General features: G+C 37.2%; 1 long non-coding RNA gene across 2 annotated transcripts; it reads left to right on the plus strand.

Annotated features, from left to right (window-relative positions):
- Positions 1-3941: 3941 nt before the first annotated feature.
- Positions 3942-21064, plus strand: LOC139668925 (uncharacterized). 2 transcript variants are annotated; one of them, XR_011697147.1, is made up of 5 exons: positions 3942-4031; positions 4229-4340; positions 14092-14133; positions 18112-18618; positions 20078-21064. It is a non-coding gene; the product is annotated as an uncharacterized lncRNA (long non-coding RNA). The 2 variants fall into 2 exon arrangements; XR_011697148.1 differs by lacking the exon at positions 14092-14133.
- The last annotated feature ends 51025 nt before the right edge of the window (positions 21065-72089 follow it).

Genomic DNA, 72089 nt, shown 5'->3' on the forward strand with positions numbered 1-72089 from the left:
AGTATTGCAAAGGAGTATGTTGCAACACATTAAGTTTAGTGAGTGCCAGGAAGAGCTGGAGGTAGATAGAGCAAGATTAACCTGCCTCTCTGGAGGGGAAGACTTTGATGTTCTTTGCAAGGCCAGCTGGACACCATCTGATAGTTTATAAGAGATGCAATGCTACAGCTGCACAGCCCTCTGAGACTCAGGCAATGTCTGAAGGGTTTGGAGGATTTTGTCAGTGGGCTCAGTCTCACTGAATCTTGATTGTTCTGAGGAGGCATCACCGAACATGCTGGTGATTATCATCATAGCTCTGTGGCATAGTTGTTCAGTACTGACAACTCCATCTGAATTATCACATCTCCTCTACTTTATTTCATGCTTATCCTCATACAATATCTAAGACAGGAGCATCACATTCCAATGTCATGTCACACCATGCATCCCCCTTTAGATGACAATCATGAATGCTACCATTACATCAGATATTATTGTAGGATACTGGAGAGGCCCAAATCAGTCACTGCCCTCAAAATATGTAAAAAAGACAAGCTCCTCTCTTTGGGAAGTGGCTAAATTGAATACTTATGATCAGGAGTTATAAAGCCTGCTGGCAAGTGTTTGGTTTATGCTCAGGAAATGCTCAAGTTGTGCCTAGCTTGACACAACCAGTGTCTGGTCAGTCACCAGCTTGCCTGCAAAATAGGCATTGACCTTCCTGTGTCTTCTTTTTTCTGTGTTATTACTGCTGCCAGTAGAGGAAGATGTATTTATTAGGTAGAATGTATACACAACAGCCTTTTTTCAGAACTGTTTGAATATGCTTTGACTAGACTATGTTTCATCATAAATGCTAGTTAGTTATGGTCACAATTCTCTGCAGGAACGGATCATTTCTGACTCCATTTTGATTAAAAAGAATTGAGTCAAAGTTGGACTGAATTACCTTGCACCTGAACAACCGATTTATCCATGTTCAGTAGTGTCATGCTCTGTAGCAAGATAGCAGACAGAAAATGATCTGTCTCCTCCTGGATTCTGTCAGGTGAAATAAGATAGTGTTTCTGTTTATTTAAATATTTATTTAAATATTTCATTGCTTTTGCTATTAAGTGTTCTGCTTTGGTGTTTTTTATCCTTTATACTTTGTTCACATCCATAAGTGTGAACAGTATTCTGTAATGAGATTGTAATTGGGTTTGTAGGTTTGGTGAGAAATCCACCCCTAATTTCATGGAGGATTTTTTTTTTAAAAATGCAGCAAATTTTCACTCTTTTTGTAGCTGGATGTATGTCTGTACATATAAAACAGTTGTTCAGCTACTTGGAGATCTCAGTTATAATTTTTGTGGCAGTTTATCCCTTCTTATGTTCTGACTACTGGCTTCTGTTTCAGAGATTATTTTATCCTCAGTGCTCTGGGTCTTCAGTCTTTTTGCTTCTGGAGGTGCATATATTCATCTCATCTTTGTAATTCCAGCATTCTTGCAAGACCCGTGCAATACCTCCACTATTTTCTGACCTCCTCAACAGAGGCTATACAGCTATCAATTTCTGTCAGTATGTAATTGTTTTGCAGTTCTCCCCAGTTCTTTTGTTAAAATGGGTTTGTAACTAACTTTGCTGATGCTTCAAAATGAGTTGAGGTTTATGTTAATCTGCCATGTTTTCATGCTCAAAGACTGCCTTTGCTTAAAATGCAGCTGTGCACATTAGTTATTTGCCTAAACTGTATTTGTGTAGTTTTGTTAATAAGTTCAGAGTGCCTCAGAGTTCATGTCTTACTCAGTAATCGCAGTCCTCATGAATCACTAATAATCTATTTTTCTTTGGGCATAATACTTAAGCATTTAACATATGGCAACACCATTGCATATTGGGTTTTTATATATCTGAAAGAACCTGGGAGTTTAAAAATTTTGCTAGTATCTTCATTAATTAGTACCTTTAGATCTGTACCCATGCTGAAATGCATTTGTCTTTAGTTTGCTGCTCTCTGTGATGGGGTCCGCAAGAATCATAACACAGATTACCTTTTTCTTTTCTTTTTTTTTTGAAAGTTGAGATTCATTTTCTTGCCTCTTTATGGCAGAAATGCAATCTTTGTGTTCATATAGCAGAAAGTGAAAGGTATATCTGAAAATTCCATTAGAATGTGTCTTACTGTCAGAAACAAGTAGCCTCACTAGCTGACACTACAGTAACTAAATTAGCAGTCACAGATAACAGCAGTAATAATGCTATTCTTCCACTACAGATCTCTAGAATTCTTATATGTGGAAATGAGATGAAGAATGATTTTCTCATCCACTTCTATTTGACAGTACTTTTCCATGACACTGGAAAATATTACGTTTAACATATCTGTAATATTCTTCACTTTCAGGCGTGTAATATCCAGGTCTCTTCAGTACTTTTGTTCACACTATTTAGGCTTTGCCTTGTTTCACAGGATGACAAGTCATCTTGGAGGTTTCTTGCTCTAGACAGGAATTTTTTTTCCTGTGCTTAACTATTCCTATTGTATTTATTTATTAGTATTATGTTCATTGTATTCATCAACTACTACTCCTATTGTACATATATTCCAGAAGTTCATTAAGTTGGGAAATAGCATTGAAGGCATATGATGTTCTGGGTCAGTTTATTCAGTGTGAGATATTGTTGACCTGGGGACTGGATCCTTCAAAACACCTTGGCAACTTTTAGCTATTTTGCTGTACCTGCATCAGTCTGTAATGTTCTCATGGATAATTTTTTATTTGCATATCTATTATAGTAATCATTTCGTTCAGATTTAATCTAAGATTTCTACATTTCCTTTTTTTTTTCTTTTCTGGCAACAGTGAATATTGTAGTTTTTGCACAATTTTCATATTCTTTATACTTGTTATCAGTGCTGCTTCTATGGTCTTAAATTTGATTTGCCATTACTCTACCTAGATACATCATAATGTTAGAATGCCCACTTTTAGGGGCATCTCTGCCACAATACTGTGGCTGGAATACAGACCACATGAGGTCCTGGTATAATTTCAGGAAACTGAAGGGAAGTTACTTTTTAAAATTTAAGCAGGATGCTTTTTAAACATATTTGTGTTTAAATACTGTCCATGAAACCTGCATAAATAATACATACTTAAGTATAAAATGCTTTATATAAAACCGATAATCTACACTTCTGTGTTCTGTCCCATCAAAGTAATTCCAAAACATTATTGTTTTCTGTTCTTTAGGTCTAATTGATAGAGGTAAATTGCTGTTACTAAAATATAGATAGGTTCTACCAGGGTATTCTAGACACACAGCTGCAAGGTTATCAGAAAATTACTGCAACTTCTGACTATAACTAACTTTTTAGTTGATAGCTTTAGACTTGGACTTTTGGATTACATACTGGTACATCATGAAGTAAGCATGTTTTGAATTGTTGAAATAGAATAACCAAGAGACAATGTTCAGCAACATTTTGGTATCTAAAATAATATTTTACTATTTTAATATTTTAGTAGTAATGTTAGTATTTCATTATTGACCATAGTGAATTGCAAGATAAAATTGCTACTATGAATACAAAAATACTCATCTGGATGTTGACAATTTTGATATGGCAGCAATTAACGCCAGTTATAAGGATTTTAACTGTCTGGAATGTCAGTAGAATTCTTTTGCATGTATATACTTCATATAGGAACAAATGATACTTATTTTGGTCCTCAGATTAGCAAACCTTGCTCTGGAGAACACTTAAGCATATGCTGTCTTGAAGACTAAAACATTTTAATAGGCATTTTAGGAGTTTATTTATTTCAGAATAGTTTTAGGGAAAAGCAATCTTGCATATTCTCACAGACAAGAAGTGGTTAAACTGGTTATAGAAAACAAAAAAGAAAAAAACCCACACAATTTCCCCCTGGGCTTAAGAGCTTGTAACCATTTGCAAAGGTAGCAAACAGAGTATTTTTACTTCTGTTTCCAGTGCAAGAATGGAAGGGTTTAGATCTATGTAGCTTGGCAGGTCTATTAGCAGCATTACTATGGAAAAGGTGTTTGTTTACTTTTCTGACATTGTGTTACATTCTTTTGTATTTGTTTCCTTTTTCTTTCCTAGGGTGATAGGGTTGAAGCAACAGGAAAAAAGATCTCAAACATGCTGTTGAATATTATAGTCTGACAAAACTGTATGGTTTCCTTTATCGAGACAGCTGTGTTTTTACTTAAATAATCTTAATTTGTCCTGCAGAAGGATTATGCCTGATACTCAAATGTACTACCTTGAAAGGTCACCTCGACTTCTCCAAGGAGTTTACTTCATGGCATTCAGGATGCCAGTCCAGAAAGCCTAACAGATTGAGGTATGTTCTTGTTTAGTACTTAAGAAAATAGTACTGGAATGAAAAAGACTCCTTCCAAAATAACAAAGAAAGGTATCACTTCTCACAGAATCACTTTGAAATAAATATTGCTGAATGGGCTGCTTCATTTTGATCACAGGGAATAGTTAAACTTTTAAAAATTGGGCTCCTGTTAAATATGTTTTTATTGCTCTTAATCAGATTCCTGTAGATGTCACTAGGATTGTTCATAGAAGTAAGACTGAAACAATGAATAATTCACAGCAGTTACATGTGCAACACCACAGTAGCAGTTAAAGAAATTTGTATTTTATTTTAATAATGACTGATTGTAGATAATTTGGCCAATGCTCAGAAAAACTCATTCTAAAGAATGCCAAAGATGAGCTCAAAGATACTGCCGTATTCATTAAAAATCAGTTACATTAAAATCATTATTTTATACTTTCATAGCAAGCTGTATGTTCTTCAAATAATACAAAAAGGTGAGATTTAGGAGGGAAATGGATATATATATAGATATATATCTTAGGAAATTTTATGTGATTTTTCTTTTTATTCTGGGCTGATCAAAAAATATAAAAGTCCTTTTATGTCATGAAAATTTTGAACATGTTTTCGTAGGTCTAAATCCTGAAAAAAAAAAAATTAAATATTTTCCTTATTCTTGTAACTATAGACTTTCATATCCTATCAGTTGTCTAGGTAAGATGCCTGGAAATCATATCCTTTAGTGGTAGAATTCACAGCTGATCATGAGAACAGTAATCTTGAGGCTTGGGCTTTTATCTGATTTGGAATCTGTCTGAGGCTGAGGCTTTAACTTTGCAATGAAGAGTGCCAAAACACAGGAAAGTAAGACATGTTTTTAATTTAGTGACCTTATGCAGAATGGAGAGGCTTACAGCAACTCATTCAAGCTTTCTCATTTGCAAGTTCATATTGGAGATGGGTGCAGAGAATTAAACAAACAGGAGCCATGTCTCACTTTTGTTATTTCCAGCTGTCTGGCTTGGATTTTATATGCTGCCCAAAATAGTATTTGGACACTAAAGCAGTAGTTCTAAAATCTAGTCTGTTTTTACTTCTCAAAGTGCACACCATCTTTAAAGGACAACATAAGTTTTTACTTTATGATGCATGCTTACTTGGAAAAATTGTTAGTACAGTTGATGAAAGTATTTTTTTTCTTTGTTATTGTTTCACCTTTCCTTAAATATGTTTGTGGGGTAAGAAGCAGAAGGAAAGATGTTTTGTGATGTAACTTGTAAATTTCTCAGTGTCTTACCCTATTTTTGTGCTCAAATAAGAGTAGAAAAAAATGCCCGGCAAGAACTTTATGAAGTCATAGTTAATATCTCTGGCACAGAATGCTGAAATATTAAATGTCTTTTCAAAAGAGAAGTGATAGAGATCCATGGTAACTGTTCAGAATTCTGGGCTAACTCTTGTAAAATTAAATCTGCATTGGAGACAGAACTAACATGTAGCAGTTTTCTGAAGCAGTTTTCACTGAAAAGCTGAAGGCTTCTTAATGTTTTGGTTTTTTTTCCTGTAAAGCACATCTGCCTCATACATTAAAATGTTGACAGTGGCTGGTGATGTTTCAAATTGTGTTTCATGTGACTGAATCTTACAATACTAGAAATTAAGAACTCAGCTCCATGTAGTTTCTAAGAGTTGACTAATATACCTTCTAATTAAGGTACTTGCAGCGAAGATATTTCAAGTGCTCCTAATGTTCATATTTATTCTATCATATTAAATTTAGATACAAATATCTTAGATGTAATCCTTATCATTGTAATTTGATGGAGTATACTTGCATTGTTTTTTTCTACGACTGCATTGAGAAAATTTTTTCATTTCACCTTCCCAGAGTCTCATTCAGTCAGTATTATAAATTTTACTTATGTAAACTGGTAACTCTACCTGCTGGTTTCCATAATCACCTCTCTAAGATTTCTTCTAAATAATACTGGAAGGGACCTAGTGATGGTGTGCCATCAGATCTAATGCCTTTCTTCAAGTGAATAATTGCTAGATATGAGTCCACTTTACAAAATACCATCATAGTGAATTCAAGACAAATATGGCAAAACCAAAGTCTTATGAGCTCTGAATTGTTATATTTCTGGACAGTGTTGAAATCTTTTACCCATTCTTTGCAAATAGCCACAAAGGCAGAGTTGGTGTCACACACTGTTTAGACATTTCTTTGGCAAATATCTGTGTTTATGTAATAAAAAAGGAAATTGGAATATGAGTAGGTAATTAATTTCTCATTATTCACCTCTCGAGCACTGGACAGCTTGAAATATTTCAGATATTTATCTGAGATTTATAGGGAGATAAACAATAAATCACATAAAATTAATACTTACTGCTTGTCAGCCCTTCAAGACAGATAATTTTTAATATGTCACCTTAAGAATACATGTAAATTTATTTTTGAAAACTGGCATAGCTTCTGAGTGCTTCATAGGATGATAGAACTGAATATCAGATATGACTGCTTCCCTCCTTAGTAGTCACGTTATGATTTCATTGTCACCAAATGTCAATGAACTTAATTGACACCAATCCCTGATTGTTCTGTTTTTGTTAAGGGCTGACAGTTCTGTTGGGAATATTATAACAATATGAAGAGGTAAATAGTTATGATATGGCTAAACAGAGGCTATTATTTCCCAGTGCTTTCATTTCAGTTCTTATGTGGTCAGTAAGTTGATTCAAGGTCCTTTTTTAAATTAAGGAGAAAAACTTCTTTAAAGCTCATTTTTGTACTTTGCTGTGTCTTGCGTTATACTGATGACTCTCTGCTGCTAGTTATGTCTGTGGAAAATTAGTTTTCAGCAATTAAAAAGCACTTGCAAAGAGATAAGATCGTGGTACAGCATAGCTGATTTTAATGTTCTCAGAACACTTCTCAGACCATAAAATTTATGATAAAATCAATGTTGTCACTAAGCTACATAATGCAGAAGTGTAAATCAGTGGTCTGGAAACACAGCAGAAATCATGCAGAGGCACAAAGTAATCATACTCTTCCTAGAAGACACATGGTGAGATCCAGTTAGCTTAAATCACATACAGACTTCAGCTAACAGAATTGCTTCCAGTGATGCTGAAAAAAAATCTTGTTCTGACTGCAGAGAAAATGAAATGCTTCATTTGCAAAGGCTGCTTCAATATACACTCAAAATATATCTGTCCATACTGAGGGAGAATGGACAGCCACTGGTTTCTTAGTCTACACAAAGTTAAGACCAGCTCCTTAGGGGCAAACAGATTATATATGATCTCACCAGTAGTCGTGAAGGCTGAAACTAAGGTAGAACCCATCAAAAAGAAGTGTAAAGAAGACAAACAGTGTGAATGTAGAAAAGTTCACAGAGTCAGAAGAGGAAAATCTCAAGTTTGAAAACAGAGTTTCAGCAGGATCTCTATATAGTGTTCAGAATTCCAACCACCCTAACAAAGAACTGGCTAGGCTGGATGCTCATGCAGGACTTTTCTCTCATTTGTAACATGCAATGCAGGTCCTGGGAATTTTAAAAAAAAGCAACCCAAAACCCAACAAGAAACAAAACAAAACTAAGAAAATATAATAGCAAATAAATGCATTAGTAAAGAGATTAAGTACCTGAACCAAGTGGACCTGTTTTGATCAATATAAAGAGGAGAAAGTTTAGAGTACAAAACAAATTTTTTTATAATTCCTAATCAATTCAATATGCAACAATTTTTGCTTTCTGTGCTATCAAGATCAAATGCCCTTTCAACAACAGAAAATTAAGTCTCAGTAAAGGAATGTCCAGATGAGACTCCTTAACCTGTGATTTCTAGTATCACATGAACAGGTCTAATAATTTCTTCTGTCCTTAATCTTACTTTGTTTTACTCATGGCTTGTTTCTTTATCCCTTTTTATCTTAATATTTCATGTATTTGTATTAGCATTATTTATATTTATTATTGTTATTTCAGTGGTATCCAGTGAATACAGGAACGGCAGTGGGCACAAATTGAAGCATAAGAAGTTCCATTTACCCATGAGAAAGAACTTTTTTACATTGAGGGCAATCAAAGACTGAAAAGGTTATCCAGAGAGACTGTTCAAAACCCATCTAGACATGCCCCTGAGCAACCTGGTCTAGTCGTCCTTGCTTTGAAGAGGAAGTTTGTACTACATGATCTCTAGAGATGCCTCCTATGTTTATTTGATATCAGTATTTCTATTATGGGAGAGATTTATAGATCTGTTTAGAATGAATTGCTAGAGAAGTAGAAAATTAAGATAATGCAAATTCATGTTGAACTCCATGTTGCAGCACTCACAGTGTCATTCTAAATTCAAAAGCTTTAGTGGTTTTTTCATTAATGACACCCAGACTGAGGTTTTTTTGTACTTTGATGTGAAACCTCTCCCTTGTATTAATGTAGCAAGAAAGCAAAATCAAATTTCAAATGTAACTAGGGAGGGCTGCACAATGAAAATGCAGTATGGACTTGCATCAGAAAATGCTGTAGAACAAAGGACGCAGGAAGCACAGTCTAGAGCAAATATGGCCTTGGCATTGCTAGTATCTGGATAACGTGAGCAAGTGATTTTTCTCAAGACAGATTTCCAGACTAATTAGTCCCATTTCCACCCTTTGTACCTGAGGTCAACATTTCTATCAGGAATGCTCAGGTTTGGGTAGGATGGGAGAATATGTATGAAACCTTCATGGTCTGCCAGTTGGAAGTCACTGCGTTGTCTGAGAAGCTGTCAGTTCCTGTCATGCTCCTCCACCACAGCCCTTGGCTGTCTGTGGCTGTCAAAGGGTCAAGCATTTCCTGCTTGGCAGCCGGATGGAAAGGAAGTCCCATCTGCTTCCTGGTGCTGGAGGTGGCACGGAGAGCAGCGCGGCCAATAAAAGCAAATGTACAAAGTGAGACAGGATTTGGTGACCTCTCAGAGTAAAGCTTTGTGTCGTCCTGCTGGAAGGCAATTCTTGTTCCTGTATATAATTAATTGTCTGACTAACATCATATCCACAGCTCCAACACAATGAGGATTAGAGAATTTAAAGGTTTAGAGATTCCTGATTCTTGTTTCCTTTTTCTTTCATAAATGATACATTTCTGTACTTAGATCAGTCAAGGTAGTATCACTCACATGTCACCTCAGAAAAAAGGCTTTTACTGATTGTTTAAGATAATTTAATGCTTATGAAAAGTGCCAGACAAGTTGATAGCCCTAAAACCTTCCTCTTCTGGAATGATTATTCTCTAAATTCTGTGCAGTGCCTTCAGACACTGCTTGAAACCTGCTTCCTGCATCTTAAATATTTGTCTCCTTATTTTTTGATCAGTCTTGGACCCTATGCTCGTTGGTGTAAATCTCCATGATACTGTAAAATTAATTTATACTGTGCTGGCTTGCAGGACATAGGGCTTTCGTGCAGAAAGTGTGGGTATGTGGAATGTCTCTCTGTATGGAGTGCAGAAACACAAAACCTGCTTAAACTACTTGGAGGTGGTGAGCCATTCCTACTATTGGAATAGTTCCTCAGACACTTAATATTATCAGACGACAGGTTTTCATTTAGTTCAGGTACCTGAGCAAAGAGCCAGATCCACATGTCCACATCCACACAGGGGTTGTACTGGTTTACATCTTGCACTGGAAGAACATTCCGGTGTTCCAAGTTGTGTGGTGCTTCTGTCTCTGACTGTGGGACGTGTACTAAGGTACTTTCATTTTCTTATGTGTTTGTCAGCCTTGCACCACTCTCTGTGTCAATGACACGATAATATTATTTTTATAGACACCATTTCCATGTGAAGATGCTGATCAGTAATGGAGGCAGATTTATATTTTTAAAAAATAAAATTTTAGAAAACCCCATGAATACTAAATTGATAGCAAGAGCTTTTATTGCAAATTTTCTTAAGGAGTTGAGGTTACAAACCATGGATTTCTCTCTAGTGCAAATGATAAATGTATCTGCTGTTCTAGTGTTTAGTTTATGTTTTCTGTGTTAGCCCAAATTTTACAGACTGCTAATATGGCACTACATGATTTATGAGAGACTGGTAGCATGTCAGTATCTAGCTTTCTGGAAAAATATAAACATGAGATTGGATTTTTTTATTATATCTTGACTTACATATTATGAAGGAGCAGTAGAAGCAGATTGATTTCTGTCACTCTTAAGGTTGGTGATTTGCTTTATTGATCTGCATTTCTTGTTAATGTCAATTAATTTCTTGTTAATGTCAGTTCATTTCTTTTAAAACCAAGGATTTGGGGTTGTGGAGGTTTTTTGGTGGTTTAGGTTTTTTGGTTTTTCTTTTTTTTTTTTTTGGTTGGTTCGTTGGGGTTTTTTTGGTAGCCTTATCATATGCTTTTTTGTATTTGAAGAAAATTTTTCATCAATGTCTTTAATTTCTTTCTTATTCTTCTTGGCAATAGAGTCAAAAAGGCATACAGAATACACTACCACTGTCAAGTTATCTTAGGCATATATATTAGGGAGCTCTTTTTAAACCTTTTCTCAGAAAAAGAAAAGAAAGAGATGAGATGGTACTGTGAATAGTTTTTAAACTAGAAATTTTGCTGTCTAGTATTTTAACCCTCTGTTTTTGTAAAAAACAGGTCCCAGATAAACCGTTGCTGTCAGTCTCTTAAAATCTAGATCACGCAAACACTATCATAGCGTTAATTTTCCATTACAAGCAGTTTTTCTGAATATGGTGTTTCTTTTATTTGTTGCCACTGCTCCATATGCCATGTCCACTCCCTCCTGGGCCATGATCCTGTTTTGCTAATGGCACTGTTATGACCATTTACCTGGTAGCTAGCACTGATGTCAGGCATGGTGTCTCTGTTTTACAGACATGTCAAGGAGTGAAGAGAGCTGACACAAGATTTAGTAACTAGTTCATTGCTATTCACGACTTTTATATTTTCTTCAAGTGCTGCTGAGTTTCAACTCAACAATATTGAAAAGCAAGATTATTTACTTTTCCTTGTCCTCCAGTTGGCTTATGTGATATACATTGTGAAGACAAATAGATTTCCGTTAATAAAAAAATCAGTTTATTGCACTAGATTATTAGTACTTTTACTTGCAAAGAATTTTTTCTTTTTAACATCTGATTCTTTGACATGTCTTGAAGAGGACACGGCAAGATATGAGGGGATAATTTTCTGGCTCAAAACTTCTGTCTAAGTCCATCCCACAGAGAAAAATCAAGTCATGAGGCATGCAAACTTCAGCTTGCAATAAGTATTATTTTTGAAATTGAAACAAATCTGGTTTTCATTTTAATTTTTTCAGTATTTGAAATTCTGCCACAAGTTTCATCAGAATTGCCTGAAGAAGATAAAATATAGTTTTACAGGCTCTACTCAAGACACACTAATCTAGTTCCAGCAGAAAAAATCATTTTTCAGTATGTCTAATCTGGAAAAATCAGATCTGAAAATCACCCTACAGTATTTCAGCCCTCAACACAGCAGCAGTTCATCTGCTAGGGCAATGACAGTAGTAATAGGAGACAGTCTGGGAGAGGATGTGGTGGGGAAGAAAGTTATGTGGCACAGATGTTTTGCACTGCTGTATTTAACCATACAAGACATAAACAGTGAGGCAGAAATATGGATCCTAGCTGTGGTGCTCTGTATTTCTGCAAAGACGAGGAGCAGGGTGACTTGGCAGAAAAGAAAACCTAGAAACATCTACCAATAGGGCATAGGTGATGATGAGCAATATTTTAAAGGGATAAGACATTTTATAATTGCTACACCTTAGGGAGGACTTGAAGTTCAAGACATGGTCCAATACCACTCAACTCTTCACTTTGCATCATGGTATGATGTCCTCCAAGGACATGTCCTCGACCTCCACAAGACATTCAGAAGGTCAAGGAAGTTAATAAGAGGATGGCATCCATGTTCTTCTGGAATTTTAGGAACCGCTTTTTTAAACAACATTAAATAGTATCAAAATCCTCAGTGGTATCATGCTTTTCTGGTCTCAGTCTTGTGAAATTTTGAAATGACACTGGCCATCATTTGATGTAAAAACACTGAGCATGTCCAATAGCAGTTTCTCAAGCTCTGTGTGTGTAGGTACAGTCATGGCCAAATTGCTTGTCAGATCTCGCTCAGAGTCCAAAAACTGATCTTGCTGAAATCAAGACCAGAAAAGAGAAATTACTAGAAAGATGGGATATAAAGATGTCCCTGAGAACAGAAGGGATGATTGACACTCAGCTGAGTGATAGGTACCTTTATCCTCATGCAGATGCCAGTTTGAACACTTGAACCAGTTTTGGCATGAACTTCTGTCATGAATATAATAGAGGACCAAACAGCAATGGAGATTTTAACTTAGAGCCATGCAGTTTCTTTTTACTTAATCATGTCCGGGTGAGGTCACTGTCTGAACTTGAATCTATTTGAATTGTGCTGACCTAGACTTCTTGTTCTAAAATGGCTTGAAAGGCATAGAAGTATTTGTGTTCTTTAAACTTGACATGCTCAGGTTTAAAAGTAATTTATGTAATTTACAGTACTTGCCCATTTTCAATGATTGATATAAAGTAATTCATGATGATTCTGAGTGTTTGAACATTTGTTTTTAGAGGAACATTTCTTGTAATTTCTGAGAGAGAAATTTTTCCTAGAAGTTAACTGGAAGCTACTCATATTTTCTTATCAAATTTTCTTCAGTAGATAAATAAATTGAGGTTTATACTGAAGGAGAGTGAAAGAGCTATATGTAATATTGTCTCATCTCTACAAGCAATTACAATGAAGATATATTTTAAAAATTAATACTATAAGATGAGGCTACAAAATGTTAAAATTTAAGATGACAGTCTTATATCACAGCTCTCAACTCTTGTTCCAGCCTCTCTTAACTTCATCAGTTATGATTATACTGACAATCCTTGTCCTTGCCCTCTATACTGTTTTCATAGGTCTTTCATCTCTTATTTCCAGTCCACTCAGTCGTATCCTGTGGCTTACTCCCATCACAATTTATTCCCTTCTCTCACCAGGTTCTTTTCCTCTCAAGTTTTAACTCCCCAAATCAAGGGGTATCACTGGGAGACGTAAAGAAGTGCTTGCTGTCCTCAGTTTAGGTGCTCAGACTTTGCATTTGGAGCACAAGTCATGATAACCTCATGTTCAGTCTCTTATGGACAATATCTTTGAGGAATTAAATTGTTAAATTCATAATCTATTGAACATGTGTGAACTTCCTTCTCCACACAACTTTCTGTGCCCCTCGACAGTATGAAATTTAATCATCTAGGGTCAGATTTCAGAGGGATGCCAAAAGGAACATCCTTGATATGAAGTGTGCTTACTCCTCCCTCTGTCCTAGGTTTTAATCTGAAATGTGAAACACTCAGTTTAAGGTCACTGGAGTCAGTTCACATGGACAAAACTCCTTTTTCCATAGCCTCGTCCTTGAAAGCAGCTGAGCTATTTTTACTGTAATATACCCAAAACAAACAAACAAAAAATTTAAAACTCGTCAAATGGAGACTCCTAAGATGGAAAATTTTATCCCAAATGATTGAACCTTGGCAATATTACAAATACCTGAAAAAAAAGCGCAATTAAATGGGAGGTGTCAAGGAATCTAAATAGGTTTTACTGTTAGCTTTGGCTTTAAAGTATGTATTAAAACTATTACTTTACAGTTCCCAAGGTGTTAATCAAATGCATTCATTTTCCTTCACAGTTGTCTGCAGATACCGTAACCTAGGCAGCAGCTCCATCAGAGGTAATGGTGACTAAATATAGGAGCTAAAATAGTGCCTGTGCTTTGGTGTTCTGGCTCTCTGTAAGAAACCCAGTACTATTTCTATGCTTTGATGACCCACAAGATCCATGTAAGTCTTCAAAGTATATGGTGAACTGAATTTTTACTGTTGAAATCCTTAGTTAGCATGTTAAGTTGGCCAAATGATGGAGAAGTAGAAAATGTAGGTAGAGCAATCAAAATTGCCCTTTGTTGTCATCACTGAAGGTCACTTAATAAGAAGAGATGCTATGTGCTCCTGATCTTGAACAGATTCCTATCTGTGGAGGTGGATTTTTCAGACATCCTTTGGCCTAAGATATGGCATGAAGGGTTAAATTCCAGTAAGATCAGTTGACCTTATCAGTGCTGTTTAGATCAGAGTTTTAACTTAGTATTACCTATGTTAAAAGTCATGATTCTGCAGCTATTGCTGCCTAACTTCAGATTTTTCAGACTTCGAACACCTTTTGGAGGGTTCTTTAAAAAGAAAATTTTTCATTCCAAAGTTTAAAAACAACAAAAAATGTAAAAAAAACATGTTATTTCCAAGAAAAAAAAATCAGATTCTGGTCTAAGTCCCATTTTTTTAATTTTACTTGAGAAATTCACAGACATGGGAAATTGTCATTGGCTCATGGAACCACAGGATGTGCTATTGCAATTAAACCAGAGTATCCAGATGTAAATGAACTTCTTCAGAGTTCACAGGATATTCACACTGGCTCCATTTCTTTAAGAAAGGATCCATACCATTTTTTGTTTTGCCTTAGTTAGCAAAGTTGGTATCTCAAATGTACTGCAAAGAATTAATTTTTTTGCTTGTTTTGTCCTTTTTGATTTTTTTTTCCCTTAGAATGATCATCTGTATATATCATGGTTACATTACTTTTTTTTGAGAAATGAAACAAAGATACTGAATTTTAAACATTAGTCCATTTCCTCTGTTAACAAAAACTAGTGGCCAAAGTAAAAAATTTTCTGCACTCTGTGGGAAGATTGCCTTTGCAAAAACAGTGTTGAACAATTAGCTGCTCAGTATTGACATTTCCTGTGTTACCTTTCCACAAGAAGTGCTGGACAGATGCAGTCCCTGAATTGTGTAAATGGAGGCAAAGATTTCTGACATCTGTATGGGATTTAATTGTATCCTAAGATAATTTGACAGAACTGCAGAAAAATGATCATACTACCTAAATTATGCCATTCTTAAACCATTTAAAGCCTGTTTATTTATTTGCTAAATTGATTTTAGTAACAACAAGGAGTTTGTTTACTTTTTATACCAAAGTTTTAGGCCCTGTAACACCAGGAGGTGAGGAAGCTCCTGTTTGTCCAGTTACTTGTGGTTTTGCTTTCCATCAATATTCTATCACAGGGATCCCAAAAGCATTTGAGTAAACTACATTCAACCCTAATGCAGACAGTGTTTCATGATCTCACTTACCACATGATCACTGAGACCATTTCACATACCCTGTCATCATATGACATTCTTCTGTAAGGAGTGGATTTGTTTATATGGGAAACATCACATGTATTTTAGGCTTTTTTTTTCATGTGATATAGAACAGGAAAGTAAAGATAACAACAGTCAATTTTCAAAATTAAATATAAACGTGCACCAAGTAGGCCTTTAGAAATACTTTTCCTGGCTTTAATACCATCAGAAATGTTTACTTTGGATTTTGGACATTTGAAAACAAATCTCCCCTTTGCAACGAGAAATCTGAGAGTGGCATATACAGTCATGCCACACCCAGTAGTTCAGTGCACTTTCTGACAGGGACCACTATCAGCTGCTTCAGAAAATGTTACAGAATGAACTGGCCATGGAGATGTTCTTCTTAACCTGTGTTAGTTAGATATTTTTCTGCCTTGAAGCCTAACTCCATCCACAAACTCCTGTGGGCTTTTAGAAATGCTTGTTTTGGATGTTCTTACCCACATATGTTCAAGACTTTTTTTGAGTTCTGCAGGACTCTTGACCTAAATCATACTTCATGGCATGAATCCCAGACTGATTACATGTTCTGCGTAATTGTTTCATTCATATTTCATTCCCCACACCACATTTGGGAAGCAATGTTTAGGTTAAGCAGCTAGCTATGTATGCAAGCTCTGAAATGATGCTTTTTTTTTTTAAAGTAAAAGATAAACACCAAATTCATCAGTACAAAGAAGATTAATTTATTAAGGAAGGGATCTCGTTCAGTGGTAAATAAAATTTGCAATATTTCTTTTTTGAATAAAAGTGGACCTTGAACAACATTCTATCATTAAGACTGAAGACAGCAAAAGAAAGATAATACCAGATACAGAAAGTCATATGTTTTAATTATGAATGTGATAGAGAAGCAAAATATGGTTTCTCTTTGTTACTTTATTTGCACTAGCTGTCCAAGTGTCTAGTATTTACTATTTGGTTTATGTTACTGAATTTAAAAGAAAAGTTTCTTATTTATCATCATTGCAGAAATCCCCTCTATTTGGGTAGCTTTTAAACTTTCTGGCATAAGTCCAAAATTGTAAACTCACACTGTGTCTCTTAAAGTCCTAGGATCTGAAACAACATTCTGAGCTTTAAATTAAATAACTAGTGGTAAATATGCAGAACATAGTTAAATAACATAAATATAAGATTTTATTATGCCTTTAGACTTAAGATTTTTACAAACATTAGTTATGAATTTTTCTGCTTAACAAGTGTTTCATATCATTGAATCAGTATGATAGTAATTTACATAACACCTGCATTCCTTAATGTAATAGAAATATGATGCAGAGCACAGGACAGTGTGATTACTAAGTGATCTTCTGTATCCACATTTTTATTTCCAACTTGATTTGGAGTCTGATGCTGTCTCTATATCTGCAGAATGCAAACTGCTGTACCAAGACTGAGGATCATAGGGACATTTGTACCAGAGACAACAACACCTGTTTGACATTTCCACAGTGCTGCACCGACAGCTAGATTTTCATGGGGAAAAAATGCAGTTAGAACCCACCAGCAACTCAGTGTAGCCAAGCAACTGCAGAAAATACTCATTTCTGGATTACTCATCTGAGAGTGCCTGTCTTCTCCAATACCTGACTGCTTGTTCCAGCTCCTGTACCTGCTTATCCACAGCTCCCACTTTCCCTGACTCTCTCCTCCCTTGCATTTTCAAACTTATGCCCTTTAAAACAAACCCATTTAAAACATTTTGTTAAGCCAGAGATGGCTGAGTAAACCTGAATTTTTTAAGGAATTTGACATTCTTTCTTGTATTTTGTTGTGGGGTTTTTTCTGGTTTTCATTTTTCATAAGGGCTTCAGGATAAAGATTATATTATTTTAATGTTTGCAAATACCCTACTAGGGCATGTTATAGTCCACATTTTTTCAGCCTTAAAAGCAATAAATTTTTCAGACACTTCAATTCACCACCACTGTCTTTGGCTAATGAAACGTGGGATTATACACACACTAAAATGGAACAGACCTATATGCAGCCTTCATCTTTTTTTTAATTATTCATCTAGATTGTAATTCCATTCAAAAGTGCATATAAAAATGCCATCATATCTTTGCTAATTAGTGTTAGCCAGCGTAGTGCCTCAGTGTTTCATATACTGTCTTATTTATTTCATTGTATGTTATAACCTAACACTCATTTAAGGCAATGCGGAGTATCCTTCCTCAGTTCACACCACCAAGAGGAGGCTGGCTGTACAACCAGGGGTTTTCACTCTGCTGGTAGGAATCCTCACCATGTACTCTGAGTTATTTCAGAGAGACAAGGAAAGGAACCATTATGGAAACCATTCTGGTCATACAATGTTGACCCAGTGCATGCCAGATACACCGTGCCCAGACAGGGAGAGCACCTTTAAAGTAAATGGGAAGAATGAATGTTCTGACAGAGATGGGACCACTGTGTCCACAAAATTAAAAAGCCCATCCTTCTTTTCACAGAACAGAAACCAAAAGCAGGATATGAATATGAATGGATATGAATATGAATGGATATGAATATGAATGGAGGCTGCCTTCAGCTACCTCTAGAGCTGACCTGGAGTCTTCATTCACTGAGGCTTGGTTGTGGAAAGTGCTAACCTGGAAGAAGTTATCCTCTCCCAAGACTACTCATCTTCAATTTCTTAGCTGCTTCCTTTACTCCTACAAGGTCCTGGTTTGTGGGATCTTTTTTTCACTAAGCTTATGAGTCACCTTCGATGCGGAGAAAGAGAGAGAAGGAATGGGGAATGCAGACATGACCAGAAAGCTAAGGGTGAAGACACATGTCCATCTGCAAGGTTGAGGACTGACTGCTGTGCTGCCAGTGTGTCTGAAAAACCATGTCTCCATGTGAAGTGAGAAAAAGGAGTTGGCATCAGCATCTGCATGTAGGAGACAGAAAGATAAAAAGTAGAAGTAGAGAGCTCTTCCCTCAATATGTTGGGATAGGAACCTGAGGTCCAGGTAAGAAGGAAAATGGTAATGTGATGACAAAATTTGAAAGGAATTGTGTCCTAGTAACACAAAGTGTTCCAGGAGTGTGATTCTTATTGGACATGGGAGAGAGGAGCAACAGCATTTAAAGTATTAGATATGATCTTTAAAGTAGTGTACACTGTAAAAGTGCCCAAAGAAAGTCTTAATGCTGCCTGAGTTTCTGCCATTCTTCAGTTTTGCATTACTCACCTCTGAGATGTAGATAATTATATCAAAAGAGGCTCAATAAAGGCTCTTGAAAATAACTAAACTTGAAAAAAGGGATGCTGCATCTCTAACAGTCTCATATAATTTGGCCTCAAAGCAACTGAGAACTATGTTAATAGTGGGCAGCTCCCTTCAAGTTAGGATAATAGTGTACATGTTTGAACAGCAGAAGGAGGCTAAATTCATAATAAGAGAACGGGAGACTGGTTCAGACTACTGGATATTTTTTCCAGTTTTGTCAATAGACCCAACATTTCACATAATTTGTTTTGTTTCAATTATTTATTTTTCCTCAAAATATGTTTGTGTTACTATAGCGTTCAGGAAGTATGCTGGTTTGATCTCAAGAGCACTAAATAGGTCTACTCCCAGTACAAATACCTCAAGGGCAGCAAGAGATCAAAATGCTTCATAGTGACGTACTTATGGCCTATTGAGTCAGAATCTGTTGTCCTTTTTTTTGGCAAACATTCTGTTTTCCATGTAATCCTTTTGAAGTCGTATGGCTATCCATTGTTTCAGAGATTCAAAATCTGACAACAGAAGAGTTCCTTCTAAGGGGAAAATGCTGATTATTTGTTCCACCCTTTATATTTTGGATAATATACTTCACAGCCATGCTAACTGTGATGACTCTGTTTTTGTGATGTTGAAATTGTTGACTAAAGCCTTCCTCTGCGTAATTCAGTATTTGATTTTTCATCTGGAGGAAGAAAAGGAAGGAAGAATGAGCAGTCTGATTTTTTTCTTCAGTTGAAGTTTTGTTTTCACAAATAATAACAAGCATATTAGCTAAAGAGCTAAAAAAATAATTAGAGATTAATGTTAATTTCATAGTTCTTTTATAGTGTTATTAAAAGCAAGGAAGACTAGATATAGCCAATGTACAAAATTAGTTTAGTCTGTACTTGATATTAACATATGTGGTATCAGTAGGAATTTTTTTTATATACGAAAGCACAAGCAAATCTCTTAGTTTATATATTCTAGGAAAATATTTGTTTGCTAAGTACATGCTGAGCATCTTTCCTGCCTTTTCTCAGAATAAGCCCTTGTCTCTCTGTGGTTAGCCAAACTGCATACACAGTTCATGTAGTTTAAAAATTACTTAATTTACCAAACCTCTGTCCTTTGTAATTTTTGTTTGTGATGCTGGCACATCACTCCAATGGCCGGATGTGCATTACTAAGACACTGCTTCACATTTTGATTTTGCCAGCTTCATCTGAACCATATGTGCAGCACTGGGTTGTTACTGAGCCTGCACATTTAGCATACATAGAAGGGAATGGATCCCTGAGCTGGATGTGTTCTACCCTTGAGCTGGCTTCATATATCACATTTTTGAGGTCTTTTTAAGCAACATTTCTTTCATAAAGAGACTCATCACATAATCTTTCTGCAAGTTCTGCCTTGAGTGTGTCATGCTGGTGATCATATCCTATGATCAACTCTGAATTCAGGGCAGTTTCAGAATGAGTCTGATCCTTCACAGCCCTCACCTCAGAAACCTGAGGAAATTGCTGAGGACGTGCTGCTTATCCATCTCCCTGGTTATCGAGTTGCTCAAGGACACAGGGGTTCAGAAGAGGACTATACGTGGAGCAGCATTCCTCGGACACTAGGGAACAAGAAGAAAATATCAATATCAGGAAACCCAATACTGATTTGCAGATCATCAGCTGCCATGTTCCTATACATGAACTCACTTGATGGCATCTGTTATTCTAATCCTAAAAGTTACAGATATCTGACCTAGTTTCCTAAGACTGGTCTTCATTACCACTGTCTGACTAAATCTCTGGAGAATGCTATAACCTTCAGGAAAGATAAACCACAGGGATGAGAAGGGGATTGGAAAAGGGAGAGCTGCCTGCAGTGAAAGATGAAAGGGCAGATTATGAGGACCACTTCAGAAAGAGGGCAGGATACATCAGATACTAACCCTGATCAGTCTAAGAAAACAAATCCAGGAACACTCTGCACAAGAGACACAGTGAGTAGAAGGAACAGCCCCGATGGGATGGTCACCTGCTGTATAAGAAATCAATGTCAATAACTTTTCAAGACAGAGGAAGAAATATATTTCATGTGAATAAAAGTGGAACAAACTGGTAAGTATGTTTAAAAAAGACATGCTGCCTTATTTTGAAAATTAATATTGAAATAAGATGAAGATTAAGATTTAATAAGAATAACACAGTTGCCCTAAAACTTTCTCAGGGGAAGCTCTCACAGTCAAACTAGACTTTAATACTTGCTTTTGCTACCTTCAGCACTGACCAATTTACTTTGAAATCACTGACACCCATCATACCAGATTTTTACAGCAGCAGAACTGAAGAGGCCAAGTTAGAGTTCTTTATTACTAGACTCAAAGCTGTCATGGTAATAGCAATGCAGAGGCCATCATTGTGCAGGGATATGTGAGAGGCCAAGCTAATACAGTGAGACAATTTCCTTGGATAACTGAGAAAAACAGACAAGCTTTACAGTTCACATGCCTTACCCAGTTATTGCTCCAATAGTGAAGCTGGGTGGGGGTGGTTCAAACATTCAGTTCTTATCAATGCCTGAAATTGCTAAGCAGAATTCGAGAGCCTGGTTGATTGCAGCACTGGCTCCCTCCACCTGCTGTTTGCCCTGTCTCCTGCAATGACAAGATAAGCCACCACTGAAGTGCACATGCATATGAGCAGGGGGCAAATGTGGCAGCCAGTGCTTGTCTTTCATTGCAGAATGCATCCAAATCCATGAAAGAAGATCACTATAAAACAAGTTGGTATTTATTTTATGGTATTACTAGTACAGCAGCTGCTAGACAGTATATGACATCACTTTAAATATTCTCAGCAAAACTTCCTATTTTTTCTGCGTACTCATTTTTTAGATAAACCCTGGGAAAAGTTTGTGCATGCAGGATGATCTGGGCAAAAATACTTGTTTCATCAAAAATGCCATTAGTTTGAATAGAGCTATAAAGTATTTTAAAAGTATTTTCTTGCAGGCTTCAGGTCTAATAAATCAGGCAGGCTGATTGCCTTGAAATTAAACCCAAGCGAACAATAAATTTTGAATAATTTAAATGTTACTTCTTTTTCTTCTCACAGGGTAACCAAAACATATCCTGCCTTCCTCAGCTGTTTTTTGGAAATATTCAAACATTCTATGATACAATCGAACTCTAAATTTTATGTGAGGATTGGGTATTTATTTCAGCACTTGTTTCATTGTTAATGTCAGATGCCACTTGGATTCATTATCACTTTCAAACAGGTTAAGTATAAAAATGATTTATTGCAAAGAATTTTGTACTATGTGATTGTAAATCCAACAGCTGTCAACATTAGTACATTTAATACAATATTTTGCTTTCATTGAAAGTTTAAACCACTTAACCCTCACTTTGATTTCCATGGAAGCATCAAAAACAAGGGGCACAAGTGTAAATATAGCTTGTAATGGAAATTGTTGCAGACCCAGTGCCAGTGAATTATTACAGCCTTTTTTTTTAGTATTCAGTCTTTCCTGCTGGATTGTTTGATTTAACCTTTTGTCCATCATTTTAGCAAAAAATGCCACTACCCTCTATATTCTGTGTGAAAACATCCCCAATAGTGGAAATTTAGAATTTGTACTCTTCCTACCCTAATATATTTTCTCCCAGAAGCTTCCACGATGATGATAAATTAGAAAAGCAGATCCTAGCCTCAAGTGAGCAGATTTTACCAGTCAGGGTCTCCTACATGCTTTCAGATACTAATCATTATCCTATGAGATATTTCATTTCAGTCCTTTGGAGTATCCTTTGTCAGATCTCATGAATTTTCAAGTCAGTAAAATTCCTCATATCTGTGTGTCAGTTAAAGGAATTTTATTTTTCCAGTGCTTAATAAGAGTGTGTGGTACAAAAACTGTCAGAATCTGACACCATTTCCTTTGCCATTAAGCAAAGGCCATGATAAATCCCATTCACTACAAATTGCTGCAACATAAAGTTCTGCTCAGTGTCACACTTGTGGGGCAAAATCCACCCTGGCCCAATACACTCCACTGGGGGCAAAATTGTGTGTATGTTTTGATTCTTATGGATTTCCCTGAACTGGGATCAACTGAAGGAGAGGACTAGATGTTAAGTGTTAGTAGTGCAGAGCTGAGCAACCTGCACACAGATGGTAGATATGAACTGCAGGTTTCAAACTTCCCATGAGATTGGATGGGCCAGCATTGCCATAATACACTCAATGAGCACATCATTGTTCATAATGAAATAGTGGAAGGGCTTGCAGCACTGGACTCTGGACGTCACCATCAGTTTGTGTGTGTTGTCATTAAATGCTAACATTAAAAAAAATAATAAATTTGCACTCTCCTTCTCTTAGAAACCCAAAGACAAGAGGCATGGACTTTCATAAAGCACTTTGGCAATATTCATTCCCTTATTTAACTCATGAGGTTGGACTACAGCTGTGTGGAACATGCTGTACTTCCTCAAGGGCACTCTTTTACATGAGCCAACAACACCAAAACCTCATAAGCAGAGTGAGCCAGGTCTGTACATGGTTTCGGAGTGCACATCAATTTAAACAGCAAGTGTTGCAGTATCTCTGATTAAAAATTATATGCATAAAACCTCTTGTGATTTTCTTATGTGTTATAGGGTCCCCCTGTGAAATGCAGATGGTGTCCCCTGAGCACATATAGCAGGAAGAAGTTAGTGTCCACAGTGTCTCTGAGCCAGCATTATTACCCAAAGCAGCGTAGCTGTGATGACATGATGCGCCCTACAAGGTTAATTTATTTTCTTCTGCAAATTTTTAATTTGTTCTCTGAAGTTTGCAGACACTGATATTCATCAGTGAAACATTTTCAAGAGTTTAATGAGAGAAGAAAAGTTGTATTTCTTCAAACATTTTGAAAGAAACAGCAAAATGTTTTGCTTTTTTTTTTAATGGGAAAAAAGGTCAAGACTAAAACAATAAGAAAAAGAAAATCAATTTGAATAAGGTCATTAAAGTCATCAGTTCTGGCTAAATTTATAAGCAACTTGATCTGCTCCATTTTGACAATTATTTGGTGCTTTGTTATTCCATGTATGAAAAAATAGAAAATCCCAACTGCAATTCTTATGGACACAATGCTTAAGGCAACATGGTAACTCTGAAGGCAATTACCACGGATCTTTTTGTCAGCAGTAGTAGCCCCTGTGTAATTTCACACACAAGGTTTTGGTTTACCTAATTTCTATCAGATCCTATTGTCTGAAAAGAGTATGTTCTCTATTTAGGCAGCAGTCCTGTAATCTGAGCAGCCTGAGGAAAATCTAGCGTACTTGTATACCTGCAAATCTTTCCCCCTGAAGGCATCTTCTAGACAAATTCAGGAAGCACAGATATTTCAAGACATAGGCAGTAAATATTAAACTAGCAACTTTGAGGTTATTGTAAGGAATTCATTCTGTATGATAGACAAACCTAAGAGGTGTTTCAGACTTATAGCTTTTAAGCACTCTCAATGGAGCAGTTGCTGACCTCAGAGTTAAAGTAACTCTTTGGTTAATATAATATTAAAATACGTCAGTCTTGGCACTAGAGTATTATTAATAAATTGCTTCTTTAAAAAATATTAGAAACTTTTGATTCAGACTTCACAGCTGTTTAAAAAATGCACAATGACTTATTTGTTCATCAAAAAGCTATTTAGTTTCCTTTTAGATGGAAAGCTGATAAAATGCATTTATAGCAGAAAAAAAAGTGGCAAGCTACAGATTAACATGCTGTGGGATGCATAACACATCGCCAGTTATAGGAGCTGTAAGTGGGAAATATCAGGCTTTCAGATGACATGTTCCAAGAAGAATATAGCTCACAAAGAAATATATTTAAACATACAATTGAGCTGACATAATACACTTAATAAATTTACCAGATTTATCATATTCAATAGAATAAAGAAAATGTAATAACATGGGAGTCAACCATGCCAAACAGGGTGAAAGTCTTCATGAAACTGATAAATAGTTCACTGCACCAATCAAAACTAATAAGTCAGTAAAGCAATTAAATGACACTTGTAACAAGTCTGTGAAAAATACTGAATCAGAGGGACTACAGAGCAGATGAGCAGTGTATTAATAGATTTATCTTTGCAAACTCTATAGATGTGTTGGTTTTGAACTATACATCAGTTTCATGAAGACTTTTACCCTGTTCAATATGGTTGGCACCCATTATATTGCATTTTCTTTATTCATATTACTCTGGTGCTGCAATAAAAGGTATGAGTATTGCTACAGTTCTAAATTAGGATTCTTACAAGCTCAAGTGGTGACAATTTTGAAGAGTTTGTCCCTGATACACTTGCCAGACAAGGGTCTGAAGGGATGCAATATTCACAGAACTTAAAAAATAATTCAATGACCACTTTTGTTTCCACCTTGTTACACTGATAATCTTGCAGCAGTCCTTACAAGATTTCAGTTTTTGTCCTCAATTTTTTTATATTTTTACTCCTTGCAGGCTATTTGTCATTTCAACATTCTAACATAAATATCTACAAGAAAAATCCCTGGCCAATGCTGATATGCATGGTATTAATTTCCTGAAGATGGTCAAAGGCTGTGCCTGTGTTAGGCAAGTAATTTTTGCCCGATTCGTTTTAAAGCTATTGTTGCACTACTAACTTTGTCTCAATAGTGTTGTAAGAAACCTTATCACTGTACACTGCAAGGCAGAGTTCTGGAGCACAGAACTTTTATCTCCACCTTCAGCAAATGTATCACCACCAAAAGAGACTGTATCTCCACCTTTGGCACCAACTTTTGTGAACATGGGGAGAAAATTTATTTGTTCTGTGCTTCTGTTTTCCCATCTTTAAAATGGGAAAAATCAAGCTATCAAGACTTGTTTCAACATTTGAGATACATATATAAAAATGCTGGAGAGATACAGATGTTCAATTCTTATAAAACAGTATAATTCCAGTGTGTTGGAGAGATAGGCTTTTTTAAACATCCTTAAAAAGTCTGAATAATTTTCCAGAGGGAGGCTGTGTGACCCATGGAAACTGATTGTTCCAACTGATTTTATTTTTTCTCTTCTTCATAATTTCTGTACTTTCTTTGTTTATTGACACAGTGTGTTGTATTTAGTGTGAAGACTTAACTTCATTGCCTGTACTCAACAGTGATACTCTATAGTGTCCTGGCATATAATCATTGTTGGAAATAATCTATAGGAAAGATTTTGTTAAATTAATTGTCTGCTTTATGCCTTGGTGTGCATTTTAACAAGATTCAATTAGGAAAGATTTCTGAAACTTAAAAAAAAATCCCCAGGGTAATATACCACAATGGAGACTCCTGGGGGAGAATTAGACTTTTGAAATGGCTCAGAATTAACATAGTCCTTAAATTGTTATGCGAAGGGCTACTACCATGACCAGAACACTTTCACAGCAATGTTATATGACTGCTATCTTGTTTACTGCAGAAGTAGTTTAGAGTGAGAAGCTGGCTGAATGACTGAGAAGTGCTTTTGCCACAGTCACACAATTAAATTTCATGTCACAGCAGAACCAGATCTAGAATTTCTGGCACAGCATCTTCTAGGCTCAAGAGCTGCTATAAGCTTAAGACCTCCTACCATGATTTGATTTCAGACAGCTGTGTTAATTTAACACTGAATTATATTTTTGTTGTAGAATGTCATAAAATAGAGGTGGTGTTTTGAATTTTCTCCTTCCAAGAACTTTGTAACACAGAAAAAATATTCAAGTTTAGCTATTTTCATAGAAAAACAATATGTTACATATGAAAAGACAGTTACATACATAAGCAGTTGCTTCTTGATTTTTGTCTACAGTATTTGCACATAATCTTTGCATTAGAATGTTTAAACCTTACAAAGTGCTCATCTTTATTAGGATTCATGTTTGAAGTAATTAATAAATATATGGATATTCATGACAGAAAGAACCCTGTTTCAAAAGATTTTTCTTTTTTCTCATGGTTAAATCCAAGAGATAACTCCATATGACAGACAAATTAAAAAAAAAGATAATTTAATTAAAAAAAATTATTTCTCTTCTCCCATGAGGCTGAAGTGTTTGTCAAGTTTAAAACTCAGTGTCTGGAGCTGATCAGGTCTGGAGCAGATTAGGAAGAGTGTCAAAGAAGAGAAAAACTAAGCATAATTACTTCTAGTTTAAAGAATGATAGCTCTTTAGCTGAAGCTTCTGTGTAATTCCTGACAGCTTGTGTACAGGAAAACATTTTGTGAATAAAAAAATTACACAAAGAAATTACTTATGATTGCTCATAGGTGATTTCTTCACTGAATGCAAAATGGGAGTGTTTCTTTTTCAAAATAGCCATGCCATTATTGCAAGCTTTCTTGCTTCCTTATTGATTGCTGCTTACTTTCTGTCCTCATTGTAGTCTTGTATTTTCATGAGTTCAGTAACCAACATTGAATCAGAAAATGAATATGTTACCAGCCTAGACAACAAAGAGTCATTAATTTTAAACTTGGCACAGTGATATGAGCCTACATCATATATGAAACAATGATTTATAAAGGAAAATAAAGCAACAGGTTGTAAAAGTTCAATAGTTAAACCTAAGGCACACAGATATAGCAGTTCTCCATTAAGGAATTGTTTGAACTAAATATACAGGTAAATAGCAAACTACAGTAGATTCAGTACAACAAGGACAAAATACAGATTTTATCAAGTTTACATGAAGACTTCTCTCAGTCAAATTCATTCCACTGGAAAAGTCTTGTTGTGTAGGAGAAAGAGGTGGAAATGCTGAACTTTATATGAATAAGAATTACTAAGTTTTGTAAAATTTAAAAAAACAAACTGTAAAAAATTTCCTCAATCCACAAAAAGATAAATTCTTATACAGATAATAAGTGTCTTACAATTTATTAGCAAGACTCTAGAATGTGCCTTACAAGAAACAAACAAACAAAATGCACATTTATGTACAAGTGAAAAACTTTCTATGGATATAACATTTCATCCTACTAACACTTATTTTTTTTCTGGTCCCAAAAAGGAGTTCTTAGCTCTTAGTACTTCCTGGATTTCCATTAAATGATCTCATGCAATTCTGATTATGAGTCCATGATAGGGGCAGGAAATACTTCCTAGAGGTCTCAAATAGCAATATTGTAGAAGATTGATTTGTCACTCACACAGAATGAATAATCAGGAGACATCTTCTGTTGGTGGCAAGGAAAAAGTGACCCTCTTACAAATTAGACATAGATTTGTTTATGGTTACTAAATATATGATAGAGACAAGAAACATCCTATGTGTTCAACGTTACCCACATTCCTCTGAAAACATTCTAACATGCCCTGCGGCTTGTACTAGAAAAAAAAATTATTGGGCTTTCCCACCTGACATAGGAAACACTGACAGATACTGTGCAGTATGCTTGGCATTAAATTATCTACAGTGAGTAGAGGCTTACACATGTTCCACTGTCCCTTCATCTAAATAATAGAAACAAACCTGACAAAGTAATACAGAACTTCCAGAAAAAGGACGCAAGATTTGCTATCGAGTTTTACTTAGCATAATTATTTTACAGAATAGCACCAATGAATCATGAATGGTAGGCAGACATGATATTTATTTCTGAATAAGAATGTCTTCACTTACAGAAAATGTCAGTCAACAGTGCAAGATGTCGATGTAAACTCCACATCGTGTTTTTTGTGCTATATATTTCATGTTCTTTGTTATGAATGAAAGCTTTTCTGCTGTTTGTATCTCACAAACATAAGAGTAGAAAAGAAAAAAAGGATTAAAATAGTCACATTAAAAATGCTTTTTTTCTCCAAAATTTAATTTCTGTGATTGTTTTTCTAAGATATACCAACATGCTCATCAATATTCTTTTAAGATTGAGCAGCCATAAGTGCTACTCTTTAGAGTATAACATCCTAGGACTTCATGCAGCAATTCTCAGTAATTACTACTTTGTTATTTAAAACCTTTAACTACAGCCATGCAACTCTGACACCCAATCCCATCAGATCCTGGGAGCTAAGCAGGGTCAGGCCCATTTAGTACTTGGATGAGAGACCTCCTGGGAATAGCGGGGGCTGTAGGCTCTAGTCCTGAGGACTTCACAGTCACCGTCCAAGCTCACTTGGCCATGGCAGATGGACCTTAGGAGCTAAAGGGTGAGGCCAGTTCTGCACACGCTGAGCCTCACCTAAAAAATCCACAGTGCAGGCTGGAAGGACACACCCATGTGGGGAGAGCCCTTTCCAAATCTTTGTTAGTGAAGCCAAATGATGATTTAAAGCCATTTGATTTCCATAGGGTTAGGGTTATACACATATTTAGAAGGGAATAGAAAGGAAGAAAAAAAATTGTGGAGATTTCCACATTTTACTGCAAGACCTAGGCAAAGTAGGCTGCAATTCTCCCTCATGTCCATCTTTATGAAGATTATTTTCTGTTAGCCCAACTAATCTCAAAATCATAGAATCATTAAAGTTAGAAAAGACCTCCTAGATCGAGTCCAGCCTTTAACCAAGTACCATCATACCCACTAAACCATATTGTGAAGTGCTACTTCCACCTTTTTTTTGAACACTTCCAGGTACAGTGACTCCACTGCTCCCATAGGAACTTGTTCCAATGCTTAAGGACTCTTTAACTGAAGAAATTTTTCCTGATATTCAGCCTGAAGCTTCCTTGGCATAGTGACTGTGAATATAGGAAAAATGCACTAATAATATGATTTAAGTAAAATAAACCCCAAGTCTCAATTCCTCAATCCTGTTTTAATACTACCTTTTATGTTCCTGAACATCCCTACTTCTATATATCTATAAAATTAAGTCTTTCTGACACTGCAGGGCTTTTGAGGAAGCATTGAGAAAGAATTACACTAATATAAAATGGAATGAAATTTAGTAGTAGAAAGTACTAATCTTGTTAATAATGAGAACAGCCTCTGTCAGATGGATATATAGTATCTGGTAAAAGGAAAAGAGAGAAAAAAAATAAATATAAGTTAGTTAATTGGACCACAAGTCCTGTACTTGTGGCTGTGAAATAAAAAACAAACATCATGCCAAGATATATCCAGAGAGGTATATTCTGGAAAAGATTGGGTAGCCTGTGGAAGCCTTCATCTAGAAAACTGCATGCAGTTCTACTCACTTATTATTTAGGTGCATTTGTTCAAATAGAAGATAGATGAAAAGGAGGTCTGCAGTGGCAATAAAGATGGAGAGACTGTTACACTAAGTAAGAAAAAAAGGCTTGGTTTGTATATCTTAACAAAATGAATACTGAGAAGAAATAACAGCTTATCTCTATAAATACACTGAGGTGGTGCATTTTATCAGAAAAAAATTGAATTTGTCATAGAAAACTTTGGTGGGACATTAGAATAGTATTTCTAAGCATGAAAGGTACAAGACTCTAAAAGAAGATTCCAGTAGGAGTAGTGTAGGTAGGCATTCTAACCAGTTTTTGGTTTCTTCCTAAAAAGGACTATTTGACTTGCAAGAGCAAGACATTGATATGCTCTTATGCTGTCAGATATGTAAAATTAACATTATAATTCCACCAACTTTTGGTTATTAAGATGACTTTAATGAGGGACAAGAATATTTTTGCTTGGGTAATGTAGGAAAATTCAAGAATACACATAGGTTTAAAGGGGGAAAAATGAGTAGCATACAATTTTCTAGATGCAGGCTTTCATGGACCATTTGATCTTTTCTAGAAAACATCTCTCTGGTTATATCTTGGGATTGTGTTGGCCTTTCCGTAGACTAGGATTTCATTATTTAGTGGAATTTTCATTAGTTTCATCCCAACTAATGGTTTGGGCTGAAAGAGACCTTAAATGTCATCTATTTCCAACCCTCCTGCCATGGGCAGAATCACCTTCCACTAGACCAGGTTTTTAAAAGCCTCATCCAGCCTGGCCTTGAACACTTCCAAGGATGGGTCATCCACAACTTCCTCTGGGCAATCTGTTCCAGTGTCTCACCACACTCCCAGTGAAGAATTTCTTCCTAATAGTTAAGCTAAATATTTCCTCTTTTAATTAAAAACCTTTACCCCTTGGTATTTAAATTTTGTCTGGAATTGGATATAAAGTAACAAGAAATTAGTTAATACCAAAATATGTTTGTAATACTTGAAGATGATTGTATCCATCCTTGTGTGTGGATATTATGGATATTATCTAATGGACTAGCATTCAGTCCAATAAGCCTGAGCTAATCTTGGTAAACCATAGGAAGTAACTGGACACAGGTTACTGTAGAGACTGTACCTGTTCCTCCTGTTGAATGTTTCTGCTTTATTAACTTATGTTTACCAAATACTCTAGTGTTGGTGGCAGGCTGCTGTACAATTATCACATTCCATTAGTGCTGAGGAAAGTTATTCCCATCTTTGGTTTCCAAATAGCTTTGGTTTACTCTGAACATGGACCAAGGCTTTTTCCATTTAGAGATAGATTGTTTGCACATATTATGAGGCTTTGAATTTAAATCAATCCAGAAACCGTAGTTGGTACAGAGTGTGACACCTGATGCTTAACCACTGTATTTTGGCGGCATACAGGCAAAAATGAATTCTCACAACTGTCCATGTGAGTTTACAGATACAGCTGAAGATATGGGTTATTTTGCAAGAATGAACTAGAACCTACATGTTTCTCAAGCAGTTTTACACGCCCTCTATCATTCTGCCACAGATCTGCTCAGCAGAAGCATTTGAACTGGATAAAGAAAACAGGAAAAAAAAAGAATAAGTGAATATAAAGGCAAATAACAAACAAAGATAAGGTTGTTTGGGTTTTTTTCATGGACCTTCGGCTTTGAATCTATTTTTTTCTGTCTCTTTTATGGTCTTACAGTACCAAAATTTAATTTTCTTGTGTGCACATGAGAACATTAACCTATTTACCCAGACTGAAAAAAGCAAAACAGTAGGAAATGGCATTTGTAAGAAAGAAAAATGTGGTTGGGTTTTACTTTTATTATAGAGTTGCTTTTTTGATAGGAGTATGGAAGCAACCTTTAAATACCAGATTAAGGATTGAGTTATGTACTCTGCTTTTATATGTTAGATTTTACAACAGAAAAACTTGTAGTTGTTTGCATTTTAGTTGCTAATGTGTGACTGAATGACTGAATTCCTGGAGACCCCCAACTACCTTTTCTGTTCTCCAGAACACAAGATTTAAGTCATAACTCTTTTCTTCAAGATTCCAGCTATCAGTACTAAAACCATCTATTTATTACACATAGGATATGAAAGATATGTATAAAAATCTAATGTCAAGGTTTCTTATGTTTGTTTTTAATTCCAAAGAAAGGCTCTCATTCTTTCTTGCATGGGGATTTTGAGGAAGATGACAAATAAATTACAAAGCTTGAGAAAATTGTTTCCAGACAACACTAGAAAAGAACAAAAAGCCACTGAAACCATTTGACTCAGCCTTGATTTCTTCCAGTGTAAAAAAAAAAAATCCATGTGGTCTCAGAAACAGAGAATTGACTTTAAAATGAACTGAGATTGTGATGAGTAAAATACAAGTTAAATGAAAAAGCTTTGCTTCTGTGCATACATATGAAAAATATGGATACTTAACTGAGGCCTTTGGGTTCCTAAAGAGGACCTACAAGACATCTGGTGAGGGACTTTTTACAAGGACACATAGAGATAGGACTAAGGGCTAATTGTTTTTAATTAAAAGAAGAGAGATTTCAATTAAATATTAGGAAGAAATTCTTTGCTATGAGGTAGTGAGGCAATGGAACCATTTGCCCAGAGAAGTAGTGGATGCCTCAGCCTCTAAGTGTTCAAAGCCAGGTTGTATGGGGTATTGAGCAATCTGGTTTAGTGAAAGGTATTCCAGCCTGTGGCAGGGAGTTAGACCAAGATCCCTTACAACCCAAACCATTCTATGATTGTATGATTCTATGGAAATAGTTTCAATGAAATATTTTCAGCTTGGGAATCAAAAAGTTGAGGGATTTTGGGTTTTAAAAAACTTTTTATAATCAATTATTCTAAGAAAATAAGAAAAAATAAAAATGCCATAGTGGTATACATTTTTGTATGTGGAGAGCTCTGTTAATACCTCTCTCAATTGTCTCTCCTATGTTTTGTGTTGTCATCTCTGCATTGCAAAATATTCAAGTTGTATCAGAGCATCATTAGATCATGTAACAAATGTACCAAAACAAATAAGGGGGGACGGGCTGCACGTCTCCTTGCTGCATTACTCTCCTTTGGCTTCTTCTTGTCATTACCTAAAATATTAAGTGCTTCTAGTTAACAGGTTGACAACTGTGTCTAGAAGATGAGAATCAAAGCCCTCCAGAGATGCTTCACAACTTCACAGCATAATGTAGGTCACACAGCATGTAGGTCTGACTGGGAGATTATTCCTGGGAGACAGTTGTGAGTCTCATGCTTCGTACATGAGACTTGACATCTGGCTTGCACTAAATGAGCTTCTTCATGAGACTGTGATCAGAGAGGAGTGGGTTGGTTCAGTTGGTTAGAGCACAGTGGTAATAATGCCAGGATCATGGGTCCAATCCCCATATGGGCTATTCACCTAAGAGCTGGACTTGATGATCTTTTTGGTTGCCTTTCAACTCAGAATATTCTGTGAATATCAACAAAGATATTAGTATGTTCAATATTTCAGTTATAGGCTTTTCAGAGAAATTATATGAATATTTAGTCTAAAACAATTGATATTTTAACTGTAACCATGCCAATCATTGTACAAAATGTAGATGCATGAGAAAATGCCCACCCTGCCCAATCCACAGTATAACTTCTGACAGAGATGTATAATTCTTGGAACATGGATGGAGAGTGAAGTGAAAGGACTTGCCCAAGCAACTGCTCAGAGGTACCACCAGGAATACAACTGCCTAATGTCACTCTCTAATGCTCCAGCTACTGAAATATTAGACCAACAATTCACTAAAACCAATTCTTTCTTAATAATGAAATTGTAAGAAACTGTCTTACTCAAAACATGTTCCAATTTATGAAAGTATCTGTTTGTCTTTGGGAATTTTCCTGTCATTTTCAAGCATAAAATTCAAACTATTGCTATGTTTAAAATAAATGAAATGGCAAATGAAAAATACATGTTCTCTCCTTACTAAGCTACCAAGGCAAATGAAAAATGGAAGGTTTTCCTTTTAGCCAAGCTTTCTCAAACCCAAACTAAGTCCCAAAGAGAAACAGCAGGGCTGGTTCCTTCAAAAGCAAGGGCCTGAGGCAAAGTGAGAGCCTGGTAGTGCTGCTTTCATCTGGTTCAGCTCAAGCAAACAGATGCACTTCTTAGCTGAGGAATGCAAGGCCCTTGCCACCGGGTCAAGTCCTGGGAGGGAGCGTGGGCAGTGCCCTTTCACTCCACTTTCACAATACGGTGGAAAAAAAGATATCCACCCATGTACTTGCACCCACGTGCCCACTCACACACGTGCATGAGCAGCATGTACACACACTTTCTTGTCAGCGTTTGCCAAGCTACCTAACCTGCTTCATTTTTGTCCTGTTTTTTTATGTAATCCAGCCAGGGCAGGCAACTCTGAGCTGGAAAGGAAGTATCAATAACAAGGTTTTCTGTCTGACTGGAACAACACCTGACTGCTTTGTATGAATTGCCTGTGCTGCCGGGTAGCCACTCCTGCTTCACAAGCACATTCCTATGGCATTATTTCCATTGTTATGAATTTCTACCATCCTTCATCACAATCTGAAATGAACTTATGTTAGTTTTGGCAGAAAGAAAAACATTCTAAGTAAACCTATTTGAGCCTGCAAAAACCTTTGATGAATTATGAAAACAAAACAAAAAAAAAAAGCAACTCCAAACATTTGCATGGAGAGGTTCAGAGTACATATTAAAAAAAAAATTCACTGAAGGACTTGTTAAGTGTTAGAAAAAGTTGCCCAGAGAGGTGGTGGTGTCTCCAATTATGGAAGTGTTCAAGAGGTTCCTGGATATGGCACTTACAGATATAGTTTAGGAGTGAGTATGGTGGTGCTGGGTTGATGGTTGGACTGGGTGATTGGAAGGTCTCTTCCAACCTTGATGATTTTGTGATTCTATGATATATAAGAAAGTGTTTTATAGTTTACTGTGCAAGCATAGAGATACATATCCTATAAATCACTGAAAATGTAATAGGAACATGACAATGACAGTGTCAACTGACACCAGGATGCTGTTAATCATGATTTTCATCTATGTCCATGGTTATTCTTGAGCTGTGTGATTTACCCTGAAAGAGTACTTTGATCAGGTTATTTATCTGAGTTCTCTGGGGCCAGGTAAAGGGGGACTTAGAAACATAGAGCTGCATTTTGCTGAAAAGTCTCATTGCTTTCTAATGAAGAATTCTTAGAGGAAAACCCTGAAGATGCAGATAAAGGTTCTGTTTTTGGTTATCAGTGCCAGTAAATCAGCAAATGCAAGGTCAGAAAAGAGATATTTGGACTCAGTGAATTTGATAGTTGATTCTGTGAAATCTTGTTTACCAAAACAAATATATGCACTAATTTCCTCTAGCAGAAGAGCTCTATCCTCTCAGCCTCATCTCCTTTATTTCACCAGATGTTCTCCATGTGCTTGTGTTGTCTCAGCAATGCATACTATATCTTTCATTACTTTGATTCTGTCTAAACCATGAAAACTTATTTTAATTTAATAAGTTCTGAAAAACTTATTTTGGTTTAACTTTGATTCAGGAGTTTAGCACTCCTGAAATGCAGCAGAGTACAAAACTGGTGGTATCTGACAGTGCTACATTCAGAGTTTGCAACAGACCAGCCGTGCTAGAAGGCAAATGCTCATTTCCATTGCAACTCATTAGAGCTGGAAGCAAGCTGATGATCACTCTTTCCCTTGCCTTGCCTTTGTCACTTATTGTGTTCTTTGGTATCAGTACAGCAGCCATTTTGACTGAAAGAGGGATGGAGTCAAGATTATCAGTATTCTCAAGAGAATATTGCTGTGGACTTCCTGGATCTCCTCGTATTTGATGTTAATGCATGTTTTTGAAGCTTTCACTTTCTTTTTGGCTGTGTTTGAGCAGTTCTTACTGTTTTCAAGTGAATGGATAATCACATCTAAATAGCAGTGTTAAGTCCAGAACAGAGTGCATACCATTCCAAAACACAGTCATATGTCTACAATTAATTTTGTTAGGATGATGGAGAACTCTATAAATTTTTAGAAGTAGCTGAATTTAGGTTTTGCATACAATCACTGGCTTATCAAAAGACTCTAACAGGGCATGAGAGCAAAAAATCAAAGCTGGTTTTCACATCATCACATTATAGCAGCCAGCACAGTGTTTACGACCTTCTGATAAAATGCAGCCCATAGGCATTTTTCATTTCTGACTTGCATTTGACATTTTTTTTTAACCAGCTAGTGCCACTAAGTCACCATGTTTGACTTCCTGAAAAAGACATACTATTTCATTCTCTAACTACTCTAACAAGCTGGTGTAATGGTAAAACATATGTTCTTGAAAAGACACTCAGATATGATTTGAAGACATCAGGAGAGCAATTCAATTGCTTTCTGTTGTAGTCTTTTTACAAAATGACTCAGTAATATTAAATATTTATTCTTACTGTTACTGCCACAATTCTGAAATTTTGACCTGGGCTCAAACCACATTATGGCAAGTTTCACAGGCATGTAGTATAAAAAGACTGGACAGATTGCCATTTGAGGACATTATTCAAAGAAGGAGTGCTAGTCCCTTTCTTTTGGCCAGATCCTCTCCAAATTGACTCTGAATTCACTCACAGGCTGTCTTGTTGGACTTATTTCTGTTGATTTAGTCCACAAATTAAAGTTTTAGTAATTTGTCATTTTGTTGCCAAATTTCACCCTGGTAAAACAAGTTTTGTCCAGAGTTATATATTACGGTTTGAGTAAACCAAACTGTAATATGGAAATAATTTTGAATAGCTGTACTTCCACATCTTAGTCTGCAGAAACTGATATTTGAAAGAATTCAGTAGTATAGATATATATTGTTGTGTTACTGGTGAAAGCTAATGAGTTGAGCGTGCAGTTCAACCAGATAATGCCAGTAGTAACATTTAAAAATCACTTTAAGTTCTTTGGGTCAGAATGTGTCTGGGTTTGGACAGGAGTATAAGTGGAAAAAAAGAGGAAATCAAAGTAGCAATGTACATATCCTTTGTTCACTTTTCAACACCCGTACGTTTTACACTATGAGCATTTTTGCCTCTTCTCCACAACAAACTCTGCATTTTGAACATACAGTCAGTCACAACCCACACATCTGCTGTTGATACTTCTCAGGTTTGATTTCATTGCTTCATTGTATGTGAGTTATTTCATGTCTATTAGCTTTTGCAAATGGAGATAAGACTACAGTGAAAAGTGCAGTTTGTAGGAATGGCAGATTTTCTTTATAAATTCAAAAAATACTGCAAAGATTTTCTTAGACAAAAAAGATTACTGTAATATTGAATGTGGCAAAAGAAGACTACTTCTCTTGGAAGAATTTATAAAGTAAATACTTAAACTACACTCTGTTTAAAGAGAAATCTATATATTATACAAGTAAAAGGAGATTTTTGTGTAAATTAAAGATAAATCAGATTTTTAGTAGATTTTCACTAGTTCAGTATTTCCTATTATAAACCAGAATAAAATGAGTGAAATTCAGAATTTACTCTGATGGAAAATTATATTTAAAATGTTGTTACATTAGGTTATTTTCTTTAGATTTTCTTATTTCAGTTTTTATGCTTTTGTATAAAGGCTGGTAAAAATTAAAAAAGAGAACTTGGAAAGATTTCTGAAAAGAAAAATCCACTTTATTTTTTTGGTTTAGAAATTGGATTCTTATCTTTGCATGAAGCATTTTGCTTGTGATAAATTTGCCAAATGGAAAAAAGAAATCCTTGTAAGAATTCTAGTGAGCTTGAGATACTAGAAAAATATGTTCGGAATTAAGCCCAGAAAACACTAAGTTTTAAAAGAATGTCAGCCTCTGGCTCTACCTGACCGAATACATCAGCAGCAACTGACCAGAGAACAATGGCAACTTTTTTTTTTTGGGGGGGGGAGTAGGGGTGAGACGTGGGGGGAAGAAGGGGAGGGGTGTGTTGGGTTTTTTATTTTCAAATTTCTGGTCTTCAATTGTATATGATCAAAGAAAATTAAATTTTCTATACAGTGAATGGCAATTGCAATGGAAAACTCTAAACAAAAGTGGCTTTGTTCTTTTATCTTTTATCTGGAAGTTGGAGGCATTCCAGCACTGCCTTTCAGCATTTCACCTTTTAGATATCGACTCAGATTGTTCAAACAAAACTATTGCAAGATCTCTTTATAGTTTAAAAATACTTACATTTTAAAACTTCTGAATGTTTTCCACAAAAATGAAATCAAGTTTCTGTGTGGTTTATACTGAAAGAAAAATTTTGCCAAATACCTCCCCTTTTTCTCATTCAGTTACTTGATTTGTGGCTTTTGATCTGTGCTATGGGTTGCCCTCAACCTTCTCCTTGCTTTGAATTTTTAAAAGAAGAATGGATTTATTTGTGTGGTAATGCCTGCTGTGTGGGAAGTATTTACTGATGAAAATCTGAAAGAGCAAACTTTAAATCCCGTTGGAGCAAGAATGTAGACAACAACATTTACATAAAGAAATAACTCTTTAAAGTACAAGTATCATTTTTAGTACAGACTAGCACATAAAAGTGTAAATTGTGCTAACAGTTGGTCTTAGATGGACATATTTTCGAAGTCAAATTGGAAATGTTCCATAAGCCTCCTTAGCTGTAACTTGCAAATTGAGGCACTCCTCTGTTGAGTGTCTACATGTAGATTCACATTATGATGTGTTTTTGTATTGCAGGTGCTTAAGTCATACTCTGTTTTGCCTTACATATGTCTGTAAGGTGGTGTTCTTCCTCCATATGCCCATGTCCCTTACATCCTCTCAGCCACCTGGACAGTGAAATGAAACATTTTTTCCAAAAGTAACCCCTCTTTCTGTATTTTTCCCCAAAAAATCTTTCTATATTTTTTCATTCACAGGTTTTGGGTGAGAGTTCTTTAATTTTGTTTCCTGTTAATTTTTCCACCTCTGTAAGACAAAATGAGGTTGAGCTCTACTCTGACACCACAGTACCTTTAGTGCTCTTTTTCCTTGTGGTACCTTGAAATTTCCATTCATGTTAATTAATATTTTACCTCCAAATTTCTATCATGACCTTGCAGTTTCTGGTGGTAGCTTCATCTTTCATCATCACCATCTTTTAGCAAGCATATTTTTGCCATAGACGCGTTTAGGTTTGAAACAGATATTGAAGTTGCTATTCTTTTAATTCCTGGACACAAAGAGAGTGTGATTTGTATATGCATAAGTATTTCTAGGCTAGACACTGTCTTCTTTTTGAATCCAGATAGTCAAAATGTTTTCAAACAGTCAAGTCTTTGGCACTCATGCTGACCAATAATCCATCTCTGTTGTCATTTCTGGAGGAGACTGATGACCTCAGCTCTAAAGGGTGTCAGATCTGAATGATATCTAAAATACTCTTGCACTTTCAGTCTCCTTACATTTTCCAAGTAGGTAAGACCTAGACCTTTGACCACAGGTGCATTGCAGGAGAAGGCTAGAGAGAGTGATGAAGAAGACTTCAGCAGAACCACAGTCACTGGAAGTATTTCTTTCCCTTCAATACTCATCCATATGCATTAACATTGTGGGTGATCCCATGCACCTCATGTAATTACCTAAAGGTAAAATTCCTGTTATAGCTTCTACTGAAAGACAACGTGGGGGGACTGAAGTCAAAACAGTCATTATTGTGTAGATCCAGAAACTATATTCCTATGCAGTAACAATGCCAGAGAAGAAATGAGAAAGAGTGGTACAGTTCTGTTCTGAGTAAAGGGAGAAAATAACTCACAAAAGTTTTTGCTGAACTCTAGCAGTGTGGAAACTGTTCAAATCTTTAAACTAGTTCTAATATATACTAAGAGCAGCAGCAAGAATGGGAATGAGGTGGTATGAGCTGAAGCTGTTCCTGGAGTAAGAATGTTTCTCATAATCCCTCAAGGCTCAGAGTGTAATACTGCCAGGCAAAATTTATAATTATATTTTTTGGTTTCCTTCCCTTTTGTAAGTCTCCAGTCTTGAAATCAAGAACTTAAGCTTTTGATTTTCTTGATTAATCTTTAGTTTGTACTTCTAAGTTTGTCTGGTGAAAAGCCTGACTCTGGATAAAAATTCAAAGGAAAACGAAACCAAACTTCTCTGGAGAGTGACTAATCCAGCAAAACTGTTTTGCAGGCAACAGCCTTCCTCCCTGAAAGAATCTGACATACAACTTTCAAAAGAATATAAGGACTTGTTTGAAAGTGCAATGAGCAAGTATTAGAGTTTAGTGTCAGAAAGATACACCTCAGATCATCAATGTGCTATTTTGAAATTAAAGTTTCATGTTTCTGAAAATTTCCCCCCAATCAATATTTCATAAAAACAACCTATTAAATCTCATGGGTTTGGAAAACAGAAACAAACTTTAGAATCAGACAATGTTACTGATTTAACAGAAAGACTATGTAGTCAATTTTCAGAAAAATGCCCTGGGAGCAAGCATTGTTTCCTAATCGTTGAATGAATTGTTTTTCTTCACAACTGCAGTATTATCTCACTATTCCTAAAATCATCTGTCATCAGGAATGCAAAATAGCTGAAACATGAATTCTAATCTTGCTTTGGTTCTATGGTCCTTCAAGACAGAACTTAGCATATAGCTGTGAATGCATGACTACTCTGACTAGGATTTGTTCCTATTCTCTCATCAGGATGAGGCATTTTGCTAGACTGAGGCCACAAGTGATCTGATACCCATGGCCACTAAATTAAAGGTCAGCTAGAAGACAAGGGTCTAAATTATTTCCTTATAGTCTACTTCAGAAATCTATTAAAATGTGCATATTTATTAATGTCTGTTTCACAGGATTTTTAATCCACTTGGTAACCCAGGCCTAGTGTTGAACTTTGTTCTCTTGGTTGACACATACAGATTAATTTAAATTCAGCAAGTCATATTGAAAATCCTTAATTTTGTAGTTTTGTCTATGGTCTGATTAGAACAAAAAAGATGGAGTAATTGGTGAAAATTAGAATCAGCTAATAAAAACAGTCAACATTTTATCTTTTACATTCTTCTCCAAGGAAACAAGTGCTTAGCATCTTTTAAAATTTAGGCTAATGGTCTATCAGAATGCAATGCTTGAAAACCTAATGTCTTGATCATGCACAGGTAGTAAATATTGGGATGCTCAGAAATTCAAGTAGAATATGTTCTATTTTCAAGAACTCTTTCCAAGACCCAGTCAACCCCTACAAAACTGTTATTTGTGACACTGAATATTATTTTGAGCACAGTACAGATGGGGTGGTTCTAAGAATTTCAGATTTCAAGGCTTTTGATGATAGGCAGTTGTCAACAGTCTGTGATACCTGCTGTTTGATGTAGCTGCCCTTTCAACTAAGCATCATAATTTCCTATCCCTCTAATCCTAATACTGAAAGCATCTTAATAACAAATGCATTAGCAGAACACAGTGGATATCTAGATCCTGATGTTCCAACCTGAGGTTAGTTGGTACTTATGCCTCTCTGCTGTCTCAACTCTGAATTGGCTAAAATCTTGAAGCAGGACCACACCACTGTCTTCCTGTCACACTTGTTTTTATGTAAAATACAAAAGACTCCCAACTCTAACCTCACTTGTGACATTTGCAAAAAGCAAAAGCAGCTGGAGAAGATGACTCAGGAAGTAGGGACCATTAGACCTACTGGATAAGGGAAGCATGAAAAAAATCTTTCTTGAAGGATGAATGTCCTTTCATAGAATCATAGAACCATAGAATCGGTTGGGTTGGAAAAGACCTCTGAGATCATCAAGTCCAACCCTTAGTCCAACTCTAGGCCATTTACTAGATCATGGCACTCAGCGCCATGTCCAATCTCAGTTTAAAAATCTCCAGGGATGGTGAATCCACCACCTCTCTGGGCAGCCTATTTCAATGCCTGATTACTCTCTTTGGAAAGATTTTTTTTTTAATATCCAACTTAAATTTCCCTTGGCAGAGCTTGAGCCCGTGCCCCCTTGTCCTATTGCTGAGTGCCTGGGAGAAGAGACCAGCCCCCACCTGGCTAGAACTTCCCTTCAGGTAGTTCTAGACAGTGATGAGGTCACCTCTGAGCCTCCTCTTCTCCAGGCTAAAAAACCCCAGCTCCCTCAGCCTCTCCCCATAGGACTTGTGCTCCAGTCCCTTCACCAGCCTTGTTGCTCTTCTCTGGACTCACTCCAGCACCTCAATATCCTTTCTGAACTGAGGGGCCCAGAACTGAACACAGTACTCAAGGTGTGACCTCATCAATGCAGAGTACAGGGGAAGGATCAGTTCCCTGGTCCTGCTGGCCACGCTATTTTTGATACAGGACAGAATCCCATTGGCCTTCTTGGCCACCTGGGCACACTGTTGGCTCATGTTGAGCTTCCTGTTTATTAGTACCCCCAGGTCCCTTTCTACCTGGCTGCTCTCCAGCCACTCTGTGCCCAGCCTGTAGCGCTGCAGGGGGTTGTTGTGGTCAAAGTGCAGGACCCAGCACTTCGCCTTATTGAACTTCATCCCATTGGAATCAGCCCATCTCTCAAGTCTATCCAGATCCCTCTGCAGAGCCCTCCTGCCTTCCAGCAGGTCGACACTCCCTCCCAACTTGGTGTCATCAGCAAATTTGCTGATGATGGACTCAATCCCCTCATCTAAATCATCAATAAAGATGTTAAACAGGACTGGACCCAACACAGACCCCTGGGGAACACCACTGGTGACTGGCCGCCAGCTGGATGCAGGTCCATTCACCAGCACTCTCTGGGCCCGACCCTCCAGCCAGCTCCTAATCCAGGAGAGGGTACACTTGTCCAGGCCATGGGCTACCAGCTTTTCCAGGAGTATATTATGGGAGACAGTGTCAAAGGCCTTGCTGAAGTCCAGATAGACCACGTCCACAGCCTTCCCCTCATCCACCAGGTGGGTCACCTGATCGTAAAAAGAGATCAGGTTGGTCAGACAGGACCTGCCCCTCCTAAACCCATGCTGGCTGGGTCTAATCCCTTGTCCACCCTGAAGATGCTGTGTGATTGCACTCAGGATGAACTGCTCCATAACCCTGCCAGGCACGGAGGTCAGGCTGACAGGCCTGTAGTTGCCAGGGTCCTGCTTGCAGCCCTTTTTGTGGATTGGGGTGACATTGGCCAACCTCCAATCATCTGGGACCTCCCCAGAGAGTCAGTCTCCCCATAGAGCCAAGTCCTACCAAAGTCAGCAGCTGGCAGTGACTTTGTGGATTGAAATAAACACTGAAGCATTCTCTGCATTCTTAGGGATGGTTCTGTCATCTGTTTCCTCCATACCTCAGCATTGAATCAGCATCATGCTGTAGACAAGCAGCTTGGTCCTCTCAGGAACATCCCAGTTTGTACTCATGGTGCTTACTGTTTCTCTTGCTGCCTTTTCCACTCTGCATTTAAAAAGTTCTGCAGAGCTGAGCTTGCCCTTGAGAAAACAAGAAATTCCCCACTTCCTTCTCCTTTCCAAAAATTTCAATTTGACTTAGAATTCAGCAGCCAGAGTGAGGTAAACATACAACCTTCTTCTTGGTTGCCACTGATGCAACCTCTGTAAGATAACAGGAAATATACACTGGATTTATGCAATAAACTAGAAATAACCTATAATTTGTAACCACAAAACCACAGAAGCAAAGTGTTCCAAAATTAGACACATTTTAGTAACAATTTTGATTTAATAAGTCTTTATTGCACTATATAGAGTTTTGTCCACTATTATTTCACCTATTCTGTGAAATACTGGTTTGTGCTTTTTAGCATATAGAACTTTTATTTTCCTCAGGTTTCACAATGGACAGAGGTTATTTTTAAATAAAAGCCCTTTCTTTTAGATTTCCTACAGCACTACTGATCCTTAACAAGGTGCTATGAGTTTTATGAGCTTATTCTTGATGGGTTTGGCTAAATCTGTTTTCTGATGTGGGCAACTCCTTGAGCACAAAACTAGCAATATACATCTGAACAATTTCTAATTATTTGAAATCACTCAGGGACAATAAAGCCTAAGGAATTCCTACTCCTGCCATTGGACAAATAACATACTAGGGAAATTGTTCTTCCAGTGTTTGCCTGTGATACTCTCTGTTAGTTTGTAAGTTCTCTCACTCAGATTCTACCACTTTGAATGTACTTCTGCAGTATCTGGCTCCTGCCTCCATTAGGGTATTTAAATACCAAGACAATAAAATAAAAATTAATATAGTTTTAAGTGTCCTTTCTGTAAATGTAGAATTTGACAGAAGGACTATGATTTCTTTGGTTTGCAAATCTGGATTTTAGGAAGCAGAAAGTAATGTCAGTTTTACCTAAACAATCTGGGAAGCAGGACAGTGTGGTCATATATTTTTATTAATTTTAATTTTAGTAGCCAGTTGTAAGAAAAAATGTGGGGTTTTATAGTTAGACAGGATCTTATATATCTCTATGAAGAAGTGAATAAATTGAACTGATCACATTTGTTTCTATAGTGGATATATTAATAAAAATGCTACTGCATTCCCATATGAAATAAGTACTCACAAAAGTTCTTAAAGCAGCATTTTTATATTCCTACCATGCCATTATTTTTTGGAACTAAATGAAAAGCTAATTTCTCCAAATTAAGTTCTCCTCAGTAAATATTTTAGCAAAGGTCTTGATTCAACTACAAAACTGGTGGTAAAAGTCAGCTTTTTTCCAGTATATAAACATGTTTCCCAGTATACGAGCATGTCTATATGTTTTCATTTGAAGTGCCAAACAAATCAAAAAAGGTGTTTCAATGTCATTCTCTTATTACTTTTTGTTGAAATTATTAATTGAAATATAAGTTATCAATATGCAAGGAGTTTTTTGTATTTATTAGGATATCAGTGAATATAACCTACAAAACTCTATATCTCCTTTCAATTAAAAGTGAGACGTATAGGGTCCTCAATACACTGTCAAAATGGAAAGCTGGAATGAAAAAAAAACTAGATAAAACTGAATCAGGATGAGAACAAATGCTTTGTAAGAAAAAATATGTTATCTTGAAAACACCTAGTCATCAAATGCATCTGCACATTAAGGACATGCAAGAAAATTAGTCCACTGGGTTGCAATTCCTGTGTCCCAGCGAGCTCTACCTCAGTTTACTTGCTGGGTGAGGAAAGAGGCATCAACATGGCTCAGAATCCTCACTGGACTGATGGCTGCTGCCTACCAGCTGTTGGCTGGCTACATGAATGCAACTGGAGCAGTACACAACCTTTAGGCAGTATTTCATATAGGCCTGGCTTGGTTTAAGTCAGTTCTTATCTTCAGAATCTTTTGACTTCTTTGATACTACTGATTACCCAAATAGTGTGAGAGCAAGAATAAATAACTATACTTTTTTTTTTTAATGCTCTTAATGTTGTGTCAAATATTTCTCCACTTATTCTCTGGTGTATATTTTTGTGAAGAAAAAAACACCCTCTCAGACATATCCAATAGATATTACTGGAGAAATCTGTACACTTGCAGCACTGAAATCCGCAAGTCCTTGTTACATAAATGTACCTACATTGCACTCCAAAATTTGTTCCTGGTCTCCTTAGCAACACAGGCTGCAAAGAGCTCACCAGCCTGGTGTTCTGCTGCATGTTCAAGCTTCCAAGTCACCTGGAAGAGTTTTGGTTTAAGATTCAGAACTTCCCTTAGACCGGTTCATGCTGCTTGTGAGGGAGATTCTTCTTTTGCATATAGTCTCATAAGAGCTATCTTTCATTGAAATATATAAGCAAAGAACCAACAGGATTTTCTGCAAAAAGAAATTTTCACAGTAGAAGCCTGAGCAATTTATTCCTTCCCCCCTGTCCCCCTATGCCATGCCTCGCAACCATGGAATGAAATACTTTAATACTCAAACTCAATTCTTTAGCATAATTTCCTTTAATAATTTATTCACATAAGGATACAAGAATGTATACAAGCCTAATACTATGTCATTCCCAAAGCTTCCAGAAACCAATGAATTTGTCTTGTACTGTAAGGCAGAAATGTGAGAAATTTGATTTACTATTACACCTGTCAGTGTCACCCATTGTGAGGTGCTATTACAAGACTAGCACTTCAGACTATCATGCCTGGATTTAGCCACTGAATATTTAAATTGGTTCTGGAAATGAAAATCTCCTTTGAAATCATTCCTCTCCCAATCCCTTCTAGTTAGCCTAAGAATTTTTTGGTTTTTTGTTCTTGTTTTTGAACTTCATTTTCATGCTAGTTCTGTACACACACCAGACAACAGAGGTTTAGTGTTAAGATTGAGATTTTGTCTTTTCAGCAGTGGTCACTGCATTCCACAGCATTCCATGGTGCCAACAAATCAGCAAGGAAAACACTAATGAAAGAAACATCACATGCATTTACTTTCAAATATTATGCTACCTAAAGCATTCACAGGCTTCTTGATTCACTTACCTGTGCTGAGAACCAAGAGAGGAGACCTAAGAGACCACCAGTCTCAAAAGTCAAGTGGCTTTGAGCTGCAAGCCCCAGGATTCTGTCTTTGCCTCCAAAATAGGCTACTGGGAAAAATTATACAGCTATGAGGTCACTCTGTACTTTTACAGAATTTCCTTTTCCTATGTATTTAAATACATCTCTCTATTAAAGTGAGGCCCACTACATGAAGATGGGCAAAAGTTCAATTGAAGGGGAAGAAAAATATGTTCTTGTACCAGGAGATTTTCCTGCCTGAACAAGTGTGGAACAGCTTTGTTGATAATTTGCTGGAAAGCTCTGGGACCTGGAAGAATGGGTAAGAATCTGTCAAACAGACATGCACAAATCACAAATTTCCTTCAGCAACAGAAGTCAGGATGGTTTTTGTTTTCCTTCAGGGGTTTGAATTATAGGGAAAAAGCTTAAAGGTGTGTGATTGAAGGCTTCAAGGGAAGAAGTTATGCTGCCCGACTGCGCTGGTGATGCCAGGTTACACATCTCCCCACCTGAGGTCTGGGAGCATGTTGTCTTTGTACTCTCTGCGCTCTCACTTCTCAGCAGCAAAATACGTCTGGGTCTATCACTGCTTTTATTAGCATTTCTGCTCCAGAACACTGCAAAATCACCGGCCCCAGAAAAAAAAATCCATTTAATTAGATTTTCCCACCACATCCAATTGGATCCAAGGGATTTGCTGAACACTGTGCTGCCTCCAGGTAATAAAAGAGCAAGACTTCTCCAGTCTGTAACAAACTCCTGCCAGGAGGGGTTTACTCATGTTACTGTAATGCTCTGTAAAATGAAATTTAGTCTGACAAAAAGCAGCTGCAAGACAACAACAATACTGGTTTCTGATGAAAACTTGAATGACTGGATTGTATTGCTGGGTATTATTTTTAGCAATAATATTTCTTGTGTTTGGCTTGTGACTAACTTTTGTTGTCATATGGCAAAACCATAGCTGAAGTAAAAGCAAATGATCCTATAAATAGATTTTATAGCTGTGTCACTTACAGGATATGTTAGTACCTTGAGCCTAGAAGTGCACATATAATTTTCCACTGTTAATCTGTAAATAAATCTTAATTAGTGAGAATATCTCAAATTGAAACAAGTAAGATCTTTGATTCTTCTTTTTCCCTCTGTTCATCAAAATGAATTCAGAATAGGAGAAGTGGATTCCACATCTGTCATTTCAAAATAAATGAAAAACAGAAGTAAGAAATATAGGAAGACTTTCTGTATACTGTTTAATTACCAGTCTCTTTTACCAGCCTTTTGGTCTGAAAGTAGTTTCCAGTGAGAAGGTGTACCAGTGAAAACCATGGAGAAATTTTGAAATGCAGAAAGATAAATGTTGAATTAGCATTGCCCTATTGATTATTTTTGGCCACTGATAGGGCATTAGAGAGATCTGCTCATTTTCATTTATTGCTTTGTGTTGGTATGAGTGATTGTAACTCATTCTTCATTCACTTCAGTCAGCTAAGTAGTCATGGAGTGAAACAAGAGCCAATTTAATTGTCCTTTGGTTTTGCAAAATACTAGTTATTTGACTCAGTAGTAAGTGACAACTAAATGCATTATTCTGCAAAATAATTTATTAATTACAGTATTAATCAGAGTATTCAAACTGACTTTGTGTGTTCAGCCTGTTAATGAATTAATTTCATTTGTACCTTATGTTTATAGATGCGCTGGTTTCAATAATAAAAGGCAGAAAAGACCTGACATTATTCTGGGGAATCAGTTCAGACAAATCCTAACCTATGGCTAACCACACCAAAAAAATACCTACTTGAATTTGAGAGCACCCTTAAACCATGTAGAAAAATAATTAAGTTTTCCTCCATAAAACTAAAACCTGCCCTGTAAATGCATGTGGGATTAGAGGCACATTTCAATGTGAAATTTTACCTCTGGCATTTCCTAACTGTGGGCACATAATTCTGCAGTCTTCATGTTTTCTTGTTTTGGTTTTTTTTTTTTTTTTAATTATTGTTATTTTATTAGAATGTTTATTTGTCCTGCAGACAGATAAGGATCAAACATCTGACTGTGGATGCATCAGCCAACTGCTTACAGGCTTCACCAGGAGAGGAACACCCAGTTTTTGGGTCCAGAAGCACCAACCTCTACTCAACCACACTGTTTGCATTTTTATAAATAGGCTATACAGTATATTCCTTCCAGCAGAGGGCAGTGGAATGGTAGGTATATAAAACAATATTTTAATATCATTTAAGAGAGAAAATTCAAATATTCATTTAAAAAAGAATGAAACTAAATAGATGATAAGCAAGAAAGAACATTTGCATTCCCCTTCAGGCTTAATGTGATTTTGCTTTGGCTTTATTACAAGAAATACAGAGCAGACCTTTTGATTAACAATGGCATGCCATTATGAAAATACTTTAATGATGAAGAATTAATAAAATGTGAAATTCTGAACTAGAAAAAAATATATTCTGAATGCTTTAATTACTAGAAGTCTCATTTTCTGTGTGGTCCCATTTAAAGTACATGTTACTCACAAATATTTTTCTCTGAGGAAAAGGTTAGATTAGTATTTTCTGTCAAAAGAATAGAATCCATTAAGATATTCACAACAGTATTGTGAATAAAAAACTATGCAGACACATAAAGAACCTGTATCTTTAAGTATATATTGTGAGATAAGATGTTCTCAGATTTCTGACCTCTGGAAAGCTGAAAATGCTCCCAAAATGTTAAGATTCTGTGGCAGGTTGTAAATCACATGGCTTGAGACTGCAATTGCATGGTTATGAATAAGTATGATTCAAAGCCTTTATTGACAGTTACAAATAACCTTTTCTCCCTTGCATTTTTATGTAGAATATCCCCTCTGAGGGTTTGATGCTTGACATGTGAACCTTAGCAGTTTTGGTGGTATATGGCAAATGCTAAATTGAACATACTTCTTACTCTTCTGGAGGCCGAACTTCTGTTCTCTTAGAGCTTCCTCTAGAAATTTGTTAAATGAAACTGCTCCTTCTTATGGCTACCCTCATTTAAAAAAGAACAGCAGAATTTTCAGTGAAATTGAGAGTAACATTCAAGTAAAGCAGTGCCATGACTTAACAGCAGTATTTCACAGGAGTGCATGAAAATAAATGCAATAGCTGACTGAATCCTCATTTTCTTGTTGCTCTTCTGGACTGCAGGTTCCATTTGATGTCCACTTATTCTCTGAATCCAGAGTCTGCTTTACTTAAACTCTTTTTATTGACTAAATTTAATCCTGGTAGTTTGTACAGTAAAATTTTGTAGATAGAACAGCCATCCTGAAAAAAAAGAGGAAAAAAAAAAAGGAAAACTGAAGAAGGAAGAGGGGCAGCAAAAAATGTCAACCTTTGATCTGAAGGAACGAGATGGATTGCCGTGGTATTGCACTCTTGTTTCTTTTTCCCTAGGTCAGTATCTTTCAAAATAACTGTGTTCCATATCCTAATTAACTGAATCAGTTGCCAGGTTAGGGTGATACACAGTGTTGGTCTATCCCCAAAGTCAAATAACTCCAAAAACTAATTGCTAAATATTCCAAAGACTTCCTTTTAATTATGCTATGATGTGATTTCAAACTATAATTTCTTCTAGAATGAACCTACATGATATCGTTTTTCACGGGTTTACATGGTTACCCTTTTCATTTTTTTAAAGTATGTGAATGCATCTTATATTTTCATAGTATTTTATAACCTTTTTGTATTTAATTTGTACTTGTGTGGAGGAGATGGATGACTATTAATAACCAGGATCAGGAAAAAGTGAATTCTAGATGAGAATGTAAAAATCCAACTGTATGTAAATTTGGTTCTGAGCTAAACTCCTGAAATGTACTTCAGGTTTGAGATATTACCAGTAAACAGAGAATGAAATTTCCAACTCCAGCTATTTGCTTTATATAAACATCTTGCCTGAAAATTAACCACAACAATGTTGAATGAAATCACGTCCTTTGTCTAAATCTACAGTGAATCTACAACCAAAAGAAGCAAGTTGTTCTTCACCAGTACCTCAAAACTCTTAGTGAGCTTTCAGTTTGTTTTGTTTTGATTATCTTATCATTTTAGCTATTCATAAATATCACCCTTTGGCGTATATCAGTCTTTCTACTAAGGTAGCTCTGGAGCAATAGGTTAAACTCTTCCTATTAAATAAATAAATCTGCTCTTAACTTCCAGAATTAAAAATAACATGAGGAATTTCAGGGCAACCTTGGGGGTAAGCCAAGTCTTCCCACAGCTGCTATGACCTTGCATATCAGTATCTTAGCCTTTATTAGTGTTTGATTTGTGTACAACATGGAATTTCTTGTAGTTTAATTTTATTTCTTTTTTGCTACATGTTACAAGAATCTTAAAAATATAAAATATTTACAGGCCACGTAAGATTTCCTAGGAGGTTTGCTTGACTCTGACTCTTTATTATTCATAATAAAGAAAATGCCACTAATTTACTCTGGTACAAGGTAACCACTGTAGCCATATTGTAAGCTTCTGTGACCTAAAGCCACTGTCCCCACTACGAAAGTCATCTCCTGTGACCTACTACGCAGGACACAGAGCCAGAAAAGAAGCTTTGCTTATAAGCAGAGTTGTGAATAATGGAAGCTTTGTAGGAACTAACTCTCTTCCTACTGCAGTTCTGTACTTCAATTAAGTGTTCTTTAATGAATTACTAATTTTAAATTTGCAATAATTCAGAGTGAGAATAGTAGACCTACCTGTGCTTAATTTCCTTCATGTGTCAAAACTACTGAGTTCAACAGAAGTATAATCAAGTTTCTACAGTTCAGTAGTTACTGGGTAAAAGCTAACTTACATCTTCAGTGAAAGACTGAATTCAGCTTTTTTCTTAATGTTCCCTAAGTTTTCTTATTAGCTATGTATTCACTTATATTGCCACTAAACTTTCCTAAAAATTGGGCCAGTTATCACCAAGATGCTTATCCCAATATTTACTGGGCTCAGTTATTCCAGACAGTAGAAAGCACACTGTTGCAAATCTTGAAGTTTTTCTGAACAAGAACAAAACATTTTTGAGGCAATCATAGCAGTAATACATAGAAAACCCACAGCTAAGAAGTATGTAATATTATTCTGCCTCTGATTTTTAATATTTTTGATCCAATTTCCATCACTTCTATACTATATTAGTTTTTTTACCTGCTGTGTCCACTTTATGATTACAACATAGGTACTTTGCTGGGAATAAATATTGAGCTGTTAGTTAAGGACTAGAAATTCTGTCCAATCATCAAATTCTTGTGTGTCAACAGCAATGTGAATTTGAGACGATATCCAGAGAAGTTCAAGAAGCTGTTCTAGAGAATGCTTTCATTCCCATGTCAAAACTCTGTCTTGTGAAGAGAATAGTTTTTTCTCCAGTTACTTCAGGTAGCAATATGTGTTTCTCATACATTCATTCTAGACCTCTGCTTATACCATACTTGTCAAAATTCACAATCTGAGTCTTAAGTTCAGAGTTCCACATTCTAATAAGGATACTTAAATAATTAACCTATGCTTGCCAAGGTTTCTATGGACACATAGAAATCTGTTTATAAACTTCTCTCTTGTAACTGCTGAAGGACTCATTAAAGAATGAGAAATCATAAATCAACATGACTGGCATGCCCATAATGATGATTTAGATGAGGGGATTGAGTCCATCATCAGCAAATTTGCTGATGACACCAAGTTGGGAGGGAGTGTCGACCTGCTGGAAGGCAGGAGGGCTCTGCAGAGGGATCTGGATAGACTTGAGAGAAGGACTAATTCCAGTGGGATGAAGTTCAATAAGGCCAAGTGCCCGGTCCTGCACTTTGACCACAACAATCCCCTGCGGTGCTACAGGCTGGGCACAGAGTGGCTGGAGAGCAGTCAGGCGGAAAAGGACCTTGGAGTACTAATTGACAGGAAGCTCAACATGAGCCAACAGTGTGCCCAGGTGGCCAAGAAGGCCAATGGGATCCTGTCCTGTATCAAAAATAGTGTGGCCAGCAGGACTAGGGAAGTGATCCTCCCCCTGTACTCTACGTTGGTGAGGCCACACCTTGAGTACTGTGTTCAGTTCTGGGCCCCTCAGTTCAGGAAAGATATTGAGGGGCTGGAGCGAGTCCAGAGAAGAGCAACAAGGCTGGTGAAGGGACTAGAGCACAAGTCCTATGGGGAGAAGCTGAGGGAGCTGGGGTTGTTTAGCCTGGAGAAGACGAGGCTCAGAGATGACTTCATCACTGTCTAGAACTACCTGAAGGAAAGTTCTAGCCAGGTGGGGGCTGGTCTCTTCTCCCAGGCACTCAGCAATAGGACAAGGGGGCACGGGCTTAAGCTCTGCCAGAGAAAATTTAAGTTGGATATCAGAAAAAATTTCTTCACAGAGAGAGTAATCAGGCATTGAAATGGGCTGCCAAGAGAAGTGGTGGATTCCCCATCCCTGGAGGTTTTTAAACTGAGACTGGACATGGCACTGAGTGCCATGATCTAGTAAATGGACTGGAGTTGGACCAAGGGTTCGGCTTGATAATATCGGAGGTCTTTTCCAACTCAATTGATTCTATGATTCTATGATTCTATGATAGCATGACAGATCCTAAAGCAGGGTCTATGGAACCTGCTTACACCTTTCTAAAGATATATTAGACTCTGAATATTTAGCTGTACAATGATTCTGCTCTTGTTTCCCAGGATCACAGTGATGCTACTTACCAAAGTAAGTAACCTGACACCGTGTGCATACTTTAAAGAATCTGCTTATGTTTTGAAATGTATTCCTGTGACTTAGTTTTACCTTTGTCTTTACTGATTGCCATAGGTCCATCTAATGGAAGGGAGAATGCTGCTTATATTCTTTTCAATATATTAAACTTTCATTTTAGCTCAGATGTGAACAAGAGGAAATATTATGTTCTGCTAACTTCTAATTTTATGCAAATCTGCTGACGTTAGAACTGTAGGAGATTTCATTACAGTGCACACTTCCAGTACTCTCACAGCATCTTCTTTTCTCAGGCTCTGCCTGAAGGTGTATTTGTGTAGAATCCATTCAGTTGCATATTTTCTTCAGTGGTGGAAGTATTTCTTTAGTTTTTTTCCTGTCACTTCCTTTCCCATCCCTCATTTCTTCAACACACAGGTCCAGGGAGTAGCTTGAACTGTTTGTGTGACATTTTTTGTACTAGTAAAACTTAAATGAACAAATGTTTGCGTAAAGATATGCTTAGAAAATGCATTACTATGAATAAAGCCAATGTACATTTCAGGCTGAGCTTTTACACTGTTCCCCAAAGAGTACATAACTGTCTCTTAGTTTGCACTTGGCTGCCAGCAATAGCACTTCTCAAGATGCCAAAATAGACATTAGACTGAGAGGCAAATAGTTTTACAGGTTGTCCCAGGGTCTGTGCCTCATTCAAATCCAAATGCCTGAGTTTTCCTCCTGTAGAAAATAATCTTCCTAAAGACACTTTTTGAAGATTCTCTGTGACCAGGATATAATGGTGGCACACACCAAAGTTTGACTTTCTCAGCTATGCAGTAAGGGCTGCACTCACCAAACACAGATTTCCAAATTTTCCTCAGCACATTTGGCTTCCCAAAGCTGTACAAGGCTTTCCCTCCCCCCAGCAAGGTGTACATGAGTGAAGCAAATGCACTGCTTTGCACTGTAGGTGGTTGTTCAGGTATAAATGAAGAAAAGGTGAGATTTGGTCAGATCAGAAATATAACAATGCTTATGCTACTATTACACATATTTGTCTGACATGGTCATGCCAGGCATCTGTTTATTCCTTTAATCTAGCTATTTTTTTCAATACCTCTTTCTATTTTGCCACCTAGCTCAGGAGAAAGACAGTATTTGATCATAAAGTAGCCCCTGCAAAGACAAAAATTACAGTGATAAAAGGAAAGCAGGCCAGCAAAGTGTTACTGCCCTTTCCCTGGGAAGATAAGAAGCTGCATTTCAGCCATTGTTTACTGTGGAGAAAGCACAAGGAAGGGTGCAGAGATTCAGTGCCAGCCCACTGACAAATGGAGCAAAACATGTGGAACAGTAGGTATCAAGACCCCCAGAAGTGCAATCAATTGTGTGTGCTGTTGCTACATGCTCTGGAGAGGTGCTGAGGTTCATTCTTCTTCAGTTAGACACTTTTGACATTGCAGCTACCTCAGTACAATCAGAGCACTGGACATAAAGTAGCATCGTTAGTGCAGCATTGTGGCCTACTAGAGTAATTGTACAGCAAACTAGGTTTTTTGCCCACCTACTTTTCCTGTATATTAAATGTGGGATAATGAGTGGTCTACTTGGAAGAAATGAGTCATTTGCTTAGCACTTTGAAGTCAAAAATCAATATATGCTGCAAAAGTGAAGTGCCACATAACAGTCTCATTCAACAGACAGCAGCACTGGACAGGGGAAAGGTGCTTCTCCCTGGCTCTCATGTGCTGCCCTCTGCAGAATGTGGTGATGGGGGTGATTCTTTGTCTTTAGTTTAAGAACAAATACACTGTGCAAGGGGGCCTATTCATCACCTGCTCTGGGTAAAGTAAGCAAAAACTAAATGAGGCAAGAGGAAGATAGACATCATGATTGCCTGGATCACTTTAACTTCCATGGAGATGACTATTTAATTAGCAATCAGGTGACACAAGTGTTTTCTTTGGCACTCCAAGTTCCTCTACAAGCATATCAAGCTGATGTTTTCAGAAAAGGCTTCAAAAAGAAAATAAATACCTTTATAGAGTTTTTTCTTAGGATTTCTTCCAATGCTGGTTTTTAAATCCAAGGCTGAAGACTCCTAGTGAGATTCATTTCTCTACCTTATATTGGTGGACCAAATAAGCTGCTGTATTCCCTGACAAGGCTTACAGAAGCTTTCAGTGTTTTTCTTGAGCTTTTACAGAGGTACAGCATTTCTGAGCTCTTTGCAGCGCCACACTACTCCCTGTTTCTACTGGTCTCCTTTTCCTCCACTCCAGGGATCTTTTCAGGGATGCTCTGGAAAAAGGGAAGATTTACTATTTGTAGGATTGCAGCTGCTTCCAAAAGGCTGCAAAGAGCTGAATTAGGTTCCCTGAATTTACTATTTTCCAGGACTGTTTAACTGTTCATACCACTGTACAATATTATGTCAAACAATTGATAAATCCTAATGATTTCGTGCATTAGTATTTTTTTATACAGTCACAAGAAGCTGTAGATAGGTTTCCATTTTCAGGATTACCTCTGTCTTTATGTTTTCTGCCCATACCATAACCATAGCACTCCAACTCAGGGACTTAAACAAGTCTTTACAGGATGGGAGACCTCCTGGCAATACTGGGGGCTGCAGGTTATAGTCCTGAGGACTTCACTGTCACCGTCCAGGCTCGTTCGGCTGTGGCAGATGAACCTCAGGAGTTAAAGGGTGGGGCCAGTTCTGCACATGCTGTGCCTCACCTAAAAAATCCACTGCACAGGCTGGAAGGGTACACCCACATGGGTAGAGCGCTTCCCAAATCTTTGTTTGCAAAGCCCAGCCACGATAACAGTGAACCTAGAGCATTTGCTCTTTTGCTTTCAATAACACAGGTGCATGGAGAGATGGTAACTGAGATGAAAAGTCATTTACATTCAGTCCATCACACCTTGCCCAAAATACACAGGTGACTGTTATGATACTGTAGTTATCCATAACAGAAATACAGAGAAAAAGAGTGTGCTTTTTTTGTCTTGTAATTAATATTATACATTTTACTTCCAAAAATTCTTCATGGGTTCAGTAGACACATTTTTATTTATAGTTTATTTTAGCTTTTTCTCCTATACATGTGACCTACACTAAGGTGGAACCAGCAATCCTCACAGCAAAATGGAGCAAATAAAGAGAGACTGGTTATGCAGGAACAGCTGCCTGTTTTCGGCAGCATCAGTTGAGCGTTTTTCACATTCTCCTTCTCCGCCTCTCCCCAAATGTTCAGCCTGCTGTGTGCAAGCTGGGTGTTTACAGTTCAGGACTATGGAGGAGGAGGAAATATTTTGCCTATTGTTAGTGACGTCAATGGCTTCGCTCCCAGTCACTTGAGGGACGCTGGTGCTTAGCAAATGTCAGTACACTGCTGCTACCGCATGTGCCTTACAGTCTGCTTGCAGGAATTTAAGGTCTCTCCTTCAAGATAGATCCAGTTGGCAGACAAGGCGGGTGTGAAAGGCAAGGAGAACAGCTCTTCTGTTTTTGCACATGAAAGCCTTATATACTAGTTGCTTGTTGTGGCATTAATGTGGCATAATTATTAGCATTAAGTACTGAGTTTAGCATAAAACTGTCTTTTATTCTGCACCAAGACCTGACCTCTCACATACTTTTCCTCTGTATTAAGAGGAATTTTGGAACCCTGTAATATATCAAAGATCTAAAAAACTCAACTCAGAATACACTGACAATTTTATAATTAATCAGAATAAATTAAAATTTGACTTTACTCAATGTTTTTTTGAAGTGCTCTCATCATTCCTTTTGTTACCAGATATTGAAAACCGAATGGCAAATGTATTTTGCTAAAGATTTTTTAAGAAGTTCAGGGTTGATTTTTTTTTCTTTTTAATGTATGTTTTGTCAAAGTATGCTATATTGATGCTGCTTAAAAGGACTGCAATTGGAAAGCCATGGTACAAGAAATTTATTTTCATCAAAATATATTTTAAGTTATTTTTGTTAAACTTTGCTGCCTATATTTGTGATTGAAAAATTTGTATCTGAAAACTTTGTGTCTCTGTGCAGAGAGATGGGGTTTTAGAAGACAGAAATTGTTGTGTTTTATTTTTAGTTTTTGTCGTTGAAATTGAAGAGTTCAGTTTTGAAAAAAATTACTCATAATATGTCTGAACACAGATGTGATTCTGGATGGGACCAAAAGTTCAGTTTACTAATTATCTTGATATAAGACCCTGAATTTGGTTCATATTAATGAAATAAGCCCCATGAAAATGTCAAGTATTTTGAGGGTTTATCAAAGCTCATAATACAGTTTAGCTCTATAGTCATATCACAGATAAAGGGAGAACTTAAATAGACACTGCCATTTTGTAGAGCAAAAATGGGAAAGCTACACCAGTGAATACAGAGACCAGCATCAGGGTTATTGTGGGAAACAAAATGTGACACAAATTAGTGTCAGTGACTCATAGGTCTTGACTTAGCCACTGATCATCATCCATCACTTACAAGTATACACAGAGTCAAAAAAAAGATGCCATAGGTAGCCTGGCTTTCTGTGCTGTGAAATAACTTGTGGATAGTTTGAGGTGATATGTACTTAAATCTATATGCTTTACTTTTTAAGTTGCTCATATGTACGAATCCTTCACTGGTCAACAGGCAAGAGCCATACTTCATAATATTTTCTTGCTGAAAATAGTAAGAATTTTTCTTGTAGATGACTGAAGAATGAAAATAAATCTGATCAATAATGTCTATGCAAAAAATGTCAAGAGAACACAAAATTTCAGAAAAGATGCTCAAAGCTAAGGAAAAACACTGAACTAGAGGGTTTCCATAAGCTGACTTACTTTGAAGTATGATCTACAGTAATTCTTTAATTATGGGGTCACACAATTCCCTTTTTTTCCTCCTCCTCCAAAGTGGTTAATTTTTCATCCAACCTGCCTGAACCTCAGCAGGAGGAACAGCCTAAGAAGGTAGCTATATTCCCTGAACTAAGTCCTAAAGTTTGGTCTTACAACAATCTGCAGAAAGCCAGGAAAACCTGTGTTGCTTTGAGTATGCTTACCGTAGGCAGAAGTTTTAGACAATTAAGCTAAAAAGCTCTGTAAAGCCTATTTTAAACATACATTAGTTGCAACTTTTCAGATTTTTTACCAGCTAAATGTTTTTTTCTTGAGGAATAAGGACAGCAAGAGAATTAACCTATCATCTTAATTTCAATGCATGGATGCCAAAACATTACTGAACAAAACTGTTGTGAGAAATTTTCAATATGGGAAATAATGGATTATTTGGTTTCCCAAGTAATTTTACTACTTAAAAACTCAGCCCAGAGATGTTACTCAAATGCAGCATTTCAGCCTAAACACTAAAAGCTGGAGAAATTATGACAAAGAAAGTATTATAAAACCAGACTATGTACTGTATTAATAGAGTTAGGCCTTGAGGCTGAGATACAGACACAAGTGATGTAGGGCAAGGGAGGGGAGTTTAGAGCCACTCTTTAGAGTTTCAATGTAAATCAAGATGAAATGTAAGGAAAGGGTTTTTTCCTGTGTGTTTGTTTTGCTTCATTATTGCATCTTATGTTTCTAAAGTAGCAAACAACTGCAGAATATGACCCAGCAGACAACTGTTGGGGCTTTGGTCTGTAAAGCCACCCAAACCAGAATCTTTCTGCAAGAGAAGGATTATCAAAAACATATGATTTCCCCCCCCCCCCCCCAGTTTACTGTGCTGGGTGTGGTCAAGGTAATAGATTACTGGCAAGATTTCCAAGTTTTCTAGGAAATCTGTTTCAAATCAGTGTTGAATGTTGGCTTCAATATTCAAATAAAGAGAAAGGAAAGCCTGTTGTAGTTTCACTGCTCTTATGCTCATCACTGTAATCTTTTAAAATGAAAATGTTAGGAAAAATTTGTCACCACTTCATCTCTTTCAAACAGGAAGATATTGAATTCAATGTGTAGATTTTTCCTGGTGAAGGATGTTTGGTATGTCTTCTGCAAAATATTGACAATATATCTGTGAATCCTTCATTGGCTTTTGCACCAAAGGTAATAAGTTCTAGAATTCTCCTTTATCTGTTAATTGCAGAACACTCTGGCACTTAACTTAGGAAGCCTTTTTTATGATATTTTCACAAAACAAATAACTCTTTTGTAGACCAAAGACTCACCTTTCTTATTTTCTGTATAGTCAATTTACCTCATGGATAGAAACAGGAGACTAAAAGGTTTTCCAAATTTCAGTCACAACTGAATTACTCCTACCACAGTCTGCCAGTAATGGTTTCCTGATTTTCCAAGAAGTTTTCAGGAACAGCTCATCATCTAATAAAAGGAACATAGTGTTAAAGATTATAAGGCATAATATACAGCAAGAAATGTAATATTTAGTACTCCTTAGAGGTTTTTACATGGGTCCACATATATATATATATAAATATCAAATTATTATAAAATATATCATATCAACTTAACATACAATACTGTTGTGACATATATAACAATAATTATTCTTACAGACAGGGAGTAAAGCCCAAACTATGCTTTGCACTTTGTAATCTTCTCATAACAGACATGTTTCAAGACATGTCCAAAATTCTTTATATAACAGGAAACAGGTAAATGTTGAAATGCTCTTCACTCAAGCTTGGTTTGTTGTCTCTCATTAACCTCTAAACAGACATCCTTCTGCCTTTTACCTTCTAAAGGAGTTTCTAAATCAGGCTTACATTTTCTTTATTTGTCTTATAGGTTTTTTTCCTAACAGCATCAAAAAGCTGTTTGCCAGATCTCACTTGTAACAAGGGAAAAATCTGTCATCACCCATAGGAAAACAATGAATTGTGTCTTGCCAGAAAATAAAGTGAGCACTTTCTTCACATAATAAACTAGCTCTTGGCAGAATTAGTTTTTCAAATAGAGAATACAGAAGGAAGAGTATGTTATGAATTCGGTTGTTACAACAGTCCCCTGTATATCAGGTAGAAGAGTCTTTGCAAGTAAAATCTATTGCTAGTCTTCAAGAAAGAAAAGAAATTTAAAGTATTACATCACTTTCTGCTTCATTGGGAGTGTGTAGAGACAGAAATGGAGAGGGAGTTTTGTTTCCTCTCTCCTTCCCTCCCTCCCTCTGCCACCTTCACCTCCTTCCCTTCTCTGCCCTTTAAGCAAGACATTTGTCTAAAACTGTTCCTCTGTGTGCTGTGGCTCCTTCATTTTAAACCCCTGCAAAACAATTAAGAAAATCATCTTTAAAATAACATATAATGACTAGGTCTATCAGTTGTTAGGAAGATACTGATTGTTAGAAAAATAATTTTGAAGCACATGAAAAGTATGAAATGTGAAAATTTCTTCTGCTTAGAACCCTGTTAAGTTAGACTGCTGCTTTGGTGCTTCCTGTGATTGTAGCCTGTATTTTGGTGAAAAATCAATCTTATATCCACCTCTTCACCTTTTGTAATGGCTTGGGCTTTACTCTTCTGGCACCTTAAAAAATTGCTTTAGGATAGCTGTTTTTGAGAAGATTTGTTGTGAGCTCCACTATAGTGCATGTAGTGATGGCTCACAAGCCAGATATCAACAAAGCAGAGGACCATTCTAAGGTGGGCATTTCTCTCACTTAGGCTCAGACCGAAGACAAGATTTGCCTTTCAGGCATAAAGAATATTATCTCACAACAATTTCTTGAGCAGTAAGAGAGCAGTCGCTAAGGAGTAAGTATCTAGCTGTATTCATGAAAATCAAAGTGAAATGAAACAAAAATGTAGTGAACCTTTTCAAATAAAGAAGAAAAGTACTGTCCTTGTAGGGAGAAATAATGCCACTATTTAACATCATATGTGATTCCTAAATAAACATTATTATAGGGAATTAACATTAAATATGTGTATAATAGTGTCTCAGATCTTCTGGGAATCCCATGTATTTTGCAGACTATTTCTCAATCAGAACTGCAATGCAGTAGGTGGAATATTACAGTTTTCTGCATCCAAAAAAAGACACAATCTTGCAACAAAATGCTGTGTGCAAGGACGAAAACCAAGCTAGTAATCAAATTGGAAGCTGGCAAGGAAATACGGAGGGGGGAGGAAAGAAAATACAATTTTTAATTTCTAAATGCATAGGTACATTTCTCCTCCAGAAAGCTAACAGCATGTCAGCATGACATGCAAGTTTTCTGTCAGCACACCATCCAGGGAATCTTCAAGTAGCTGCATGTTGGAGGGGGAAGAAAAGGGAAACAGACAGGGAGAATGGAAGAGGGAAAATTTGGCATATTGGTAATCCATAAAAAAAGTTTGGTAGAAAGGTGCATGTTGGAAAGTACCTCATCCCCTTCCAGGATAGCACTGGGAATGGAGTGAGCAGCAGATGCAACACAAAGGAGGCAAACTAATGCCTGGAGGGAAAGGTGCCACTTGATACTTGAAGGGGGTAACTGGTCTAGAAGGAGAAATCTCATTCCACTAGTAGGGACATTTATCACAAGAAAGGGTGTGACTCCAGATCTGACATAGGAAATTACCCCTAATACAGAAACAGACATTTGTGTCCAGACTCATTCTGATTTGAATGATGAGAAGAATGACAGCACAATGAAAATTCAATTTTGGACGGACAAATAATTATCCCAATTTTGTGTTGTAACTCTGGTCTATCCTTTGTGGTGGTCAATGGCTGTCAATGCAGAGCTACCTGGAGATGCTGAAACCCAGGGAAGCAGAATGATGCCTTGCTGAAGAGCAGAGATTCACACAATCCAAAATCTGAGGCATCTCCTTCACTGACACTCACAAGGCTGTGCACAAGACTAAGGATTGCACTGGGAACTGAGATGGCTATGCCAGATGTAGCTTCTTAGCCTGAGCTGAACAGATCCCTATTGGCCATCATTTAACCTCTTTTCATAATAAAATAAATTATATAGCTCTCATGTCAATAGGATCAGAATTTTATTACAGTCCCCTTACCTGCCATTCTAAACTTAATTCAGCAATGGTTCAAAGCAGAGAAGAACCATAAACTGTGTATCCATGTAATTTACAGCCATTTAAAATTGTTTTTTTAACTGAAGATTTTTATCGGTTTTCTGATTCTTATAAATTGCTTTGTAGCATTTGCTGCCATAGAAGTATTACTAGAAACAACAATATTTGTTTTATACTAGTCTCCAAAAATTCCAGTGGTGGTTGGGATATGTGTAAATACAAAAAAAGCCCAGAAACCCATCTTTGGGAACTTTGCCCTGAGCAATTTACATACTGAATCTAGTTGCATCTAAACTGTGTTTTCTCCATTCTCCTAATTAAAAAATCCTTAATAATGAGCAAAAGAGTTACCCTGTAAACACAACAGGACTCCTGTAGTGCATGACTCCCTTTTTCAACTCTTGTTCATCTATTGTCTGCAAGTGAATTACTGCTTTTTAACTCCATGGGTAGGATCCTCTTACCACGTATAATCAGATCAGCATAGAAAAACTTTTTTCTTTTTTCCCCTTGTGTGAAAGCTCTCTTCCCTGAGTGGTGAATGAACAAAATTCTTACACTTAAACAGCACTTTTAATTCCTTACCTATACAAAAGATATACTGTTTTGTCTTGGTAGCCAAACAAGGGAATTTCCACAGGGATACTTTGTTCTATGCCCTTTGGCAAGCTATTGTCTTTGAATACTGCCTTTTTATCCTATGGAAGGATGGCTAGGAGTGATGCATCCCCAAAACAGCAACAGTGTAACAAAATATTATTTCACACAGTTTTTTATGCAGGGGTTTTTTATGCAGGAAGCCAGGCTGTGGTGAATAAGCCTGTCAGGCTCTCACAGAGGATTAGCATGGCTGTCACAGTGTAGAAAAGATTGTTGAACTATGTCAACATGAACAGTACGTCAGTCCTGCTGCCTCCTAAATTGCCACTTAATCAATATTCTCCCAGTCCTCCCTTATTTTTTTTTCTGATGGCCACTTAAGGCAGCACTATCTGCTCAGCTAAGATGTCTGCTGCTTTTCTTTTGTGCCTTTTAAGAAGGTGCATTAGGATAATTTTATCTGGATGATTGAACCCTTATCTTATTGTATATATTTGTGGTGAATGTGTGAGTGGCGCAATTTTTACGGAAAAGAATGAGACGGGATAAAGATGAAATTTCACAGACCTATAAAGAGTATAGAAGAGTCTTGCCATTTCACTTCATTTCTCTTGCTGCTCCAAAGAGGAAGGACAAAGGAATGATGCTGGCGATCAAGTGTCCATCTGAGTGCATCTCCATGCATGAATTTCTTGCAATGAAAATATATCCTTTGAAACAGTGACCAAATACTAACAAACTGAAGACAGGATGGGCATTACTTAGCAAAGGGATGAAAAGATGGGAGAAATGAATATTAAGGATGAAGGGCAACACAGAGAAGCAAGAAGCACCTCTGAGATGAGGTTCAACTAAGCAGCAAAGCAGACTGGGTTTATGAAATGTTTATTTTGCAAATAAACTTTTTTCATTAAACTCAAAAACAAGGAAGGAAGATGTATTGAAGATCAGTCACGCCTTAGCTAACCTTTAAGAATTTCTAATGGTAATGACATAACTGTTGGGCTGAAAAGGCTGGGCTCAGTGTCCTTGTGGACCTGATGAAGGGATTTGGACAAGCAGAAGCAAAACCTGAGAATGAACCAGAGCAGAAGAACTTTGACTGGGTGAATATAATCTCTCTCACTGAGTAAATGCTCAGAGGCATTCAACAAATAAACTTCAGCAGAGTGTTTGTAGATGGAATAAAACCAGCATGCTCTTAGTTTATTGTCTTCCTATAAATAGTTCACTTTTAGTTTTAGAAATTAACCATATTCAAGCAAAGTTGAGCAATAAGACTGTCAAATCACCATGTTCAACTCTTTCATAATTCCCAAAACCAGACAGAAAGAGCAGCATCCAACAGGTGTGCTAGTTAAGTGTAGCAGACAGGTGCTGCTGTCTAACCTTCAGCTGTATGAGAATGACAAAATTCCTCCTCTGGGAGAGGTATAAGGCTGAAGAGAAGAGGGTTTCTTGTAGTAACAGTAGCCAAAGGAGGGAGGAAGAACTGCATCTGTAGCAGATGAACTAAATCGAGTTCTACAGCTGTTACATTTTAAAGAAGGTCACGCACTTTCAATTTATTTTAATGCCCATCCAAAAGTCAGCATGTTCTTTGTGGTACCTTGCAGTAGGATTTGTTTCTGGAAATATCTTGAACTCCTAGTGAGCTCGGTTCAACTTTGTGTTCAATATAAATCATCATAGGATGATAAACAAGACTGCTGAATAAAATTAGGATTCACTGCACTGCTTCAGCTGGATATGTTTATTTGTATTTTTTATTTCACTGGTATATAATAGGTGGTAGGTAGACTTTTTGACATCGTTAATTTAATGGCTTTTTCTATTACTGCATGTGTACAGATTGCATTTCCAAAACAAGTCAATTATTTCTACATGTATGTGCTAATAGTGATGTTATTTTAAAGTTTCTCTCTTTCTGGGTGCATAGACTACACTATAACTGCCTTTATTACAAATCTTTTTTGACAGCAAGAGTCTGAAGGAAGTATGACTGGACAACACTTTGTCTTGTTAGGCATGTACCAATTTGTTTGGTTGCTATGACAAATGCTCCAAAGCCACATGCAACACAGCTCTCAGAGCACAAATGATACAGGGCAAGGTAGAATAAAATGAAGAGTTCCTTGGTCTTCAGTGTCTTTCCAAAGTAGCCCACCCTCACTTTGCCTGTTTTCTCCATCCTCTAATATTTCTTCATCTGATCACTGTGGAACAAAACTGGAAAATGTCTAATGTGTAATGCAGAATGAGCCAATATAAATTTAAGTTAATGGATAAAACCGTGTGTACTATTCTTTCCCTCCCCACAACCTGCTGCTTTTTCTTTCCATCACTTTTGGAGGAAGAATTTTTTTTTTTTTGTCTGAGACACTTTTTGAGCCATTCTCATTTCAAAGTACTGAGTGTATCTTTTCTTATCTTCTAGTGAGTCAACTAATACAGACAATTAACCAGTTTCTTAAGTTCTAAGAAATTTTACAAAGAAACAGAAGAAAAATTTACATATTCATAGTCTCAGTAAACCTGAGCTTATTACATTAATAGAAACTGGAGAAAAGAATCCAGTAGCTTCACTTAGAAAGAAGGTGTCCCATAATTTTAAATGACAGTAAGCTGAGCAGAATTGGCTGTCCAGGAGGCAAAGTTAAGTATGCAGAAGAAATCCTTCAGTGAGCAGACATTCATAGCATTTGCATGTAAAAAGCATGGTGCTAGGGAAAACAAACCAAAAAACCCAACAAGCCATTGGGTCTCTAGGGTTCAAATATTCCAAAACTCCCAGACCAAGTTGGCAGTTGCTGCTTGTAACATAATACGAGAGTGGAATATCATATGGTGCTAACTTACAGGACTGAAGCCCTTTGGTAGCAATGTGTGTGGGAAGCCTGCAGAGCCTGCAGTGTGCCTAACAACCAAAACTGCTTTGTATTGCATTCACCCACAAATTGAAAATATATGCAATATTTATTCTAGTATAGTTTTTGGCATAGTTTACACCTCTAACACTTGGAACAGTTTGAGCAAGCCTCGGGATCTTATCAAGGGCAGTAAATTAGAACATTTTGTTTGTAGAAAAAGGATTTGCTGTACTCCACTCCAAAAGCCAAGCCAAAGTTGAACTACATCCTTCGAGAAACAAAATAAAACATTTTTATAAGATAAACTGTCTCCATCTAGAAAACAGTTAAATAATGACCTTATTGACAGCAGCTGAACAAACTTGACATAGAGAAATGTGTAATTTTCAACATATTTGGATTAAGGTTTTTTCCCCCTGTTTTATTGCTTTATGTAATTATATTTCTATAATGTATACAGACCCTCACTGGCTTTTGAAAAAACAAACACAAATCCTGGAAACATTTTATAATGATTTAAGTTTTTCAAAAGTTTATTTTTACAAAATCCTGAAGTACATATGAAATTTTCTGTCCTTTTAAAATAATACATGTATGGTGGTACAGACTGTGTTTTAGACTGTGAAACTAAAAGAATATATTTGCATGACTGAAATCTTGCAGTTTGTGTGGACATGGCCACTTGAAACTACTGAAAACGAGCACTGCAAGCTACATAGATCCTCATTGAGGCTTTTAAAACAAACAAGGAAATTAAGTTCAACCTACTTCTGAATATCTTCTCCGGGGACACCCCCTTGTTGCGGGGGAGAAGCTTGCGTGCCCTCATGAGGTTGAGAGCTATGCTGGAGGTGGTTTGTGCCGCCGGTAGGGTCTCCCATGCCAGACAGGTCTCAGCTGAAGGGTCAGACAAAGTGTGTCCACGGGCAGGATGGGCTCGCTAGCATCTGGCAACCATCCTAGGAGAAGGACAACTCCAACCCCAAACCCGGGCAGATGGAGCTCATTTAGCCCTGTAAGGCCATCCATCTAAGAGAAGGATACTCTAACCAAACCTACGTCCTGAGGTATTCGCTGTCACCGTCCAAGCTCGCTAGGCTGTGGCAGGTGAACCTTAGGAGTAAAGGGTGGGGCCAGTCCTGCGCACGCTGTGCCTCACCTAAAAAATCCATTGCGCAGGTTTGAAGGGTTCACCCACATTGCAAAGCCCTGTAGCAACAGGGGAGGGTCGAAAACGGCAGGTGATAGGAAGCAGCTGGAAGCCGCAGACCCAACCCTGCATGCAGGCGGTTCAGGATATGGGTCATTAGAGACTTGACCCCGGAGATGACAGTCTCTTGCGGCAGCATCCTGAATAACCAAGCAGCCTTTTCTAGGGACAGCACTGCTTGCTCCACATGGAGAGAGGCCTAGCAAAGGTGGCCTAAACAAAGCTCATCTCCACACCCGGTTGGATAACCACGACCAACCGGCATCTTCCATGCGGTCAAACAAGAACAAAGAGATTTCAAAGGCAGACACCTGCCTGCAAAGGTGTGCTCAAACTAACACTCGCATGTTGGAACATCAGAACCATGCTTGATACTGGGGATAGTGGACGTCCTGAGCGTCGTTCTGCTCTAATTGCCCACGAACTGTCACGGCTCAACATTGACATTGCTGCTCTCAGTGAAGTTCGTCTTCATGAGGAAGGCAGCCTTAAAGAACATGGTGCTGGCTACACACTCTACTGGTCAGGCAAACCCAAAACCGAAAGACACCTTTCAGGAGTTGGCTTCATGATTAAAACCTCCATTGCCTCCAAACTTGAAAATCTGCCGACAGGTCATTCCGATCGCATTATGTCCTTACACCTCCCTCTGCACAACAAGCAACATGTTGTTCTTTTTAGCGTATATGCCCCAACTCTCCAAGCTGACCCAGCAGAAAAAGACAAATTCTACACAGACCTGCGCTGCCTCACCCAAAATGTTCCTGCAGATGATAAGATCATAATCCTTGGTGACTTCAACGCCAGAGTAGGTAAGAATTCTGAAGCCTGGAAAGGAGTCCTGGGCAAGCATGGCGTTGGAAACTGCAATGACAACGGATGCCTCCTGCTAGAGTTTTGCGCAGAACGGCAGCTCACCATCACCAACACTGTCTTTCAACAGAAAGACAGCCTGAAGACAACCTGGATGCATCCTCGATCCAAGCACTGGCACCTCATTGACTATATCTTAGTACAACAGAGAAATGTCAGTGATGTCCGTCATACTCGAGTGATGCCGAGTGCAGAATGTCAAACAGACCACCGCCTTGTGTGCTGCAAACTTAACCTCCTCTTCAAGCCCAAACCTAAGAGAGGCGGCATTCCAAGGAGGAGGCTCCAAGTCAGCAATCTTCAAACAGCCACAGTGAGAGACAGCTTTCAGGGAAACCTTCAAACTAGACTTAAAGATAATCCCATAGATCCCTCTCCTGAAGCGCTTTAGCAACATATTAAAAGTTGCATCCTGCAGTCCTCTGAAGAGTCCCTAGGGTTCTCCTCCAAGAAAAACAAAGACTGGTTTGTTGAGAACAATCAAGAGATCCAGGAATTGCTGAAGAAGAAGAGAACTGCTCACCAAGCACACCTTGCTCAGCCATCTTGCCATATAAAAAAAGCTAGATAGACAATAGTCTAGCAAAGGCATACAGAGCCTTCAGAAAACTCCATAAAAGAGTCTGGCCCAATAAACACCTGAAGAAAAGTACAAAGATTAGTGTCTACAGAGCCATTGTACTATCTACTCTTTTATATGGGTCTGAATCCTGGGTCATCTATTGCCACCACCTGTGGCTTCTCGAACGCTTCCATTAGCGCTGCCTCCGTTCAATCCTAAACATCCACTGGTCTGATTACGTGACCAATGTGTCTGTTCTTGAACAAGCAGGGGTCAGCAGTATTGAGGCCATGCTGATGAGAACGCAGCTGCGCTGGTCAGGGCACGTCTCCAGGATGATCACCGCCTTCCAAAGATTGTGCTCTATGGTGAACTCACCACCGACTGCCGCAAGAGAGGAGCCCCAAAGAAGAGATACAAGGACTCCCTGAAACAACACCTCAGCCTTGGCCATATTGACTGCCACCAATGGTCCACTCTGGCCTCCAATCGAGATTCATGGAGACACACCATTCACGACGCTGTTGCTTCCTTTGAGAATGCACGGAGAGTCAGTCTTGAGGAGAAAAGACAACGCAAAAAGAACCGTTCCTTGCCAATGTCACCTAGGGAGACGTTTCGCTGTGCCTTTTGTGACCAGACCTGCCTATCCCGTATCGGCCTTTTTAGCCACCAGCACGCTTGCAGCAAGCATACGTAGTGCCCTTCTCAAATCTTCGTTCGTGAAGCTTGGCCATGATGATGATGATGATGACTTCTGAATATAATTTACTGAGGCCTGTTGGTGCTATTACAGAAATAACTTTTTGTTCCTTGGACTTTTTGTCCAAGCTGTTGTCTATCTTCTTTCTACTGTAATTTACATAACCCCCCATTCTTTGATGTGTTGGTTTTTATGAAGCCACTGAGAGATAAATACTTTCATAATCTCATTACAAGAGAACGGAAGCACTGTAGATCCAGGCTACTTGCTGAGTTTTTACAATATATTTTGTAGTAGATCAGCAAGTTCACTCAACATCAACTGAATCCCAAATGGATTAAGACAAATATTGTATCAGTTAGGGTAATTAAATGAAAAAGCTCTGGGGTTTTTTTCCCAGGAGTATACAAAATTTTCTTATTCAAAACCTTGTAGGTAAAAGCTACCATGATTTTATAGTAGAACAAAGCAAAACAAAACAAAATAAAACAAAACAAACAAACAAAAAAAGCACAACTTAAAACTGGAGCTGGACATAGAGATGTGTGCACTGAAGATTGGGTGGACAATATTATAAAAACCATGAAAATGAGTGGTCACAGGGGGATGTGTCATCATATATTCCTGAAGGCCATAAGCCCAGACATTAAAGAATCTACCTTTTTGTCTTATTCCACACTAACTTGGCTTTCAGTCCATTTTTTGTCAGCTAGAACCCAGCTAGAGCTTTCAATTTCTGCATTTTTTGCTTCCTCTTTTAAATTTCAGTCATAGGAAGCAAATGGCAGCATTTCTCTCCAATAATATGGAATCAGGCTGAACATTTCAAATATATTTAATTTATTAGTCTGTATTTGATTTGATTTGGTTGAATGGCAGCTTCAAATAGAAAACCCAGCAGGACATCACACAGCACAAAACTGTGGTAGCTCCTTCTGAAGCTACTTTATACTACTGCCATTCAACCATAGGGAGGTGTAGGTAGAACGAGCAAAGAGACGTGGAGAAATTGCTAGTAGAAAATAACACTTGATCTTACTTTGCATGTTTCAAACAAGAATGCCACACAGAAAAAATAACTTGTGCATTCCTGTTTAGTTGTTGTTTTTCTATGTTTTCAAAAATCTGAAAAGCATTTTTGTCTCTATGTTGCTACTATGATTAAATGTATTAATTAAAAATATTTTTAAAATGCATAGTAAGGAATGACAGACATTTGGAAACCACTGGAGTTAGTATCTATCATTAAAGTGATGTGTTCTGAGATTTAGACAAGACAGCAACAACTTGGAGAAGTACTCAAACCAGCTTCATGTGATGTAGCTTGAAGACTGGTGGCAGCTCTGCTGTGGCACTGCAGTGCTCTACATGGGCTAATTTATCTTGTTCTTGGCTGCTTTTTTTCTTTGCTATCTTCTGCAATGATCCAGCTTTTGTTATAATGTTCTTGTTAGTCATAATTATTCACCAAATAATTTATGCAAATAAATTTCAGCTTTAAGAGTGCTTTTTCAGTGCTCACTTACATGAAATATGGTATCATTCACTGAGTCACATTATTGTTTTTGTCCTCTGAGTTGACATATGACATTGGTACAAGAAAACCTTAATAAATAATGAATAACAAGACAAAATGCAACTAATTTTCATTTACATAAGATTTTGAATTAGTTTTGGGATTCACAACTCTTTTATGAATAAAATACCAAGCCTCTGAACAGCACTACAATATAAATAAATAAATGCCGAATAAGAACAAAATATTCTGTTTCAGTGGAAACTTTTCATGTTGAATGTTAAAACCCCCACTGATATCACTGAAATCAGACTTTTAATGTTATTCATAAAATATCCACCAGGGTTGTTTTGTGCTATTCTGCCAATTTATTGACATCATGATTCACTAGATTTTTAATGTTTGATGGTATAATGCTGTCATGGTTCCAGCCAGGAAAGGATTAATTTTTACAGTAGCTGGGAAAGGTCATGGTTAGGACATGGAGGTTATTCTACACCACCTCATGTCATTGCTGTGGGTGAGGGAAAGGGGCACCTTTCCAGGGATAGAGAGTTCATTCCAGTTGAGAAAACATGGTGGAAGGAGCTATCTGGTACCATCTAATATTGTTTTGTGGGGTTTTTTCCTTTGTGAATAGTTTATCTTTTTATACCTACTGTCATTAGTTTTGTTGCTGTTACTGTTCGTTTTCTTGTCTCATTGCTGTGTCCAGTAAATTGTTCTTCTCTCAACCCATGATCTTCATCTTTTGTGCCTCCAATTCTCCTCCAGCCACCCACAGAAAGGGAGGAGAGAGGAGAGAGCAAGTGGCAGAGTGGGAGCATCATCATCATAGCTAAGCTTCGTGAAGGAAGATTTGGGAAGGGCACTACCCACGCTTGCCGCAAGCTAAATTGGAGAGTACTGTTCCTAAATCAGAGCAAGCACAATTACTTAAGCTGTAATAGTCATACTTGGGGCGGTTCTGTGGTATAATGGAGAGCACCTGGACTCTGAATCTCAAGGTCGTGAGTTCAAGTCTCAATGGGGACCATCTCCTGGCAGTTCAATGCCTCCCTGCCATCCCATCCCATCAGATCTCGGATGCTGAGCAGGGTCAGCCCTGGTAAGTACCGAGTGTTGTGACAGTCCTGAGGACTTCACTGTCACTGTCCAAGCTCACACAGCCATGGCAGATGGACCTTAGGACTGGCTTTGTAGGCCTTTTTGCTTGTTTTGTTGTCTTTTATTAACAACAAAGACAAAATCTCAATGGAAAGATCTAACCTGAGACTGCTTCAAAACCCCAGAAGAGCCCTATGAGGAATGCTCAGCTGTTTTGTTATATATTATCACAGACACAATAACAGCTAAACAATAATTATCAGAGCTAGAAAAACACTCTCTGCTATTTGCATTCCATTTAAGCTGTAAAATGAAAAGCCCAAGTGAGAACCCCTTTTTTAACAATGTAAGATAAATTACCAAAGTGC

This window comes from Pithys albifrons, chromosome 2 (genome assembly GCF_047495875.1).
Source record: "Pithys albifrons albifrons isolate INPA30051 chromosome 2, PitAlb_v1, whole genome shotgun sequence".
NCBI classification, from domain to species: Eukaryota; Metazoa; Chordata; class Aves; order Passeriformes; family Thamnophilidae; genus Pithys; species Pithys albifrons.